Raw genomic sequence first — 70,766 nt, 5'->3', positions numbered from 1 at the left:
CAGCCGAGAGGCACAGGCACGGCGTGTCGTGAACGCGAGAGGAGGACGACGAGGCGTCGGCGGCGCGAGAGGCTCGCCGGAAAGGGTTGCGAGTTGCCAGAAATGATTGGGCCTGTCCCTTCTCTAACATGGTCCATTGAGGCCCATATCGTAAGCCCAATAATGAAGTCCAAATAAAAAAGCCCAATAATGAAGTCCAAATAAAAAAGCCCCAATGGTTCTCGTTGCAGTTAAGCCCCAGCTCCATAACCATCGTGATATGGGCTGTGACTGGCCAGCCCACAGCATGCGTAATTAGTTAATTTTTATTTGTATTTATTGCTCCACATGTGTCCGAATATTTAATGGGATAGGTGAAAAGTTTTTAGATAGAAACTAAATAAGGCCTAAGTGAAAAGCGACATCCATGTATATCACACGTGTTATAATCAATGGAACCTTCAACAAGTCCAAACGCCAATTAAATATTTCTTAAAGAAGCCAATTAGCGACAAATGATATATCAACTAGCTTGGTTTAGCACGGCTCTGGCTCCGGTTCCAACTTCTTCCGGTTCCTTGCAAAGAGCCTTACAAAATGGCATTTAAAATACGGCTCCATATAAGGAGACTGGAGTGCCAGAGCCGGAAATAGTGGCTTTCCTTAGCTCCTTCTCGTGAAGCTAATATAAATATAAATCTAATACTTCTCCTACTATACATATCTCCCTCAATCAACTATAAAAAAACTAAAGAGTGGACTTTTTTTCGTGTGACATCCTCGGGTCGTCCTGCCGCGCTTCCTGCGATCCCTTGGCTTCCCTCCGAATGCCAAACGAGACTTAATCAAATACCATCGGCCAAGGAGAAAAACGACGACACAACCCGAGCGCCATCGCTGCCATCCTCACATCCACGTCACGTGCTCGCCTCTGTCCTCCCCCACCGCCTCGGCCCCCCACAACACCTCCCCTCTCTTCCATGATGCCTGCAACGACGGCGGCGTGATCCGTGGCACCCGCCTCCGTAGATCGTAGAAAAAAAGAGTAGAGGGGGAATAAGATGTACCACAACCCTTTAGCACCATAGAGGTTAAAGGCGACAAGCTCATTTTGGTGAGCTTAATGGAATGCTGTTGAAGCTCTTTTTTTATTACATTTTTATTCCAGTTTTGCAGTAGAGCACACACTTAACATAGCAAACTACGGGTTTTAGTGTGTCAGAAAAAACATAATCAATATGCAGTTATAGTATCATTCTTGGTCCAAAAGGCAAAAGCAGGTAACTTGCTCAGTTATACACTGATTTTGTCATGTAAGTTTTTTTCCTTACATTGGTTGGTTCTCAGTTTTTTCCTACTGTCATTTGTCATATGAGATTGCTTTTGTTATTCTTTTTTATTTGGTATCCTGGTCGAGATTGGTCCATTAGTTGCTACTATTGGTATCCTGGTCGAGATTGGTCCATTAGTTGCTACTATTGCTACCTTTGCAGTGATAATGATTTAGCATGCATATCTTGTTTCAATGCATCATTTTACACAAATGCTACGCACTAGAATAGCTTTCAACTTTTTAGGAATTCAGTGTGTTACCAAATATTTTTTTGTATGACCTGATCACCAACATATTATCCTTTTATGAAATTTAGTGAATTTAGTGTTAGTTTTGTCCGCGTTGTCCGCAAAATTTAGTGTTTCACCCATTCAGTGAATTTTGTGTCCCCCCCAAAAAAATTAGTGTTAGCTCTTAGCTTTTAGTGAATTTAGTGTTATCCAGAATTCTGTGTTTTCCTCTAAATGTGGTGAATTCACCAAAACGGCAAATGCAGTCCAGATTTGGGGCTCCATGGTAGATTTGGGGATTGAGATTGGGATGGATGACGACTACGCAAACTCATTTACGGAAGACAGCAGATGGCAGCAAGAGTGGAATGACAGTCTCATCACATTCAAAAATTGTCTTTTACTAATAACATGGTAACTCATGTTCAAATTTAAATTTTCGTGGCATTATTTGTTCTCTTGTAACATACGGATATTTACTTAATGTTCAAATTAAAATTTTATGGCATTATTTGTTCGCGTTGGTGAGCTATGATGCCCCGTTCTCTGTGTTAATTCCATAAATTATCATATTTGGATTAAATGACACTTTAATATTGGTATCTTTTTATTCAACCTCGGTATTTAGTTTCATAGTATTGTTATTTTATCGTGCGATCCATGTGTTCTTAGTACAAAAGTTTAGTTGTCCCGTAGCACGCTACCTAGTACAACTAAAAAGAAACTAAAAACACTGTTTCGTGGGACATTCCATCAGGTCGCCTTTTCACCAACAGGTGGGACCCTCCACAGGCACCTGACGCTTCACTCTCTCCCCTTGGCCGTGCGGTCGACCCGGCTCCAGGCTCCCTCACGTGCAAGGTCTTTCCCTCCCCCTCTCCCACACGTGCTACTTGCGGACTCCTCTCATGTCAGCGCGATGCTAGGACCCTAAACTATCGTCCTGCCATCTCCATTGCCTGCCTTCTCGGCCCAAGCTCCTTCTCTTATAAGACTGCCAGAGTTAGGGAAGAAATGGGTGGGGTGGGCATGGTGCCGCGGGCGTTGGCCGCCAAAGTTGGGGAAGAAGGGGTGGAGCAGGCGTCAGGCACCGGAGTTGGAGAAGAAGGGGGTGGTGCGGGTGTCGAGGCATGCAAACAAGGGAAAACAGCGGGCCGTTTTTAAGTCATTACCAACAAATTTTGAGTGTGAGGTAAAAGTAAACATGATTTTAAAAGAGATGTTTGACATAAAAAAAATTAAATCTCTGTACTGCTCCACCAACAGGCAACAGTTTTCTATCTATGCCATCGTATTCATTCAAAATTCACTTACACGGGGGTCCAACCCAATCCAATCCAATGGAATCCAGGTGACATTAATCTGCTCATATGTCACTTTTGTAAGGAAAATTTTGCAATAATTCTTCAGGTTAATAATTTTTTAAAGCGGGAGATTAATAAGAACTTACAATAAATAAGATTCTGGAGGTCCTTTCTGGTTTACTTTGAGAATTTGCAAGGCAGAAGAGAATTTTTGTAACCTTGATGATTTCCCTGCTGGATAATGTTTAGTTCCAAAAAATTTTGCAAAATATGAATAGTAACACTTTCGTTTATATTTGATAAATATTGTCCAATTATAGACTAACTAGGCTCAAAAGATTCATCTCGTCAATTCCGACCAAACTGTTCAATTAGTTTTTATTTTCATCTATATTTAATACTTCATGCATATGTTTAAAGATTCGATGTGATGGAGAATCTGAAAAATTTTACAAAATTTTTGGAGAACTAAACAAGGCCTAAGAATGGTAAAAGAATCCGTGAAAAAAATGGCAGCAACATGTTGGACCAAGCTGAGAAAGTGTGCAGACGACTGCAAAAGATTCAGACTCTAGGCCGCACGTGGGCCTAGGTACGAGAACGGCGACAGAGGTGGAGAGGCGAGGGACGGCGTGCTGCATGCGCACCACCGTGGAGAAGGACGGCGAGAGCAGCCGGAGTTGGACAGCAGTCGCGCCGCATTTATTTATATATATGACCTCAAGCACAGATACGCATGGCACAGTATACAGCCGGAGTTAGTATATATAAATCTCTCACAGCCACATGCATGCACAAGCTACGTAATTCGTCAACTTCTAGAGTTGTCTCAAGTCAAACTTTTAAAATTTTAATCGAATTTTTACAAAAAAAACACTAAAATTTATACAAAATTAGTTAATTTTTCTACGGTATTTTAATTCTACCTAAATGCATAAAATGCTTACGAGCATTAAGGGATGTGGTGGAGACATTGGAATATGGGGCAGAGAGAAATGTTGCGAGTCATTCAGTCAGCAGTCGACTAGTGGTGCCAAGAAAATAAATTTGCAATGACTTGAATGCTCTTCCATGTTCGTTGTCCACTGCCGAACGAGGCTCGTCAAAGGAAAATTCAAAGTCAAATAATAAGTCTGTTGAGTGTTGGGAAAAAGTTAAGTCTTCTGCATGGACTTGCTATTTGCTCCATTTTTATTACTACTAAAAATCATTATTTACTATTTTAATAATCAATTTCTGTTCTGTCGGGATATTCGTCCGGTTAACTGATAGGAAAATTGTTTTTCACATTTTCCCATTGGTATTTCATCTTTCTCTATCCATTTTTCACCGATAAGGAAATTCCGGTATCCAGTAATGTTAAAAACAATTCCATTCATTTTTTATTTTGATTCCTAACCATTTTAACTGGGCCAGATAACATGGCATGGAAAAAGCACTTTGTCACAACACGTGCATTAGCATGACAAAAATATGTTGCACCCACCCGACGGTGATGAGCCACCCACCCCCAGATCAGAGACTTTCTCTCCAAATCCCATCACCTCAAGCTCATATCATATCATATCAACTAGGGCCACTCAGTATTTTTGGACCTGTAATGAAGCTAAAATTTTAGACCTCTTTATATGAACATGATAATACTACTACTACCACTACTAGCCATTGGTAGTATATACACATATACAAAATGTTACTGATAATTAGTTATCTGAATACAAAAGCAATATTCATATGAAATAGTTTACATATTTAATTACCTTAAATATTTTCTTCTAAGGTTCCTTGATGTGAAGTCATTGATGATGGTCTCAATATCAATCTCATCTATCAATCACTTATGAAGAGTCCCTCTCTATGATTCTACGAAATCATCTATTTGATTTTTCTTCTTTCTTCTATCGTTGCTAGAAGGATACTTTCTTATGACATGATAGTGTTAAAAAATTAGAGAAACAATTAGTAACTGCAAGGATCACGTGAGAAACAATTAGTCAACCAGTAACTGAATTTTAGATTCCTATACCTGGAACCGGACTGAATTGCCGAAACCGGCTAAGCCGAACAGGGATGATGGAAGTTGGAATAGGAATTGAGGCAAGACAAAGATGTTGAAGTTTTGACTCATTGCCACCTTTCATATTTTACAACAATACAACTCTCGGTTGACTTGTGATAAACGGATGTGGGATTTTCTTAGAAACAGATGTGACTGTTGGGCATGTAGGCGCTGTATTTCTCAAGAGTTTCTTGTAGGAACTTGTGGAAATGTCAAACAAAGCGACTTTCGCTTGTGCGTAGCTGTGGCATGTTTGAAATTTAGATATCGTGAAAGAATTTTGCGAGGAACAGGGGTTCGCATTCACATCGAGTTGGATACAAGATTACTTGTATTAAAATATGTCTTTTGCGGGGGCAGGGATATGATCACGGTGGCCATATTTTATTATCTTTGCTTATTTAAAATGAGTCCAAATCAGTCTAGACGAGATTTTCACTGATAACTCATCAGTTCATAAAGTACATATAATGAGGTGTCGTTTGGCTGATAAGCCATGATAGAAAATATTGTTGGCTGATTTATTGTGAGAAAAAAATACAACTGAATGACTAACAGATTTAGCTGAAAAGCTCAAGTGAATACGGGCGCCGGTGCCACCTGGCACGTGCCTTCTTACTTTTCTGCTGCTGGAATGCCAACGTGGCGACGCTGCCAGGCCCTTCACGCCGTCACACGGCCGTGCAGGAAGGAAATCAGAACACCCGCGCCTCATGGCCTCACGCGTCACAACTCACGCTGATCACGGTAAATGAGGAGTTAGAGATAGGCACATGCCATCTGGCAACTATATAACCTCTCAACTATGAAATAAGATATTATAGCCTCTTTTTTTTTAGATTGGGTGATTAGCCCGTATTTCATTAAGAAGTGGAGTAACCAAGTGTTACAAGAGACTTGCTGCAGCGGCGAGAAACCAAGACAAGCAGGCAAGCAAACCTACGCTACTGGGGAACAAAGAAGCGTTACAAAACAGCATTTTCCAGCGACCAGAGAGCCGATGGCACCGCCAAGCTTTGGTAGCCCGCCGAGACCCAATCCTCCGCCTCAACCGCCACTGCCATGAATAGCTGTGTGGTGCTTCTGGGTAATCCTCTGCCGAAGGTGATCTCGTTTCTTTCCTTCCAAACGATCCAGGACAATAACAGAAAAATGGAGTCGAACATAGGCCTGGCAGAGCTGTCCAACCCAGCGCGCTGTCGCAGCCACCAGGCAGCCACGGACTCACTAAGTTCTGGAATGCAAGACTGCAATCCCAGTGGGAGAAACATTGCTGCCCAAAGCGACCTAGTGGTACCACAGCCAAGCAGTAGATGCTGCGCAGTCTCAGGCGCTTGGTCGCAAAGGGCGCAGGTATCGGACGTTTGCAAACCATGTCTCCTTCTACGATCGGCTGTCCAGAGTCTGTTGTGCAGCGCCAGCCACGCGAAGAACTTGACGCACGGCGGAGCCCGCGCCTTCCAGAGCTCCTGGGCGCCCAACAGGGCAGTGGAACCAACGAAGAACGCCCTGTAAGCCGATGACGCCGAGTATGTGCCATCCGCAGACTATCTCCAAACGAAACGATCAGATTGTAGGGGGTCAAGAGTGACCCCTCGCAACATCTCCCAGACCTGCAAATATTGACATAGAACCTGTGTTGTTAGAGCTCCCGTAATGTCATTTACCCATCGGTTCTGCATCAGTGCCTCCTTAATAGATCTTTTTCGACCGGTCCTGGAGATTGCTCGGAACAAGAGTGGAACTTGGCGGCACAAGGGTCCATCTGGTAACCAGCTGTCAGACCAAAAGGTGCCAGTTCCACCATCCCCAAGGCGCACGACCATGCTCACAGCAGCCATTGCCGAGACCGTGTTCTCCAGGCGCGCTGGTAGGTTGACCCAACAGCGTTGCGGTTCAGCTCGGCGCAACCAGTCCCATCGGAGCTGTAGGGCGTAGCCGAAGTAGCGCAGGTCCAGGATGCCTAGCCCTCCAAGGAATGTTGGTCTATATACCTTCTCCCAGGCCAGCCGACATTTTCCACCGGCGACTGTGTCATTGCCAGACTAGAGAAACGCACGGCGTCGCTTATCTATCTGTGAAATGGCCCAGCTGGAGAGGAGCATGCGATGCTTGCATGCACAGGTATGGCTGACAGGGTCACTTTGGTGAGCAGAACTCTTCCGGCATTCGTGAGGAGCCCGGACTTCCATGTCGGAATTCTTGCCGCGACACTGTCAATCAGTGCCTGTTCGTCAGCGCGCCGCAGCCTCCCTAGTGACAGCGGGACGCCCAGGTACTTGCAGGGGAAGGGTGCCAGGACGCATGGGAAGACTTGCATGAGTTGGGCAATCTCATCCTCAGAGCAACGGATTGGGGTGGCTGCACATTTGTCTACGTTGGTGACTAAGCCTCAAGCTCCAGCGAAGAGAGTGAGGATCTGCTGTAAATTTGTGAGGTCCTCAGCCGACGGCGATACCAACACGACCAGGTCATCGGCATAAAGAGAAGCGCGATGCATAATTGAATTCTCGGGTAGTGGGGCGAGGATCCTTTGTCGATCAGCCTCACGTAAAAGAGAGTTGAGGGCTTCCATTACAAGAACAAACAGCATTGGGGAGATAGGATCCCCTTGCCTGAGCCCTCTAGCATGTGCAATCCTTCTTCCGGGTCTTCCGTTGACGAGTACCTTCGTGCTTGCCGTTGACAAGAGCATTGATATCCAATCTGTCCATCTCCTGGGGAACCCGATGTGTTGCAGAACTTCCAAGAGGAAAGGCCAGGCGACCGAGTCGAAGGCCTTTGCAATGTCGACTTTGATTAGAACCGATGGGAAATGCTTTGCGTTTAGCCACCGACATGCCAGCTGCACACTTCTGAAATTGTCATGTATGGATCTGTTCTTGATGAATGCACTCTGGTTAGCTGCAACCATGAGTTCCAGCTTGGGCGCCAATCTCCGTGCCAAGCATTTGGCAAACAACTTACTGAAGCTATGCATCAGACTGATTGGCCTATAGTCCTTGAGACCGGCCGGAGAGTTTGTTTTACGGATGAGGACCATGAGAGCATCATTAAGAAGATAAAAGCTTCTAGCATCAAGCTACCATAATGCGTTGAATGCATGAATTATATCCACCTTGATCGTTTCACAGGCGACCTTGTAGAATAATCCAGTGAAGCCATCGGGCCCCGGAGCTCGGTCAGAGGGGAGGTCTTTAACAGTTGCCCAGATTTCATCCTCAGTGAAGCACGCATCCAACCCCGATAGGTCCAGATTGGGTAACAGGTCGAGCGTATGTTCACAGAGAAAGGGTGTGCCCAGAATGTTGTTGTAATAGTCAAAAATGAGGTCAGACTTTGCTTCATCATCAGAGAACCATACCCCATTGTGTTGCACAGCCGCAATGTAATTTTCCCTTGCTCTGTGACATGCCTGGAGATGAAAAAATTTCGTGTTGGCGTCCCCTTCTTCCAGAAATCAAATACGCGATCTGTGACGCGCAATTGTGCGTGCCATTGAAGCCAGGCCCAGGCACCTGCGCTTTAGGTCTCGCCGCATTGAGCATTCTTCATCGGACAGGAGACGGCGCTCCTGCGCAATGTCCAGCTGAGCGATGAGCTCTTTTGCCATAAAAAGCTGCTGTCTTACACTCCCAACGTGCTCCCGGCTCCAATTCTTGAGGGCTTTAGCGGTTAGTCTGAATTTGATGTCTAGGGCCCTGCAAGCATCGACCCCTCCAACCGGCATAGCCCAGGCTTGCGCGACTATCTCTTGGAACCCAGGTAGCCGCGCCCAGAAGCCTTCAAAGCGGAACCTGGGCTTGGCCCAAGAGTTATGATGCAGATTGAGTAGCAGAGGCGCGTGATCAGAGCACTGGGAGGAGAGCGAACGTAGGTGATGGCAGGGGAACGCCTCAAGCCACGATGTCATCGCGAAAGCTCGGTCAATACGTTCAAGCGTGGGCTGTCTCCTCTCATTGCTCCAGGTGTATAAGCGACTGTGGAGAACTAGCTCATCCACTTGCATTGCGTCGAGGGCGCGACGGAAGTCACGCATAGCTCGAAGGTTTAGACGATTGTTGCTTTTGTCCCGAGCTTGGTAAATCATGTTAAAGTCACCACATATCAGGAGGGGCTCCAGGGCAGCATCCCGGACGGTCCTCAGTGAATCGTGGACCGGGCCGTAGACAACGGTGAGCGACCAAGGCACCAATGCCGTGTCCACCGGCTCTAGGCGCACGGAGGCCGAGAACTGTCCCGTTGATTGGTTGGCCGAGGACCAGGCCCCGGTGTCCCATGCGACAAGAATACCCCCTGATGCCCCAGCGGACGGCAGCAACACATAGTCAAACATGGCTGGCATTAGTTCACGTGTCATGGCGGGAGACAGATCAGCGATCTTGGTCTCGACCATGCCAATTACAGCTGCTCCCTCCCTTAGAAGAAGCTCACGAACGACCAAACGACGGGCTCTCATATTTAGCCCACGTACGTTCTAGAAGATTACATTAGATGGCAACATGATAAAACAGAGCAAAAGCTACCTAATACCGAGACAGAGGCCTAAGCTTCCACGGCGTTGATCGCCATGCTTCGTCGCTACGGGAAGAGGAGGTCCATGGCCTCCCTCTTCGACGAGCTCAGGGGAAGCATGAAGAGCTCTTGGAATTCATCAAAGGAGGCTTCATCAGGCTTGTTCGTGTGCGTGTCATAGCCAAGGCGCCTCATCATGACCCTCCTTGCTTGCGCTTCCGGCTTTGGTTCCCTGTAGCCGCTCTTGGCGGCAAGCCTGGCGCTCCGTTTTGGGACTACCTCGGAGTCGTCCCTCGTCCTTGATTGCCTGGTCACCCGGAGTAGCGGTGTTGCGAGTATCGGTTTAGGCAGCGGCTTCTTGAAGTGGCTGAGGAAGCTCTGGGCTGCTGCCGGCTGATTCCGCCCCAGTTCGGTCTGAGGTTGGCCATCAGGCGATCCGTGATCGACCCCAGGAGTTGCAGCATCGAACCTTGCTGCTCTGCAAAGTCAGCTTCTTTAACCAACGTTATAGCATCAACGTCGTTTTCCACGGCCTCACCAGTTAAATATTCGTCGAACAGGTGGGTGTTGACGGCTTGAAGGCCAGGAAGGCCGTCAGCTTCAGCAGAAATTGTGAGAAGGCTGTCATCATAGGTTAACTTGATGCGGCCCAGAAGCAACTCCGGTTCGAAATCCAGCGCCGCTCCGACCAGCCCACGGCCTGCGACCCTGCTGTCCCGTACGCAAGGCCAAGCCTCAATGGAGTGTGGCGTGCGTAGACTGTCCTCCTGGCGCGTCAGCGGCGTGCAAAGGAAGGATTCATTGAGCATAGGGTCTGCCCTGGATTTGACAGAAGAGGGTGAGCCAGGGGACCACAGCTCGAGGTCAACACCAGTGTCACGCGGCGCGTCCTTCTGGTAGCCCGTGCATTCAGACCGTGCACGCAGCGCGTCCTTCTGGGGGCCCGTGCACTCCGACCGTGTTGCGCGCGGCGCCTTGACCTGAGCGAGCACGCCCAGGCATGGGCGCGGCTGACCCAGGGCGGGAATCCTGCTGCTGCTACCGAAGAGGCGACAGGGGGGTCACTGTTGACAGCATCTCAGGGCACATCACTTCCCCGACTAGAATTGCTCTTCCACGTGGCCGACAAGCAGGTACGGACCCCGGTCCTAGACGCGGATCGGCAACCCTGCCAAACCTGGTGGTTCGCGGTCGCCGGCCACCGCCATTGCCGTCGTCCGGCTCGTAACCTAGATGGTAACCGTTGAAATTGCTGTCACCGTTGTCGGAGTCTCCATCCCCGCCGAGAGGGGGCTCATCGTCCGAGGACGGCGGTGGAGTGTGCCAATCCTGGAACTCGACCAGCCTAATCCTGACCAAGTAGCGAAGCGCCGGAACTTCGTCGCGAATGATCTCCCATGGCCTCAGGAACAGCGGCGGGCCGCCGTCGTGCTCCGGCACAGGCTCCGGAATGGCTATCAGCTTCTGATCGGGGACGAGGTCGGGGTGTGCACACCATCTGGCGACGAAGATTTCCCGCTCGTCATCTGGGTCTGGCACAGCTTCTGGGTTTGCGATCTCGACCTTGGCACAGGAAGAGCTCAGGATGATCTGTGCGGTCTCCACTGAACGGGCATGCGCCGGAACTCCCTTCATCCCCACGAGGACACGGTAGCGGAAGGCGCCCGCCGAAGCACGGAAGAGGCGGCTCCAACGGCGCCAGCGCAGGGTAAATAGTGCTGCCGCCGGCCATGGTGTGCTGAGAACGAGTTGTAGGTCGTCCGCCCGATCAAACCTAGCGATGAAGTCGTCGGGAGCTGTGCGGCGCACGCTCACCGAGCCGACCGCGATTCCGAAGAACTCGTGCAGGTAGCTCAAGACCATCGCCGGGGTGACAGACGGTCGAGTGCCTACCACCAATGCGACCAGGGCTGATGAAGACAGGAAATCCTCTGCTTCTTGGATAGCAGCGGATCTCGGAACGACCACCAGTTCGACGAGCGGGTCTCTTTCGCGTGTCCTTGGAGACGCCGGCGGTTGCGACGCGAGCGGCCTAGCCTCGTCGATGGGGCGCCGTGTTTGCGTCGGCATCGGGTCATCCCCGACCTCGGCAGAATGGTTGGCGACCGCGCCAGCCGCAGCCTGGACAGGCCGGATTGCCACCGTCCCCGACGGCGCCTCAGATGTCTCGGCGCCTGCCGAGGCCCTAGCCGCAGGCGGGCGCTCTGGTGATGGCTGACAAGCCGGGGGCACAGACGGCTAGCGACCCGTGGAGGCGGACCTGGCTGAGGAAGTGCTGTCACACGACCCGTGACGCAGCGTCCCACGGTGCTGCAGCAGTCCCCGCGGCCTAATTCCGCCACCGTGCCGACCGCCCTGACGCGCCGGCGACCGGCCACGTTTGGTCCCCACCCGGCTGCCTCTCGAAGGTATTGGGCATTCGGAGGCATGGTGACCCAGCTGCTTGCAGTAGAAGCACCGAGGCGGTGCTGGGCAGTCCGCACGCACATGATTAGTTGCAAAACAGTTGAAACACTTACCAACCAGATCCGCCGGGACCGAGCTGGAGACTGGCGTGGTCATGGCAGCGCGCCTCCATCTGCGTCGGCTCTGGACCTCCCTAAACCCCTCCTGGTCTGGGGCCACTGCCAGCCGAGGCAGGTGGGCGACGATGACCGAAGAGAGCCGAGGCTGCTCACGCACCATTGGCTCAGCACGGCATGCGTCAGCCAAGAGGCCGTCTCCATGCCTGGCCCTGCGACGCCTACGCCGGCGCTGGCGTCGTGCCGGAGCGGCGTACTTCTCCCTACCAGACGCCAGGGAGGCGTCCGACTCGCTAAGGGAAAGGTCAGAGTCGGAGAAGTGCAGACATTCCGCCGACCTTGGCGGCGGGGACTGGAAGGGGGCCGCCGCAGGGTCCAGGCGGCTGGACTGCAGGATGAGCGCCGCGTGCGCCGCCGCCGCCAGCGGAGGCAGGAGCGCGGCTTCCTCCTCCTCCTCAACAGCGTCCCAGGGGCGCCTGGATGACGAGCCTCGTTCCATCCTTCTTCGGCCGCGCGACTCTGGAGCTAGAAGCACGGCGGGTGGATCTGTGGCCGGCGGTGGCGTGAGCGCCACCGGCGGGTTGGTTTGTGGCCGGCGGCGGCCTGAGAGACCGCCGGCGGTGGTGGGGAGGGGTGCCTGTGCTTGTTCGCGACGCAAATCGATGACCTATTATAATAATATTAATATAATCTTTCGTATGTAAAAGGTCCTAATATGGCCAGAAGGGGAAGGGGTGAATAGCCTATTTAAAAGTTCAACAATTTCACTAGAGCAAGGAGTTAGTAAATAATAAAGCGAAGTTTTTTGCTCTAGCTCTAATAAGGTTTGCAAGTCACCTATCCTAACAATTTTAGTTAGTAAGTCACTAGGCACACAAGAGCTATGTCACTACAAGCTAGACTAGTGAAATAAGCTGCACAAAGCAAAACTAGCTACTAAAGCTAATTACACTACTTTGCAAGAATATAAATAGATAGGATTTGATCTTTATACCAATGTGTAGGGGACGAACCAATCATCAAGATATGACCCAATCAATCACCGGGAGAAATCCAACGAGACAATCACAATAGAGACACCGATTTTTCTCTCGAGATTCACGTGCTTGCCAGCACGCTAGTCCCGTTGTGTCGATCAAACTTGGTGGTTCGACAGCTAAGAGGTGTAGCACAAACCTCGTCCTCACTAGGACACTGCAAGAACCTACCCACAAGTAAGGAAGCTCAATGACATGTGCAATCCACTAGAGCTGCCTTTGGCGTTCCGCTGGTGAAGGCACAAGAACCCCCTCAAAATCACTAGGAGATCGCCACAAACATTCACCAACTCGTGCTAATGCTCTTCCGCTGCTCCAAGTCGTCTAGGTGGCGGCAACCGCCAAGAGTAACAAGAAATCTGTAGCCACAACGTTCCCCAAGTGCCACTAAAGGCAATCACTCAAGCAAATGCACTTGAAAAGTTGGAATTACTCCCAATCTCACAAAGATCAGGAATCTATGAAGGAGATGAGTGGAAGGTGTTTGCTTAGGCTCACAAGGATGTCAAGTATGTCAAAATGCCAAGAGAGACACCCAAGGGCCGACCAACAACTATTTATAACCGTCACAAACATTCACCAACTCGTGCTAATGCTCTTCCGCTGCTCCACCTCTTCAATCCTTTGCTCAAAAGTGCTAATCACCAAGTGTATCACCTCGTGCACGTGTGTTAGCATATTTTCACAAATATTTTTAAGGTTCAGTTAGTACACTAGGTTCCAAATGCATGCACGTGATTAATGTCACCTAGTGGCACTTGATAACTACTTAGCCAAATAATTCCTCTCTTTATAGTATGGTTACCTATACTAAACGTGATCACACCCTATATGTTGTATTAATTACCAAAACTAAAACCCTAAGCAATACCTTTACCTTGATGTCCATAGAGTTTTGTTTTTCTCTTTCTTCTTTCCAAATTGAGCACTTAATCACCTTATGGTCATCACCATGATCATCTCTTGCTCCATCACTTGGCATGTACCAACCTCATCTAATCTACACACTTAACATAGATGTTAGTACTTGTGTTTCATCAATTATCCAAAACCAAGCTAAGACTTTCAGTTGAACGCCATATCACACCGTGGTGCCCTAAGCACTCACGCTTGCCTGGCTCCGTGTCCCTATTCTTTTTAGGATCATGCAAAGACTACCATTTTTGTTGTGTTTAAAGTCAAATAACTTTGAAATTTAGTAAGTCTATATTATAAATACCAACATCTATGGTGGCTCTTGTTGCATCACATATTTTATTAAGTCATGAACCTATTTTTTTCAAAAAAATTATTTTTGTTGACTGCTATAGATTTTTTTTTTCACAAGTTAAAACTGTTGTGCTTATTGTAACTTTTACTAACTCTCATTTTGCACTGTTTTTAAATAGGGAATTCAGGTCAAAGAGTACATTCTTAAATACTACAATAGCTTACACAATCGTTCGAATCTTGCATCATATCACCTATGTGAAGTGATACACCTTGAAATGTGATCTCGAATGGGGGGTAGCTGTCCTAATTAGAATTTTAAATCTTAAAGCCTTCTAATGATCATTTTGTTTACTCTAAAGCAATCTTAAAGGTTCAACAAATATAGCCACCTTTAGTCTCACACAATTCTGAAGATGATTGAATTTTACTATCAAGAAAGTCTATGTGTAGTTATGATTATCCAATAAATATAAACACGTCAAATATTTGTTAAAATATATAAATATATATAAAGTAACAACTATATAAATTATTTCATGGTTATAATTAGTATGGCTGTTAGTATCATTAGTATATGAGTTGTTAGCATATGAGTTGTTAAGGAAACATTGTTTTGATGAAGCATAACAGTGTATTTATTTATAATTTATGCCGACACAACATGTATGCTTAATTAGTCAAATCCTAATATATTAACATTGATATAAGTGGGTAATGCACAAATATACATGCTCTATTGTTATTTAAAATTTTTGTAATAGAAGATATTGATTATCTTCTATATGTAGATTTGAGAGCAAATCCAATTTTTTAATGATAAGATTAAAATTGGGTTACATAAATTATCAATTATAACAAAAGTACGTGCATAATTAGATTGGATAATTTAAATATAGTCATGAATTATTTTTTGTTGTTTTATGCAGTAGGGAAGGTGGGTAATTATTTAGAAAATAGAATAGATCTAATACCTATTATATGAATGGTGATTAGATTATACATTATTGATGGTTAAATGTTTTAGATTTTTATGAGAATTGCTAGGATTTTTGTTTTCCTATTGTCTCGTGACGATTAAAGTGGAACCTCCATTAAGGATCTCTAGTTAGCATTTCTAGTATTTATCTTTTTTAACATATTTTGTTGAAATCTAATATGAAGATATATAAAATCATGTTGCATTCATTTCTGTGAGTAAATTACAATAGATTTAATGTCTATTAGCAGTGTCTACCAAATTAAAGACTAGATGTTCTGATTATTGTGAGAATTTCTTGGATTTTTTTTTTCTTGTGCATGAGTTAACATGGTGCTTTCGTTGGGGAGCCCTTCTCACTGTCACTGTGACAGTAGTCCGATGGACCAAATTTACACGGCATCAAGCAATTACGGGGAGAACATGAAAAAGTGAGGGATAAGGGAAAATGTTAGTGAGTTGATCAGGTATGGGTCATCAGAGATCAGCTAGTGTGGCATGAAAATGAACTAACAAAGACTCGCATTATACTGCCGTGTGGATGGATTATTTCTATTTGGTTCCAGCTCCGGCTCTTTGTGCGCTACACGTTTTTCCGTATTTGTTTGTTACCAGACCATTCTCCATTTGGTATTATATTCTAGATGACTTCATTGCTACTCTTCCCCTTCTGTCACTTAATCCAGGTTGGCCTAATGTATTCAAACATCTTACCACGCGGACTTGACATATGGAACGGCACTGTCTTCCATATTATTCAAACATATGGAACAAAGTAGCTAGAGGTTGACAAGATTTTCCTTTGCCCTCGCTATTAGCCTATGGTCTTGTTTAGTTGGGGAAAATTTTTGGCTTGGGCTACCGTAGCATTTTAATTTGTATTTCGTAATTATTGTCTAATCATAGATTAACTAGGCTCAAAATATTCGTCTTGCAAATTACAGGCAAACTGTGCAATTTTTTTATCTATATCTAATGGTTCACGTATGCATCTAAATATTTGATATGACGGGAAATCTTGAAAAATTGTAGGAACTGAAGAAGGCCTATATATATGTCACTGCCCCCCCTCTCGAAGCCTTGGACGGCACTGTCTTCTCTTCAAATTCTCATCTTACCACGCGGTGTGATAGCTGTCCACCATTCACGTCCATACAATTCAACCAAAGGTAGGTTCTTCCTCCCATTAAGCTAAATCATTATATTCCCTTTGATCTAAGGTTCGTGTATCTAATATCTCATCACTACTGTTATATATATGTTGAATATCCAGAACAGGGAAGGGCTATTCCCTAATGGCTGAAATTGTCAGTTCTGCGGTTGTTCAAGAGTCAGTTAACCAAATCGTATCTGGTCTGCTTCAAAAATATGAAGAGAAACACAACTCAAATGGGTTCCAAAACCTTGAGAGGCTAGAGATGGCACACATCAGGCTGGAGGCTGTTCTTCAGACATCTGACAAGTGGGATATCACTGGTAAATCCTTGTTGCGTTGGCGTAGGAAGCTTAAGTCTGTTGCTCAAGAATGCGATGACACGCTACATAAATGCAAGCAAAGAATCCTAGAAGACGAACAGGTGGAGAAGGAAGTAAGTAATTTCTCCCTTGCTAAGAGGGTTGTGCATGCTACCAGGTCATTCGTTTCTTCTATCTTTAACCATGACAACGATGAATTGAATATATCCATTGTTCAAAGATTTGAGTGGTTTGCTGATGGTGCTAGCGAGTTTGTGAGGTTACTAGAGCTTGGTGGGACACCACGGTGTCACATGCCCTTTGACCCTCTTACCAGGCACCTTCTTACTGGCAAGATACTACAACATAGAATCATTAGAGCAAACAACAGCCCTTTGTTTCTACTGTTTGCGCCATTTACTACTGCAGATCATGGAATAGAAGGCAGGCTTTGCTTCATGCAGAAAGATTCTAATGTGCCGGATGATGATTTCTGTCTTATGATAGCGCTACAGCTTTCAGAGAGTACAGACATAGTTGGGGTTGCAATTCAGTGCTTACAGCTGTTTGACCATCTTTTCAAGTCTACAGTTGAAAATATTAGGAAAGAACTTATGCAACTACCTACTCAAGACTTCTCGTGGGTACCAAATTATTTTGATTCACACCAGCAAAAAATCTGGGACAGTGCTCAAAGATTTGACACTCAATGGTTTCGCCCAAACCCATTATGTTGCAAGGAGCATGATAAGCACACGCTCTGTAATGGTAGCAAGCAAGACAAGTCATTTGGATTACCATTTGTTTCTCTAGAACCAGTTATTCAAGTAGGTCTGCGGGGCCAAGTGTCGCTCTCAGAGTGCAACAAAAAGAGGGCCTCACTGTCCGAATATAAAACTTCCGTACGCGATTATCCATGTCTAAAAGCTGGAGTCCTCTTTGCACCACATTGCTTTTCAGAAGACATGATGCTTGCTGATAAGTTTCCTGCAATAAAGGCAATCTACAGTGAGGAGCATCATTTTTTGCATACTGTCTTTACCTTGGGACAACTTGAGGAGATCATGCTGCCAAAAGCAATAGATTTCTTCAGCCAGAATGAGGAAGCAACAATCTACCAAATGCTTTGGAGGTCTAAGCATGGTACTGCATACATTCAGGTTGAAAGAGAAAGCATCTTCAGGCCAAGCACACAGCGAACATTTCATGCAGCTAAGAGAAGAAAGCTCTTGCAAGAACAGCAAGATGAGTTGGAGTGTCTGACATATCGGATCTCTCACTTCCTTAACTTATGGGTGGCACATGCACCCATCCAACTGCAAGCCTCGATCATGGACTGGTATCAGGAAGTAAAGGAAAAACAGAAGCAGCACATCACTGCGTCCTGAAATTCTTGATCAGATATCTACCATAGATTGATCAGCAAACGATGGAGAAATAAAAGAATGGCTGAAGAACAAAGTGTGGATTTACTGTTCATGACCAAAAAGTCAAGAACAGATATGTCAAAAGAACAGAGTACACATATTTTCAGATCTCGAATTTGGGACAGATGCTCCGACTACAGTGTCGAGGACTCAACACAGAAGCAGAGCTACAGCACGGAGGAATTTTTGTGTTACTCACCACACTATTGACTTGTGTGTAATATTAATATAATGTTGGTCTTAGTTTAGAACTGTGTTCTGCATTAGGAATGCTAGTGAGCATTCTGTGTCGTAGTGTTCATTAATCACCATTTGGATCTTATAGTGGACGTTCCATGCTTATATTACTATCCATCTAATTGCATCTTACAAACAAATGATAGATGCAACTGCGCTGAAAAATAGATGAAACATTGGAAACAGGTAGACGCTTGCAATATACGTGTACAACCATTGCAACATATGTAGCATTCTGATCTACTTTTGCAACAAAACGCCTCAAACACTTGAAGCATAGCGTCGCCAGCAGCTACGGCCTACCTGGTGTAGTGGCGTAGGCCTCCCCTTCCTGCTGATGGCGCGAGGTGGTTGCAACGGGCAATGTGGATGAGGACGCGACCACCTGCTCCTTGACTGACATCGATAAAGACAATGACGAAGGCCACGGCCAGCCCATGTGCACAGGACAGCTGGAGAACCAACACCGTGTCAATAGTGCTGTCACGAATGGCACTATAGCATCAGAGCAAGTTTAATAATACAGCCTACTTGCTGGCTGTAAAGTTTTTTTAGCCTTCTTACAGCCCACTCATACAATATGAGCTATTCACTATTAATATATGGCCCACTTGTCTCTCTCACAAAATTTCTTGGTTCTTGTGCCTATGCTGGCTGTAACGCTACAGCCCGCTTCTCCTCTCTCTCCTCCCTTCTCTCCTCCACCTCAGCATTTAGCCAGCTTACAGCCCACTATAATACTTGCTCTCACGTCACCCCATACCTCAACATGGGCACAAGGCCATGCCAATAGTCTCAGCCCTCTAGAAAGTGCTCCAGCTCCACGACAAGACAGCCTTCCTCGCAAGCGAAGTTTACTAGTTTTCTCTCTCCCTTAGGCTCATGACTGCATGGTCAGGAGAACTTACTTCTTTGTACGTGGCCTAGCCCGTACTCTATATAAGGGCAGCCAGAGCACCCTTCGTCCAAGAAGACAGATTCTCGAGATTTCATTCGGATAGTCCCTCTCCACTCTCCTACCTCTATCACTCTTCTTTCATACCCAGTTGTAAGAACTCCAGAGTATTTAATCAAGGAACACACACTCAGTCTTCTCTGAGACTAGACGTGGGGCTCCATCCTAAACTAGTATAATCCATTGTGTCTTTTGGATGCTACCATTGTCTTCTTAGAGCAGCACGACAGTCGCACACTCTCTTTGTTGTGAAGGACGATGGCTCCTCACACCATTGACAGACTTGTCCGCGGAACGGCCCCTAGTGGCTACATCCGCCATTGGAATCCTGTGTCCGCCAACATCGACGGGCTAATTCCCATGTTCGCGTTCGATCCCAGTCATGTCCTCCACTCTGGAGTCCTAGGCTCTGTGGCCTACGGCGGACACGCCCTCAGAATGGCCCCCGACGGCCACGTCCTAGAGCTCGTCTACATAGGGCTAGGTCTCCTGCTCGGGAAACCCAAGGGCCATGGCTCATGGTGAATTTGCCCACGGAATGGCCGTTGGGAGCCACATCCTCTTAGGGAACCATGAGTTCGTTTCCATCGACAGGTTAACACCCATTGCTAGGCCCTCCACGCTAGAAGACTAAACCCCACGGTAGAATCATGCCCAGAGCAGTGTCCACAGACAGCAGACCATGATAGATGAGGGTGCATGTTGACGGTGGATAATGTCAATAAGTTATAATTAAATAAATATGAGAAAGAGTACAAATAAATGAATCTATGTAAGTCTAGGGTTTAAACTGACAAGTTCCATGAGTTTTGGTGAATTATTATTTTTTCTGCATGATTATTCTAGAAAAGCAATTAAGGAGGATCTATTTGTCAAATAAAACAACTGACTTATTCTGCGAAATATACATTAGAAAACTCTAGAAGGATCAAGAAGACATCACATAAAAGCGGGCCCAAAGGATTCTACGGAGGACAGACCGGTCTCCCCCTAGGGGTCGGCCGGCGTGCCCCCGAGCCGCCTCGCCTCCAGCTTCTTCAAGACTCCTCCACCGCCTTCTAGGATGCATCTCCACCGTACGTTAAGGTCGGTTTGATCGAAAGGCTCATGGTGATTCTCCTAGGCTATATAATGAGACCCCAGCCCCCCTGAGACATAAGTCATCTAAAGATCAAGTCATCCATGGCTGGAAACCCTAATTTCTCAGAGTTTCTCTAGTTTTAGGGCTTAGCTAGTTAGATTAGGTCTAGAAGGAGGCAAGTAGATTATAAGCGTGGATTCTGAAAGTTGCCAAAAGTGCGGATTTTAGGTATAATTCACTGTACCCATCTCCCTTCGTACTCTCAACCGCCTTTGCGTGCTTGCTACAATGTTTATGGTAATATTAGTATTTATATTGTTCATTTTCTCCACCTGCGAAGGTTTTCTTTTTGGTAGTAAAAAATTTTCGGCACCTGTCAATAAAAATAAGAAATTTTGGATTAAATTTAAATAAATTCAAATTGATTTTTAGAAAAATTTGGCGTCATTTTACTAGAAAAACTTTCTAATCTATCACTCATCACAAATTTATATAATATCAACAAAATAACAAAATATATTATCGCGGTAGTATTGTGGGCTGACGGTGGGTGAGCTGCATATGCTAGTGCCACGGAATATGTGAGTGACAAAGTTAAATAATTTTGAAGAAATTTAGGGCTTTCATAATACTAGGAGATATGGTGGGTCATTTCATTGTAGTTTGGAGTAATTTTGAATCTAAACACGAATTTAACTCAAAAATTTGACCGATATAAATATTTTTTCAGATCTCACCGGAAAATGTGAAATTTTGCAAAAAAAAAAAAAAACTGCCACCTGCTCGGGATCAATTTAGTCTAGCACAGGTGTTATACCCTGTGACTATGGCATCAATACTGTCCTGCTTGGCACTCAGCCGCGCCTCGAAGTCACGGTACTGTGCCTTGGAGTTGGTGTGGATAACTGCAAACATATCAAAGTGGCATGTTTAGGGCACTCACAATGCAGACTCTATCATAGAATCTAAAGTTATTTATTACCTCGAACAATATAGACTTAGAGTCTAAATAAAACCTGGAGTCTTATTTTTTCTACCTCTTTCTTCAATAAATATGCTACAACATCAGCAAAATGCCATAAATAATATGTAATTAATTGTCTTCGACTCTGTGATAGATTCTTGCATTGTGAGTGCCCTTAACAGCAATACAGCATGCTCACCATTACGGAAGATGCATTATCATTACGCCGTCACATTCATGCTCGGTAATTCTTTGTTCTACCACACACGCCTCACATCCCTCTCCTCCAGCTGCGCTGTCGCTTCACGCGCCAGGAATAGCTCGGTCTCCAGCTTTGCATTAACATGTGACAATGATCATGCTAAATAAATACAACAAGACATAGGATCAATACAAAGCATCATGCTAAATAAGGCCCAAGGTCTTACCATTCTTCTGATTCTGATTGATAGTACTGACAAGGTTGGCCTCGGCCGTGCTCAGTTGGTCGGTTGCTAAGGATGAGAATGATCCTCCAAATAGATACCTATGGTTCTTCTCCTAGTGTAATTTAATAAACGAAATTGACAATTTTTCCCTCATTTATATCATTTAGTTTATTTAGTTACAATAGAGAAGAACCGTGGTATCTGTTTTCTTCTGATTCTGATTGATAGTACTACCAAGGTTGGCCTCGGCCGTGCTCAGTTGGTCGGTCAGTGCTAAGGATGAGAATGACTCTCCAAATGGATACCCACGGTTCTTCTTCTAGTGTAATTTAATAAACTAAATAGACAATTTTTTCCTCATTTTTATCATTTAGTTACACTAGAGAAGAACCGTGGGTATCCGTTTGGAGTAACGTCCCCATCCTTAGTCAGTGCCAATTTCTTAGACTCTAGCTGTGACACACACGACTGTAGCTTCTCCTTGTCGCCATGGGCTCTGGTCAAACTTGCATGGATGCAAGGGAGGCTTGGAGTTCCTTTATCTACTTGCTAGCCTCCTCTTCCTTGACCTCTAGCATGTCTCCTCAATACAGAAACATACGCATGGGCCGAGGCGGGGTCTTCGAGGAGCAGGGCCAAGGATTTGGGATTCGGCCCGAAAGGCCCAAAATTCAGTGGTTTTCGTCCAATTCGGACAAGCCCGAGAAAGAATTGAACTGGCCAAATTATTTTGGCCCAATTTGAATTTTCAGCTCAGCCCAAGGTCCATACTAGCCTGCTGATATCCCCTGTAACTATAAAAGCACGAACACAACCCTGGAAACCCTAGGGTTTCATATTTCCTCCTCCTCTTCGTCTCTGGTCAGCAGCGAGGGCGGCTCGCCTAGCGCGGGCGTGCATGCCTAGCCGACCAGCAGGTGAAGACGGCTCCGGATCTCCCGTTCCACTCCACTCCTCCCCCATCGTCTCCCCTTCCATTCCTCTCCTCCCCTACAGGCATATCCCAAATCCCCAATCCTCCATTGCTGCTGTAGTTCTTCATTCAGTGGTGTCATCGAAACCAAATCACTGAGATCTAGTATGTTCATTCGTCCGTGATGAATGTTGTTCAATTTCTATTGTACGTTGCTTCAACCATTTGGTATTTTTGAAGCTCATCAATTTTGGCTGCAGGTGGTGCTCATGGAGAGTAGCCTTCTACGGCGCGGGGCGGGTAGCAGTAGCAGCAGCATCACCCAGATGAGGGCCTGTGCAAGCGTTGGCCTTGGTGGTGCTACAGATGGCCATCCAAGGGCTGCAGCACCACTGCCGCCACCACCTGCAGGACCACTGCCAGCAGCAGCTTCTTAAGGTATATGTAAAACAGAGTACCCTGTTTTATATTGATAGAAATCATAACTGCATATCTCTGATTTGTATGTATAGATCAGTTTATTTGTGGTACAATACACTTCATGAAGCTATAGCTAGCGTGGTGGTTCTATTAATATTGTATCATCAAATTTAAGCATGTCCCAGTTAGATTTATTATTTTATATCATAAAAATTAAGGTATCGCTGACGAGAAAATAGTTATTATAGGACTCTAATCGTTGTGGCTTCACCTAAATAGGACTGCAAATATTTGTTTCTCGCAAATAGGACTGCAAACATTATTTGTAAGCTCTAATGATATTTTAATATAATTAACTATGTTTTAAGTCCTACATACATATATTTGGCCATGACAATGACTCTTTTGCCCATGGCTACCCGTTTAAAGTCCTAACGTGGTGGCTGCCTGTCTAGGCTGCGCTGGTGGCCGCGGCTGCCTGTCTTGCTGTACGTATGTGGCTGGGCAGGTGGCCGCCACCTGGCAATGGCTGACCGTGATCATAAATTTTTGCACAAATTATAAGCGATGTGTATATAAAACAATTATTATATACAGTCAATGTGTTAATATTCCTTGCCTTCTAGTGACTCTTCCTGAACTATCACGTAGGATTTCCTCCCTGGTTGGCCTCTGTGGAGTGTTAGGTCTTGCCATTCTTTCTTTTGTGACATTCTTGTTGGATTTATTATGGGTTAGACCCATTTAGATTTAATAAATCAATAAACTCTATGGTGTGTAATTATGGACAATATATATATTGTACCAAATAGAAGCAAGTCCAAGGGTTGGAGTGGCTGGCTGATGGTACGGGAGTTTCAACTCAATTATGTGGGAGTTTCAACTCATTATCTGCGGGTGTTTCGATAATTAATTGAGGGAGTTTCAACTCCGTGTGAAAACCCTTCAGATGCCCGTCTCCTCAGCCGCCAGCAGGGGAGTCCCTTCCCTTCCTCTCCTCTCCAGCCACAAGGATAAATAACAGACTCATCTCCTTCGTACAACAAGAGAGAACATACAGATCACAGTTCCGTTGCAAAGTAGGAATCCCCATCTCGTAACTTCGCGCGCACGGAGGAGCGAGAGGGCAGGTGCCTTCGGAGCCCTTGCCGTTCGAGACCTTGCACGGGGGATCGACAATTAGGTTTTTTGGGAGCGTCTACGCGACTGCCCAACTCTATTGCTGCTGTTCATCTTCTTTCCGGAGGTCTCTTGGTGTTGCCGGTCGCCATCTTCTCCTTCCCGGTGATTGGTTCGTCGTCTTCACCTTCGTCCCTACTCCATGGCGATCGAGGAAGGACAAAGTTCTGGAAATCTGAATCCACGAGTCTCAGGGTATGATTTGTTCGTTTTCCCTCAGTTTTACGTCGCTCTGTCTCTGTTTGTTTCAGTAGCTCTGTCGTGCAGTTTCAGTAGTTGTGTCATATCTGTTTCAGTAGGTTTGTTTCATCGTTTCGCAAAATATCTGTTGTCTGTTCCTGCTATGTTTAAGTTCTGCGTGTATGCCTCTGTTCTACAGTTCTATTGTTTCGCCAGTATCTGCTTGTCTGTTTCAGTACATCTGTTTATCTGTTTCGATAGCTATATTATGTTTGGTACTGTCAGAAAATTATATACCATGTCATGTTTTGATGTTTGATATGCTTTATGGATCATATTTACATGTCGTAATTATGATTCATTCCATGTTTATATTTATCAATAATATCATATATGTCATCATCATACTGTTAATTTATGGAATTAAAATGACATGGAAATTGCCTAATATTCGAGGCAATTTTGACCGCGTGTCATGTCCTAAATAGAGTTCCTACTAAAAACAAAGAGATCACTCCATTCGAGGAATGGGAAAAGAAGAGAATAAATCTTTCATATTTACGCACTTGGGGTTGTTTGGCAAAGGTGAATGTGCCATTCAACAAGAAGCGTAAATTAGGACCTAAAACTGTTGATTGTATTTTCCTTGGTTATGCTTTCCACAGCGTTGGATATAGGTTCTTAATTATAAAATCTGATGTGCCTGATATGTATGTTGATACTATCATGGAATCGAGAGACGCTACATTTTTTTGAGAATGAGTTTCCCATGAAAAATACACCTAGTAAAATAAGTCATGAGACTATAATACTCCATGAGCAAGAATTGTCTATTCCTATAGATCATGCTGAGGAGACTCACATGCACATCCCTGAGGAGGATGACACTATAGTCACTCAAAAAAGCAAGAGACAGAGGATTGTAAAATCCTTTGGTGATGACTTTATAGTGTACCTTGTGGAAGACACGCCAACTACTATTGTTGAGGCATATTCCTCTCCTGATGCCGACTTATGGAAGGAGGCAGTAAGGAGTGAGATGGAATCTATTATGTCCAATGGAACACGGGAGGTTGTTGACCATCCCTATGGCTGTCAACCTATAGGCTGCAAATGGATCTTCAAGAAAAAGCTTAGGCCTGATGGTACAATTGAGAGGTACAAGGCAAGGCTGGTGGCCAAAGGATATACCCAGAAAGAGGGGGAAGATTTCTTTGACACCTATTCACCGGTCGCTCGATTGACTACAATTCGCACTTTGATTGCTGTGGCAGCTTCATACGGTCTTATCATTCATCAGATGGATGTTAAGACGGCTTTCCTTAATGGAGAGTTAGATGAGGAGATCTATATGGATCAGCCAGAAGGGTTCATTGCGGATGGTCAAGAAAGCAAGGTGTGTAGGCTGTTAAAATCATTATATGGCCTAAAGCAAGCACCTAAGCAATGGCATGAAAAGTTTGATAGTACACTTATAGCTACTGGCTTTGTTGTGAATGAAGTTGACACTTGTGTGTATTATCGATATGGTGGGGGTGAGGTTGTTATGCTATGCCTTTATGTTGATGACATTTTGATATTCGGATCTAATCTCAATGTGATTGAGGAAGTAAAGAAACTTCTATCAAGTAATTTTGATATGAAAGATTTGGGAGAAGCTGATGTCATTCTTAACATCAAGCTTATCAGAGAAGGTGATGGTGGGGTAACTTTGTTACAATCCCATTATCTGAAAAAGGTATTAAGTCGCTTTGGGTTTAGTGACTATGATCCTGCTCCCACGCCCTATGACCCTAGTGTGCTATTGAGGAAAAATCGAAGAATAGCAAGGGATCAATTAACATACTCCCAGATCATTGGCTCGCTTATGTATCTTGCGAGTGCAACGAGACCTGATATTTCATATGCTGTGAGCAAGCTGAGTCGGTTTGTGTCAAAACCGGGAGATGATCACTGGCGTGCTCTTGAGAGAGTGTTGCGCTACCTGAAAGGGACTATGCCCTACGGTATTCACTATACCGAAAACCCTGGAGTGTTGGAAGGCTATTGTGATGCCAACTAGATCTCTGATGCTGATGAGCTTTATTCCACGAGCAGATATGTGTTCCTGCTTTGAGGTGGTGTTGTTTCCTAGAAGTCTTGCAAGCAGACTATCTTAACGAAGTCTACAATGGAAGCAGAACTCACAGCGTTAGACACTGCTGGGGCTGAGGCCGAGTGGCTTCGTGAACTCCTGATGGATTTATCGGTAGTTGAAAAATCGATACCGGCTATATCCATGAACTGTGACAACCAAACAGTGATTACTAAAGTCAACAGTTCTAGGAATAACATGAAGTCTACAAAGCTTGTTAAGAGACGATTAAAATCTGTTAGAAAGTTGAAAACCTCTAGAGTTATAACGGTGGACTATGTCCATACGTCGAATAATCTGGCAGATCAATTCACCAAGGGTCTATCACGCAATGTGATAGAAAGTGCATCAAGAGAGATGAGTATGAGACCCACAAGTTAATCTACTGTAGTGGTAACCTGCTCTGTGTGATCGGAGATCCCGTGAAGTAGAGTGGTGAAACAAGCTATGAGTAGATTGAGAGGAAAGATCATTTTCTTGACTCATCTCTGATGCTCATCTTTCCTATCTGTAAGGCAGGTTGGTTTTTACCTTAATGTATTCCAAAGGTGAGATGTTGTCCTATAGAACATCTATGAAGGAGTACACCTATATGAGTCAGACTGCTAGTCACAGTCTATGGGACTTGGGTAATCCCTAAATACTCATGAAAGGCACTGAAGTGTGACTTATATGCTTCAAACAACGGGGATGCCTTGTGCAGCCAAGTATCAGCAAAGGGCTTGAGTGGACCTCATCTTGCACAAAACTGTCAATTCAAGGCATAGTCCATTGTTCAGTTGTGAGTGGGTGAAACTCTTGTTCTAGATGGATGTTCAACTTAACAGTTTCCATCGAAACACTGATATATTAAAGAATTGTGGTTCTGATGCTTCATCATTACTGAAAGGATCTAATTGGCCTAGAGGGGGGTGAATAGGCGTATCTTAAAAACCTGAAACTCAAAAACTCAAGTTGCGGAAGTCAAATGCCTGTCGGTACCACCGACAGTTTGGGCCGGTACTACTGGTGTCACACAGCCAGTAGTACCGACGCAAACTGCTGGTACTACCGACTCCCTAAGACAGCTACGAAATTAGAGTGTAAAGGGCTTAGATTTCAGATCTGAGTTTTACCCCACTTTCCTAGGTGTAGAAGAAGGTGTTGTTGAAGTCTCCTTAGCTTAGTTCTTCTCCACACGGTAGATCGACCTTTGTTTACCTGTGGAAGAGAGAAAAGAGATAGGAACACCAAGAACACAAACAAGGGTAGTCGAAGCTACCTCCACAGCAAGACAAGGTATTTTTCCCGAGGTTCGACAATCTCCACTAAGGAGTTCCTACGTCCCCGTTGTTGACGTGACCACGAAGGTCTGACCACTTATGTCTCCTCCTCAAGCAACCACAAAGGTTGGCTTGATGTTTCCACTAAGAATCAAGGGGTAATACAAACACTTCGGGGTGCCCTCACAAATGAATCAACACGGGCAACCACGAATAACGCCTAGCCGGCTAGGGTTCCAAGAACCCAAGAGTATCAAATGCAAACCAAACCGGCAAGACGAGGAACGGAGAGCTCAAGTCGCAGATCGATGCTCCCAACTCTCTAATCTCACTTCTCTAGCTCGAATCTCTCAAGAAATGAAGTCTAGGAGCAAGAGGAAGAGAGAGTGGGTGAGCTAAAGCTTGGAGAGTGTTTTCTCAGAGGTGGAGTAGCTGGAATGAGCAAGCCAACGGTTAGAAAAGAGGGAAGAGCTATTTATACTAGAGTACAGAACACTGGCCGGTACTACCGGTGCAAACACCGGTACCACCGGCGCCCCCAGATCTAAATGTGAGAAAGCTGAGAAAGATGCGAGAAAAAGGCCTACCGGTACTACCGGCCAGCGCCGGTACTACCGGTGGAAGGCCGGTACCACCGGTAGTGCAAAATCTCGCAAAACATGAGTCTTGCGGGATTTTTGCCTGCCGGTACTACCGGCGGTAGCCGGTACCACCGATCAAAGCCCGGTACTACCGGTAGTTCAATTTCTCGCAAAACTCAGGAGAAGAGCTGGCACTGCCGGTACCACCGGCCCTGAGGGCCGGTACTACCGGCTCACCCTGGCAGAGAAGAAAACTTTCCAGAAGTTCGTGTGTGCAAGTGTGTCTCTCAAGCGCAAGACCCAAGAAGACTTGAGCACTTTTATCCTCATCTTACCGACTCAATTTGTATCCCTCTTGATAGTGCGGCATTTCCTATAACTCAAACAAAAAAGAAAACTAGGTAGCTCCTTAAGTTGAAACGTCGCTTAAATGAAGAAATTTTGGGGGTGCTGTGATTCACCAAGTGTGTTTGTTTGATTCCATCAATGAACTAACACCTGTAGATTACACTTGATAGACATGTTAGTTCCTAATTTGATTGTCATTAATTATCAAAACCCACACCGGGGGCGAATGCACTTACAAACTCCCCCTTTTTGGTAATTGATGACAACCAACTTAGGCTTATAAAGGATTGAAAAAAAGTAGAGCTTTTGAATTCCAAAAATTATGTTGGGCTCCCCCTTAATGTATGCATTGAATTTGGAATTTCAAATCTTGATTAATATCAAGATGGCATACATTAAGATCAAGCTCCCCCTAAATTTTGCAATCCGTGGGGTGCCTAAAAGAGTGTGAGTGTGACAAGAAATAAACCGTGATGCGTATGACAGGATATATCACAAAGAGTAAAAGAAGAATTTGAATGATTGTGCACGAACCAAGGAACTCACAATAACCATTCAAAAACAACATTGCACCAACAAAATTCTAAAGAAGCTAACACAAGCAGGATATAATGAGAAATAAAAGTGTTTAGCTTACAATCATCCATCACAGAACTTAGTTCTTGTTCACCACACATAGTTCATCACTAAGAAAGTTTAAGACGGCACCAAACTAACTTATTACAGCAAAGATAAGCCTAACACTCCCCCTTTGGCAGCAAGTGCCAAAAAGGGTAGGCTGCGAGTAAGAGCTAGAAAGACTACTCGTCATCACCACCAAGGTCGTCGTCGTCGTCGTCGCTGCTGTAGTCGATGAAGGTGCGCAATGGACCCTTACCATGAGGATCAGCTGAGGTAGACTGCTCATGAGGTGGTGCAACAGAAACAGAGGCCCTGGTAACATCGTCCGCAGCTCCAAAGAGATCCTGATAAGCAAAGCCAGCCTCGGTGTCCTCCATTGAGAAACTAGCAGGAATCCCACCACCATAGGCTGGATCAAAAGTAGAGGGAGGATCCTGCTGCTCCTCATCGTCATCAGCCGAAGTCCGGTGCATGTTGTCATATTCAGCATAGGGATCCTGGAACTCACGAAGAGGAGAGGACGGAGGAAGATCTGCCTTCTCCTCAAGACGACGGAGACGCTGATCGGTCTTCTTTTGGCAATAGCAAAAATAGGAGAAGAACCGCTGCAACGCATGATGGGTAGGACTGCGGCGACCACGACCGCTTCCCTGAGGAGGAATATCTTCACCATGAGCATCAGCAGCACCAGCAGGAGTGGCAAAACCAGGGGTAGCAGCACCAGGAGTAGCAGCACCAGCAGGACTGAGAGGAGGAGCATGAGGAGGACCCAACACGGACCGGAGCATGAATGCAAGGGTGCGAGAACTGCATGCCAGTCACTTGCTCAATAATATGCATCAGATATGGAGCATAGGGCAGGTACTTGTTGGGATCCACGGACGCATCAGCAATCTTGTTCCACATGAAATCCGAGACAGCAAAGCGGCCACCATTAGCACCAAAGCGAGCCAAAATCTTAGGAGCATCTTGACGAAGGTGAATGGAATCTCCAAACTTTGGGTCAATGGTGTAGCGGATCAGGTTGTTCAGCACATAGAAGTAAGGCTTCAGGTGAGTGGTCTTGAGATCCGGATGAGCTCCTGGCTTGTACATTTCAGCAGCATCAATGTCAGCCTCAGAAATCCCCTCAGCAAAAATGGTAGACAGCCGGGGTGCATCGCGATCCAAGTGATCAAAACCAAGCAAACGAGAGAAAGTGATAAAATCAAGGCGATAGTGAACACCTTGAGTCATCCAATGCAGCACCCTAGAGGCTTGATCGACCCACAAAGTTGCCCAAAACTGAAAGAAGATCTCCTCATTCCAATTCTTCTCAAGAGTCATAAGAGGAAGAATACGCCATTCTTCAAGCCTTTGAATCAAAGCAGTGACCTCCGGATGATTGAAATCTTGTAAGGACTTGAGGACCACATACTTGTGCTGAAAAAGAGGTCCATTCTTGGTGGCTTTGCTGCCCTTGTAGAGGACGGACTCATAAAGTCATTGTGAAACTGAGACCAAAACCTCTCCTCAACTCCCTCAAACTTGATGAACTTGTACGGGTTCTCGCTGCGCTGAGTTCTTAAGTCCGTAAGACGCTTCTTGTAATCAATACCAAAACGGGGCAACGTACCAGAGGGAATAGAGGGCCTCCGGACATGAGCATTGAACTGAGGATGCCATTGGAGAGTCCGGCGAGCACCAACCTCACTGAGATGCAGAGGGGAGCGACGAAGGACATTGGGGTCCATGGATCTGCCCTCCTCTTGCACAGGATCAGGCACAGCTTGACTTCGAACTCTAGCTTGATGGGAAGGAGGCAGACACGGGATGGTGTGGGTGTGAAGAGGGGCAGGAATGCCCTCATCACCAGTGGAAGCACCAGCCGCACCCGAACTGCGAGAAGGAGTTCCACGACCACGCACCGACCGGTCCGCAGACCGACCACCGGCATCACTGGAGTGAGGACGAGCACCACGAGGAGGGTTCTTGCGCTTGCTGGAATCCATGCTACAACACCACAAAGAGGGGCAGCAAGAGATCGTTACAAGGCCATACTAGAATGTAACAAGAAATCGATCAAGGCGATGGGAGGAACTGCCTTGCTCACAGGGGCCGGTACCACCGGCCCTAGGGCCGGTACTACCGGCGGCACCGTGGAGCAAGGAAATCACCTCCTATCGACCAAATCGACCACGGGAAAAGCACATAAAACATTCTAGGGGCAAGAACACACTAAGATAAGGAAAGGATTGCGAGGAATCGGCCTAAAGATAGGTACATTGGGAGATCAAGCAACTTCAAGATGTACCTTGCTTCACAAAGAAGAGGAGCCGAATCCAAGCAAACCCACGGGTCTTGGATTCAACCAAGGACCTCTACGTGTCCTTCAAAAAGAATACCCACGTGAAGCGAGAAAAGTCATCGACAATTACAAAACCATATTTGTTACCTCCAATGGGGTCCGAATAAATCCATGTGAAGAAGCTCAAGTGGTCTTGATGTAGTCTCGATGTTCTTCGCGGGATGCTTGGCTCCAACTTGTTTTCCCGCCTGACATGCACTGCAAATTCTATCTTTCTCAAAAGAAACATTTGTTAGTCCTAGGATGTGTTCACCTCTTTGAAGATCGGCCAAGTTCCTCATCCCAACATGGGCTAGACGGCGATGCCACAGCCAGCCCATGCTAGATTTTGCCACTAAACAAGTCTCGGACCCCACTCTACTAGCTGAAAAATCAACTAGATAGAGCTTGCCCTTTAGTTGACCCGTAAAAGCAATAGAGGAATCCGACCTTCTAGAGACTTCCACACCCTTATCCGTAAAGAGACAATTGTAACCCTTCTCACAAAGTTGTGAGACGGACAACAAATTGTATCCCAACGAATCCACAAGCAAAACATTCGAAATGGAATTATCATTTGAAATTGCTATTTTACCTAAACCAAGGATATCTCCTTTACTATTGTCACCAAACACAATCCTTTCACTTGTGGTTTGATTTGGTTGAAAGGAGGTGAACATGCTCTTCTCTCCGGTCATGTGATTGGTGCATCCACTATCGAGCACCCAACTTGGCCCACCGGAGGAATAAACCTACAAGATAAGATTAAGCCTTTGTTTTAGGTCCCGAGTTGGAACCTAGGGGGTTAGACACATAAGATTTGGGCACCCAAACACTCCTCAAGATTTGTCTCTTCTTGAGGGCGCCCACATACTTCACAACAATCTTGCCATCCTCATCCCAACAACACATGTAATCACAGATATGATTGCGTGAGATAGGCTCTTGTTGCTTGGGCATTTCCCTTTGCTTCTTTTTGATGTTCTTGTTGCTTTCAAGTGGGATTGTAGGAGTGACAACATTGTTCACTTTGTCAATAAGGTCAACAAGAGGCACACTCTTGTTGAACTTCACACACGCCACCCCATTTATCATGTTTCTTCCATTGGCTCTACCATTATACCTGCTGTATCCGAGGCCATCCTTGATTATGGGGTGCCTTGATGCCTTGAACACATTTGCCGGTTGCTTGTCCTTGCACTTGCAACCAATCTTGACAATTGTGTTTAATCTTTGGATCTCCTTGTCCTTCTTGGCTAACTCATCAAGGTTAGTGAGACAAGCATTTATATCAACATTTATGCATCTTTCACAGCTTTTACTTGTGGAGGCTTTTGAATCCTTGGAAATGGTAGAGGTGCTAGTCCAAAGCTTTTCATAGTTTTGTTCAAGCTCATGATATTTTGTTGTCAAGCTTGTGAGGCTTTCTTGAGCCAAACTATGATTAGTCTTTAGGCTAGCCAAAGATCCATTGAGTAAAGAATGTTCCTTAGTCAATCGCTCATTGGAGTCCTTGACTAAAGACAATTCCACACCCAATTTCTCAACCCTCTCCTTTTCCTTGGAGAGACATACTTCGAGCCCTTGGTTCTTCTCCCTTTCCTCTAGGAGCAATTCCCCTTGCGACTCGATGCATGACTCAAGCTTGTCATTAGCGTATATTAGTTTTAGAATTTTAGTTGCAGCAGCATTACCATATTTCTTAATGAGATTGTTGGCATAGTTTTCATCATCTTCATTATCACTATTATAGTCACTAGTGGTTTGAGGAGAGAAGTCAGCTTGTACCTTATCTCCTTTTGCCATAAGGCATGTAGGGGTGTCATCATCATCATCGGAGAGGTTGGCGAAGAGCCTAGGCGATGAATGGATGTCAGAGATGAGTGCTGTTGATGAGGCAACGTTGGTGAGGATCTTGTTTGGGGAGGATCCTTCTTGTACTGCGATGGCAGCTACACTCTTCTTCTCATTGTCATCATCATCACTGTCACTGTCCGATTGCCATTCTTGCCCGAGGTGAGCTTCCCCTTTCTTCTTGTCTTTGTACTTCTTGTCATTTTGTTTGGTGTACCTTGACTTCTTTCCTTTATTTGGACAATCTGCTGCAAGATGGCCGGTGTCACCACACTCATAGCAAAACCTCTTCCTATATGGCTTGCTTCCTCCGTATCTCCTCATCTTATCTTTCTTCATTCTCAGATAGTTCTTGTAGTTTCCCACTAGCATAGCTTGTTCTTCATCGAGATCATCATCCTCTTTGTGCTTATGCTCACAACATCCTTTGTTGCAATGACTTGACTCACTTCCATGTGAAGCTGTGAGTGCTATGTTCTTTCTTTGATTTAGGGCTTCTTTGGCTTCATCATCCAAGACTTCATGGTGCATCAACTTTGCTAGCATTTCTTGAGGAGTCATAGTATGATAGTTGTCTTTCTCCATGATAACGGATGCGAGCATGTTGTTCCTTTGTCTATACACCCTACAAATCTTTCTTGCTGCAGAGTTGTCATCCCATGTTGTTGCTCCAAGTGCTCTAATTTGATTGATCAATGACATAAACCTATCAAACATGGCTTTTGTTGTTTCTCCCTCAAGTATGCAAAAGTTCTCAATCTTGCTTTGCAAGAGCTCAATGTTTCCTACTCTTACACTCTTGTCTCCTTCAAATGACACTTTCAAGGTGTCCCAAATCTGCTTAGCATTCACCATACCATTTACTTTGTTGTTGTCTTCCGGAGTGAGACATTGCAGAATCAAGGTGGCAGCTGTTGCATTGAGGTGAAAGTCTCTCTCATCTTCGGAAGTCCACTCACTTGGATTTTGCGGTGGATTCACTCCAATGTCCACTACTTCCCAGCATCTTGCTGCAATGAGATGCAACTTCATTCTATGAGCCCAATCGGTATACCTTATACCATCAAATGGAGGTGGCTTTCCAGGATTGATCATCGGCAATGTTGGATTTTTGCTTGAGCTGCTGTAATCAAACCCAGTGTTGTTGTAGGACTTTGGCCCTTTGCTAGCATCTTCATTTCCACCTTCGCCATCTGACTCAAGACTCCTTTTACCTAGGAGTTCTTTCATCTTGTCTAGCTCTTCTTTCATTTTCTTCATCTGCTCTTTCTGCTGTAGCTGCAAGGATGCTGTGATCTGTGCTGTGATTTGCTCAACGATTTGTTGTTGAGTTGTTGGATCCATCTTGACCAATGTTATTCCTCACGCGGTGAAGCGTTTGTACGAGGAACCTTGCTTTGATACCAATTGAAAGGATCTAATTGGCCTAGAGGGGGGTGAATAAGCGTATCTTAAAAACATGAAACTCAAAAACTCAAGTTGCGGAAGTCAAATGCCTGTCGGTACCACCGACAGTTTGGGCCGGTACTACTGGTGTCACACAGCCAGTAGTACCGACGCAAACTGCTGGTACTACCGACTCCCTAAGATAGCTACGAAATCAGAGTGTAAAGGGCTTAGATTTCAGATCTGAGTTTTACCCCACTTTCCTAGGTGTAGAAGAAGGTGTTGTTGAAGTCTCCTTAGCTTAGTTCTTCTCCACACGGTAGATCGACCTTTGTTTACCTGTGGAAGAGAGAAAAGAGATAGGAACACCAAGAACACAAACAAGGGTAGTCGAAGCTACCTCCACAGCAAGACAAGGTATTTTTCCCGAGGTTCGGCAATCTCCACTAAGGAGTTCCTACGTCCCCGTTGTTGAGGTGACCACGAAGGTCTGACCACTTAGGTCTCCTCCTCAAGCAACCACAAAGGTTGGCTTGATGTTTCCACTAAGAATCAAGGGGTAATACAAACACTTCGGGGTGCCCTCACAAATAAATCAACACGGGCAACCACGAAGAACGCCTAGCCGGCTAGGGTTCCAAGAACCCAAGAGTAACAAATGCAAACCAAACCGGCAAGACGAGGAACGGAGAGCTCAAGTCGCAGATCGATGCTCCCAACTCTCTAATCTCACTTCTCTAGCTCGAATCTCTCAAGAAATGAAGTCTAGGAGCAAGAGGAAGAGAGAGTGGGTGAGCTAAAGCTTGGAGAGTGTTTTCTCAGAGGTGGAGTAGCTGGAATGAGCAAGCCAACGGTTAGAAAAGAGGGAAGAGCTATTTATACTAGAGTACAGAACACTGGCCGGTACTACCGGTGCAAACACCGGTACCACCGGCGCCCCCAGATCTAAACGTGAGAAAGCTGAGAAAGATGCGAGAAAAAGGCCTACCGGTACTACCGGTGGAAGGCCGGTACCACCGGTAGTGCAAAATCTCGCAAAACATGAGTCTTGCGGGATTTTTGCCTGCCGGTACTACCGGCGGTAGCCGGTACCACCGATCAAAGCCCGGTACTACCGGTAGTTCAATTTCTCGCAAAACTCAGGAGAAGAGCTGGCACTGCCGGTACCACCGGCCCTGAGGGCCTGTACTACCGGCTCACCCTGGCAGAGAAGAAAACTTTCTAGAAGTTCGTGTGTGCAAGTGTGTCTCTCAAGCGCAAGACCCAAGAAGACTTGAGCACTTTTATCCTCATCTTACCGACTCAATTTGTATCCCTCTTGATAGTGCGGCGTTTCCTATAACTCAAACAAGAAATAAAACTAGGTAGCTCCTTGAGTTGAAACGTCGCTTAAATGAAGAAATTTTGGGGGTGCTGTGATTCACCAAGTGTGTTTGTTTGATTCCATCAATGAACTAACACCTGTAGATTACACTTGATAGACATGTTAGTTCCTAATTTGATTGTCATTAATTATCAAAACCCACACCGGGGGCGAATGCACTTACAATTACAAACCCTAGAGTTTGGTGGGGATTGTTGGATTTATTATGGGTTAGACCCATTTAGATTTAATAAATCAATAAACTCTATGGTGTGTAATTATGGACAATATATATATTGTACCAAATAGGAGCAAGTCCAAGGGTTGGAGTGGCTGGCTGATGGTACGGGAGTTTCAACTCAATTATGTGGGAGTTTCAACTCATTATCTGCGGGTGTTTCGATAATTAATTGAGGGAGTTTCAACTCCGCGTGAAAACCCTTCAGATGCCCGTCTCCTCAGCCGCCAGCAGGGGAGTCCCTTCCCTTCCTCTCCTCTCCAGCCACAAGGATAAATAGGAGACTCATCTCCTTGGTACAACAAGAGAGAACATACAGATCACAGTTCCGTTGTAAAGTAGGAATCCCCATCTCGTAACTTCGCGCGCACGGAGGAGCGACAGGGCAGGTGCCTCCGGAGCCCTTGCCGTTCGAGACCTTGCACGGGGGATCGACAATTAGGTTTTTGGGGAGCGTCTACGCGACTGCCCAACTCCATTGCTGCTGTTCATCTTCTTCCCGGAGGTCTCTTGGTGTTGCCGGTCGCCGTCTTCTCCTTCCCGGTGATTGGTTCGTCGTCTTCACCTTCGTCCCTACTCCATGGCGATCGAGGAAGGACAAAGTTCTGGAAATCTGAATGCACGAGTCTCAGGGTATGATCTGTTCGTCTTCCCTCAGTTTTACGTCGCTCTGTCTATGTTTGTTTCAGTAGCTCTGTCGTGCAGTTTCAGTAGTTGTGTCATATCTGTTTCAGTAGGTTTGTTTCATCGTTTCGCAAAATATCTGTTGTCTGTTCCTGCTATGTTTAAGTTCTGCGTGTATGCGTCTGTTCTACAGTTCTATTGTTTCGCTAGTATCTGCTTGTCTGTTTCAGTAGATCTGTTTATCTGTTTCGATAGCTATATTATGTTTGGTACTGTTACAGAAAATTATGTACCATGTCATGTTTTGATGTTTGATATGCTTTATGGATCATATTTATATGTCGTAATTATGATTCATTCCATGTTTATATTTATCAATAATATCATATATGTCATCATCATACTGTTAATTTATGGAATTAAAATGACATAGAAATTTCCTAATATACTAACAATTCTTCCTAGGTTGCCTAAGCTTCCTACAATTGCATATGAAAATCCCAACTTCGGATGGCTGCACATGGTCAGTAGGAGATTGGATTTTTTTTAACAAGATTTTATTTGGTAAGCGTGGCTGTGCCAATCAACTTTTCTTGGTTGTCCATGCATATGAAAATATAAAAAAAACACTTACACAAAGCGTGGCTGTCACTACTGCAGAGAGGATCTTTGCCGAGGGCCTCCGGCCTTCGGCAAAGGCTATAAGACCCTCGGCAACGGCTTTGCCGAGGGCTGCCCTCGGCAAAGAGCCCTCGGGAAATTTCCCGTCGGCAATGGGATCTTTGCCGAGGGCCGTTTGTCGGGCAGTCGGCAAATATTTTGCCGAGGGCTGACGCCGGCCTTCAGGGAAAAAAAGATGCCGTTAGGCCACGGGCTGCAACTGACGGCGTCTTTGCCGAGGGCCCAACGTTGGGCCCTCGGCAAAGAATTTTTTAAATTTTTATTTGGGTAATTTCTTTGCCGAGGGTCCCAGGGACCCTCGGCGAAGGATTTTAAAATTTTTCTTTGGGTAATTTCTTTGCCGAGGGCCACCATGCAGGCCCTCGGCAAAGTCTCTTTTTTTATTTTTTCTTGAGAATTCTTTGCCGAGGGCTTTGATCATAGCTCTCGACAAAGACCTGTTTTCTATTTTTTCTGAGAAATTCTTTGCCGAGGGCTATGGTCAAGGCCCTCGGCAAAGACCAGAGAAATTTTAAATTTTTTTTGGTTTATTTGCATCCAGACAATAGACAGATACATATATATATACCATCACACACACAGAGTCCACAACGAGCACATACATCTCACGAACATCACATATATATATCACGAACATCATGTATGTACATCCAGTAGTCCACAAGTTCACCAAATCGAACCAAAGTTCCAAACCGCCGACACGTACGCACCATAGGGCTGCGAGAACTCACCATCCTCCCCAACCGTCCTGCCTCTGCGTCGAGGGTGGTGTGTCGAAGGCTCCAGGATCCGGTGACGTACGAGGCGGGTTATTGGATCCCGCTGTCGACTGAGGCTGCACAAACAGTTAGATGTTTATGTGAGATTGCAGTAATTATTTCTGCACTACAGTTACAAAGAAGTTAACTTTGACACTTACGGTAGAACTAAACGGCTGCGGCAGCTGAGGCGCTGGAGCTGACATCGTGACGTCCACACCAGTATGCTGCCCCAGAGCGGCCAGGGCCCTCATCATCTAAACCATCCTCTGGTCCTGCGCCTCTCGCGCGAGACGCTCAGCCTCCAGCCGAGCAGTGAGGGCCGTGATCTGCTCCGTCTTCTGGGCGTTGTCGGCCTGCAAGATTACACTCCAATGTTTCAGTAATGTAAATGTAATTCAGTTGCGAGAATATTAATTTACTATAAGTGAACCTAGAATTACCTAGAGCGAAGCTAACATGCTCACTGTCGGAGTCGGCCGTGCACGGATGGGCTGGCTGGAGCTCGTGCTCTGTGCTCTGAGCTGGCTGAGAGTGGGGGTGGTGTTGCGATCCAGGCCCGGCCGTGCTACCTACCGCCACCGAGCCTCATGATGGCCTCGGCATCTAGTGGCTCGGTGCGGACGTCGTACTCTGGCCCGTGCCGCTCCCGTACCGCCAACGTGTACTCCTGGACCTTATCGTACACGTTGGGGTCGGAGTACGCCTCGCGAGGGGCAGCTGCGTCCCAGGTCCGTTGGCCTGCAGTCTGGTGAGACGCAGCCCAAGCCGTGAACATGGACACCTCCTCGTCCGGGTGTGCAGCCTCCTACGAGAAAAGCGACCGAGGGTGAGTAATCAAGCATACATTAAACGCGAAACTAAATAGAAGACAAATCACTTACATATGATTTTTTGAAGGCGGGGAGGCTCTTGCTGCCTTGGTGGTGAGTGGCAGCTGGTCTTTGCAGACGCAGTGCCCGCTGAGACTCATGCCTGTCTAGGTAGTCCTGCGTGAACCACCTACCCACGATCGCGGCCCAGGCATCGGCATGTGCCCGACACCACCAGGGAATCACCTACAAGACAATGAGTGTTTGACAGATATGAAGATATAATTGAATATATTAAATTCAAAAAAGAGACAATCTGAATGTTATTCATCTACCTCCAGGTACTGCTCCTGGGTCATCGTCCGCGCCTGAGCCTTCGTGATAGTCATACTACGCGCCGACGCATAGAAGTCTATCACTGCCTGGACGCGCGCCTCGTGGTGCATGTCGGTGACATACTTCCTACAGGAGGCGTGCGCCACAGACTCAGCCAGGGCCACGTCTTCGTCCTCCACCCTGAAGTACCTCTGCACAAATGATAATACATCCAATCATTATTTAAAAAATAGATTTTAATGTAATGGATTAATTAGTGTTGTGCGAAAGGAACTTACCCAAAACTCGGCCAGTATCCTCTCCTGGGGGTTGCGGTACGTGTCGTCCTCCCCTAAAGCGTACCTGTCCCAGGTGGTGGCCGGCTCGCGGGCCCCCGACGCCAACTCCACGAGGCTGGGGAAGTACTTCCGGCACAGGGTACCCAGGATGGTCGGGGGAGCGCGCACGGGAGTACGCGACACCAGATCCCAAGACCTGCACCAGTTAGAAAAAAATAGTCAGTTTCTCTCTAAACCCTCAAACCTATCAGATGAGGTAGTTGTGATATCATTTAGATTTACTTACTTGGGCGGTATGGGGCGAAGCAGTGCCCGACTCTGAGGTAGTGGGTATGGAGGGAGCTTCGCGGGACCTCGCTGGTAGACACCCGACGCCGCGCCTCCCTCGTCCTCGGGCGCCGCGCCGTGCTCCTCGTCATGGCCCTCGTCCTGGCCCTCGACCTGGTCCTCGTCCTGGTCCTCGTCCTCCTGGTACTCCTCCTCCAGCGTCGGAGCCACGGGGTCTGGGGTGGGACTCCGCGGCCTCCTACGCCCCTGGCTGGTACTCGTCGTGGAAGGCCTCCCCCTCCTGCGGCGTCCTGCGGTGGCTGCCCCTGACGACTCTGCCTCGCCAGTGAGGGAAGGGCGTCTGGCGTAGGCCGAGGGTGTGTCACGTCGTGGCCGCCTGCTCGCCATCTTTGATCAAACACCTGCACACACAAAGAATGAAACAAGACTTATTAGTAAGCATATTAGAGACTTGAAAATAAATAAACAAAACAAAAATGTCAATAATTTAAAAAAGACATAGTATTACATGTATTACGAATAGTCCTCGTGATTGGGATTATAGGTCTCGTCATCACTGTCAATATTATCCAAATAAGCGACACTATCCGAAGGTCCTACGTCATCGTCTTCGTCTTCATCACGAGCGACAAGTAATCGCTCAAGCATTTGTATGTCCTTGGCATTTTGCACCACGTCTCCATCATCCTCGTCATCAACCGTTTCGATGTCTTCTTCCATTTCGAGGGCCTGAGGTAGGAGTATCTGAAGTGTCCCCGACAGCCCATCTTCCTGATAGAACTCTCCATCATATGTGTTTGTGTTAAAGTTGTAATCGTCATCGTTTGGGGCTGGGAGTTTCCCGTGTGGAGAAACCTGGTGCACAATAGCCCACCCCTGAAGCTCTTGTTTGGCTTGATTCGCATATCTCGTGTAATACACCTGCACGGCCTGTTGAGCCACAATGTAGATATCCTTTCCCGGATATACAGAATCTTCTCGCACCTCGACTCGCCCAAGACTAGGGGTGAGTCTCGTTTCGCGAGGATTAAACCAGTGGCATTTAAACATGACAGGTTTCAGAGGTTTGTCACCATCAAATTCAAGTTGGTAGATGTCCTCAACTCTTCCATGGTAGTCGAGGCCATCAGTGGCGGGAGTACAAACTCCACTATTTGTGGTTTTCCGATTGGGCCGGATATTCTCGTATCTTGTTGTGTGGAAGCGATAACCGTTCACATCATATCCGGTAAATGACTTCACCCTAACTTGGCAACCGTTTGCAACTTGTTTCAACTAGACACTCATGGACGAGTCGGTCCGGGCCTTTTGTTTGAACCAAGAAATGAAATCAGGCCTATCCGCTCCCGGGCCCCGGGATAGAAGGATGTCTTGTTCTTGCGGGGTTGGATCTCTTGGTTCATTCCAAGATTCACGAACAAATTCCCCGATAAACGGTTGCACCTCAGTAAGGTTGTTGAACAAGTATAGCATGATACTGCGCCATTCGTTATTTGTCAAAATCTTCACGGTGGATGCACTTGCACTACCGAGTTGTCCATGGAAAAAACTTAGAGTCGATTCATTTTCGTCGACATTGTAACGTGGAAGTGGGTTGTGATTGCTTGACAGATTGGGCTTGTAGTACTGTTGTCGCACCTGGTTTTCCAAAGAAGACCAAGCGCTAACTATATGTGTGCCCAGGATGTCCACACGACACATATAGCGACAAATATGGAGAATATCAAGAACAATGCTTTATTATATATCGAAACATAGTTACAACATGGGCTTACATCTATTACAAAGCATAGCGGAAACTGATCCTATTCTTCACTTTGGGTCTCCATTTTCCACAGGGACGGTTGACTGGGGGTACACTCGCCTAGTACTCCTGGAACATCTCAAGGAACTCCGCCTTTGTATCACCATCTGGTACCCATTCGGGATTTTTGATTGTTGAATGTAAAGCAAGTGTGACCGCACCATACTCAACAAGTATAACATGAGGGGATGCAAGGCTCAAAAGGCTTGACTTGGTTTGACTGCAATAAGCATTTTTAGTTGGTCATATTTTATTATTAGACCTATGTTTCTAGGTTATACTTAAGCTCCCAAGATGATAAGTATAATAATTATCATCAAGATTAATGATCACCCAAACCATCCATAGAACCATCTATCTCGAAAAGGATCCAGGCCGCTCGTGACCGAGAGCACGGCTGATATATCAGTTTTTATAACTCTGCAGAGTATGTACATCTTTACCCATGAGTCGTGATTGCCCTTTGCCCGAGGGGGCCAACCTCTTGACTCACTTCCACGGTAAGTCGGCAGGGATCACTACGTAACCTTTCACTAGACACCCTAACTAGTTAGTGGCCGCGAGGTTTCAGCGGCAAGTGTGCATAGAGACCTCCTCCAAGAGGCACATGTGGTCGCGGCACTGTACACACCAAGGTAGGAGCAAAACTATACACCATGAGGCACCCCCCTCTTGCGCCTTTCGGTAACCACTAACAAGCTAGAGACGTACTAGATACTTGATTAAGATCAGAGCCATGTGATTCTCATGGTTGTACTGTAAGTCCTGGGTTGCCGCTTTAAGATTCAGTCCTTACGGAGGGCAGACTAGAGCACCCAAAAAGGCCCAATGCTCTAGCCCCCTGATATCCATATTGCTAGAAAGCATCATTATAATATTGATTCCATAATCATTAATCAATATTAATATTATACAGTTTGGTGATTGCAGACTAAGCAAACTACCCATGTGCATAACCCTAGGGTAAACAAGGATACAAGATACAATAGTTCTAGGTAAAGTCCTTAGGGGTTTATCATATTAGACACATGCACATGAAGAGGTGATTAAGTAGTTATTAGGTAACAAAGGAACTCATGTTACACTTGCCTTCCAAAACATTTGCCGATGGTTCCACTTCTCAAAGATATACTCCTCATGTAGCTCCACTTCTAACATCAGCAAACAATCAATACAAGCATCACAAGAGAACCTAAAAACAATACACCAAGCATTACAAAATAAGACTTTAAGATTTTAAACACACAAGGCAAGCAACTATGAGCATTTGAGCGCATAAACAACTAAACAGAACTGTGGTTTAAAAGACAATGAAAGTTCAAAGGTAGAAGTTGGAAGGTTTGGTAAATGATAGGAATAGAATAGACATTGTGAAGGATGAAGTAAGCATATGAAAATTCAAGAGCTAGGTAACAAGAGATGCCTATGAGAGCCTGATGAGATGGAACATATACATGGCAAGGGCTACACAATAGTGAGATGGTATGGTGAGATACTAACAAGAATATTTATTTCTTGACATAGAACATGAAGACCTAAAAACAATGGTGGTGGTTGGTTAGGATCGAATTTGCCAACAACGAGAAGATGATGGATACAAGGCGAAAGGTGAAGATGAACCTTATAGTGCAGGTTTGGCAAACTACTGTAGGATATGATGATGATCATTTGGATTGGTGAAATGGATACTTTGGAACATATTTAGACAAGTGGCTGCAGCAGTGTGAATGCTACATAAAAGGGTAACATGGCGAGACACCGGTGCACGTAGGTTGTGCACGACAGCGGACAACAACCTTTATGATCACTGATGGTATACTCTTATCAGCACATATTAGCAATCCATGTCGTGGGGTCTCTACAGACCGTATGAGTTATGTTCTAGTAAACGGGAATGGTGGTTTGGCCATCTGTTAGCCAGAAAACGCAAACATAGGATGGGTGACATGGCTGATTTCTGGACAGCAGGAGTAGCAGTTGCCATGGCCTCGATATCTCGGCCATTATGGCACTTATGGACAAGCCAACTCACAGAGGTATATGCGAGTTCATGATACACAAGTGGGTAAAAGGATTTGACAAACGTAGTAGTGGATTTTCGGGAACGTACTCGCCAATCGGCTGCAGCGTGGCTGCAGGGCAGCAAAGACAGCGAGCACAAGAAAAATGATATCTCTTTTATCTTGAATCCTATTGCCATGAAATTTCTTAGGTGTGTGTGCAAGGATATAAAACACACTGTGGTCGAACAACATGGTCAGTGGAGCGAGGGAATAATGGGAACATGCATGCCAACCGGCAGGAATGCTGCTGCAGGGCAGCAGGGACAGTGAGCATAAGAAGAAGTGAATATCCCTTTCATCTTAGATTCTATGGGCATGAAAATTTACAGAGACGTGGGCAAATATGTGATACATTTGTGGATCCAAGGGATTGTCAAATGGATTTGTGGATTGTCCAGAATATGCATGCCAATCGGCAAGGGTGCTGCTGCATAGATGCAGGAGCAGCAAGCACAACGATATCAATAACTCCGGCACCATGGCTCCTATGACCAAACTGATTTGTAGAGGTGTGTAAAACATCAAGATCTATATCATGATCAAAAGGTTTGATGACTAGAGGCATGGATCACTGGGAATGTGAACGGTAACCGGCAGCAGCACTGCTGTCCAAAATGGACAGCAACACAATTGCAGTGATACTTGGCCGGAATTCTATCAAATATGAACTAGGGTGCGTGTATTGCAATTGGGATCAACATAAAAGATACAAAGGATGTTGATTGCTCACATTGGACTTTCGTGGTGGCAAGGAGGAAACTATCAGTGGCAGTGACAATGAAAGGTAGATGCAGGGCTGCTGCTTATGTGTAACAGCAGGGGTACTACAGCTACATCTTGGCGCCGGAGATGATCATGAGTGCATCCTCAAAGTTCTGTGATGAGAGAAGATCAAGACAGGGCTGATATGAATCACACATAGAGAGAGAGGGTCGACCTTGCTGTTTGTTGAGAGCCAGCGGCAGCGTCAACGTGGCCACTGGGATCGATGCTAGCAGCACGTTCATAGAGACGACATAGATAATTCGACCTTCGAGATGATCTGCACCAAACCAGTGATCAAGGAGATGGATGAGCGAGGGAGGTGCAGCAAGATCAGAGATGGAAGAGGGAGGGGCGACCTCACCACATGCTGTACAAGAACGGTGGCGATGACGACATGATATGGCAGGACAATCGACTCGCATTGCTGCTGATCGGAGTGGCTTCTATCGCAGCAGGATGATCATCACTCCTGTTACAGGAAAGGAACAACAGCAATGATCTCTCCCAAATCCTTGCTGTGTTCTTGGGAAGGAAAACAAGAGGATGAATTCAGTTCTAATCACCGATGCACTCTATTTTGATGGAGAAGGAGAGAAAGGTAGGGAAGAGAAGGGGGCGCCCATGGAGGTGGAAAGGAAGAGGATGAGGACTGCTTCTCTGGTGCTTGCGTGAGGGAGAGAGGAGAGGAGGAGGCGCCATCTGGTGGAAGAAGAAAGAAATGAGGGGACTCCTTCCTGGTGCTTGCGTGGTGAAGAGAAAAGAAGAAAAATATAGCTGCCACTTGTTGCATGGGTGCATGCAATTGAAGTGAGATAAATTGGAGTTATCAAGAGGGGAATGAAGAGGGGTGTGCTGCATGGTTAATGCGTGAGAAATAGAGGAGAGAGTGGATATTTCATCAGCTTTCATTTTTGCATTTAGGGAGTGGTAAAGAAGAATAAAAATGGAGCTTATAAAAGGAATTAAGGGTGAGGGCTGCTGTTATTTTAGATGAGGGAGAGAGGGCAGGCGCCATCAGATTGTGTGTGAGTGAAAGGAGAACAAGCATGTTGGGCTAAGATTATGGATTTGAACATGAGATGAGAGAATGTGCAGCAATGATTTGGTTTGGTCGCTTAGTGATACAGATGTGAAATTTGGGCTGCGCGGGAAGGTTATGCGATGGAGATATGTTGACATGAGCTTTACCCAAAATGGAATTAGAATGGATAAGAAACAATGTCTGATATGACTCTAAAAAATGATGATAGAATTATGTGAGGAACAAAAGAAATGATGACTGGTCATCTAACATAGATTTATGGATTTGGACAAGATGTTTGGAAAGATGAGACTGGGATCAAACCCTTAGCGTATTTGAAAACAAATAAATTCATTTTTCAAGCATAAACACTGTGCAATGGCATGAGTGCAACAAACCACTAAGTTAAATTGCAAAAATTTTAGAAACTCACATTTTTTCCACTACCTAAAAATATAGACAACATAACTAAAGTTGGAATATTTTATAACATTATAAAATCTTTGGCTTTATTTTTAGTGTTTTCTAAGTCACATCCCAAAGTAGGAATTTTGGGGTGTGACAACTCTACCCCCCTTAACAGGAATCTCGCCCCGAGATTCCTTGTAGCTACACTCATTAAAAAAACCAAATCATACAAGTTCATCATGGCAAAACAATCAATCTAGCTATAGCACACTAACATGATAGGGTCCTTATGATAGCACACTATCACTCACCTTAGAATCGTTGCTAACGTAAAAGCTCATGGGGGATAAAAACTTCCTAAATGCTTTAAGGTAGATGGACTTCAACTCTCCACCTTCAATGATGCTCCTTGTCGATGTAGAACCATGATCATGACAGACATCATCGAGGATCTTCGAGGAACGAGGGGTTTCGGTGAAAAGTTTTGTTTTTCTTTTAGAAAATACCAAGGTGGAGGAAGACAAGATAAGTTTTCATCAAAATAATTTTGTAAAAGCGACCATTTCTATCTAGGCAAAGCGTCCTACAGTCAACATTGCTCTGATACCAATCTGTCGCACCTGGTTTTCCAAAGAAGACCAAGCGCTAACTATATGTGTGCCCAGGATGTCCACACGACACATATAGCGACAAATATGGAGAATATCAAGAACAATGCTTTATTATATATCGAAACATAGTTACAACATGGGCTTACATCTATTACAAAGCATAGCGGAAACTGATCCTATTCTTCACTTTGGGTCTCCATTTTCCACAGGGACGGTTGACTGGGGGTACACTCGCCTAGTACTCCTGGAACATCTCAAGGAACTCCGCCTTTGTATCACCATCTGGTACCCATCCGGGATTTTTGATTGTTGAATGTAAAGCAAGTGTGAGCGCACCATACTCAACAAGTATAACATGAGGGGATGCAAGGCTCAAAAGGCTTGACTTGGTTTGACTGCAATAAGCATTTTTAGTTGGTCATATTTTATTATTAGACCTATGTTTCTAGGTTATACTTAAGCTCCCAAGATGATAAGTATAATAATTATCATCAAGATTAATGATCACCCAAACCATCCATAGAACCATCTATCTCGAAAAGGATCCAGGCCGCTCGTGACCGAGAGCACGGCTGATATATCAGTTTTTATAACTCTGCAGAGTATGTACATCTTTACCCATGAGTCGTGATTGCCCTTTGCCCGAGGGGGCCAACCTCTTGACTCACTTCCACGGTAAGTCGGCAGGGATCACTACGTAACCTTTCACTAGACACCCTAACTAGTTAGTGGCCGCGAGGTTTCAGCGGCAAGTGTGCATAGAGACCTCCTCCAAGAGGCACATGTGGTCGCGGCACTGTACACACCAAGGTAGGAGCAAAACTATACACCATGAGGCACCCCCCTCTTGCGCCTTTCGGTAACCACTAACAAGCTAGAGACGTACTAGATACTTGATTAAGATCAGAGCCATGTGATTCTCATGGTTGTACTGTAAGTCCTGGGTTGCCGCTTTAAGATTCAGTCCTTACGGAGGGCAGACTAGAGCACCCAAAAAGGCCCAATGCTCTAGCCCCCTGATATCCATATTGCTAGAAAGCATCATTATAATATTGATTCCATAATCATTAATCAATATTAATATTATACAGTTTGGTGATTGCAGACTAAGCAAACTACCCATGTGCATAACCCTAGGGTAAACAAGGATACAAGATACAATAGTTCTAGGTAAAGTCCTTAGGGGTTTATCATATTAGACACATGCACATGAAGAGGTGATTAAGTAGTTATTAGGTAACAAAGGAACTCATGTTACACTTGCCTTCCAAAACATTTGCCGATGGTTCCACTTCTCAAAGATATACTCCTCATGTAGCTCCACTTCTAACATCAGCAAACAATCAATACAAGCATCACAAGAGAACCTAAAAACAATACACCAAGCATTACAAAATAAGACTTTAAGATTTTAAACACACAAGGCAAGCAACTATGAGCATTTGAGCGCATAAACAACTAAACAGAACTGTGGTTTAAAAGACAATGAAAGTTCAAAGGTAGAAGTTGGAAGGTTTGGTAAATGATAGGAATAGAATAGACATTGTGAAGGATGAAGTAAGCATATGAAAATTCAAGAGCTAGGTAACAAGAGATGCCTATGAGAGCCTGATGAGATGGAACATATACATGGCAAGGGCTACACAATAGTGAGATGGTATGGTGAGATACTAACAAGAATATTTATTTCTTGACATAGAACATGAAGACCTAAAAACAATGGTGGTGGTTGGTTAGGATCGAATTTGCCAACAACGAGAAGATGATGGATACAAGGCGAAAGGTGAAGATGAACCTTATAGTGCAGGTTTGGCAAACTACTGTAGGATATGATGATGATCATTTGGATTGGTGAAATGGATACTTTGGAACATATTTAGACAAGTGGCTGCAGCAGTGTGAATGCTACATAAAAGGGTAACATGGCGAGACACCGGTGCACGTAGGTTGTGCACGACAGCGGACAACAACCTTTATGATCACTGATGGTATACTCTTATCAGCACATATTAGCAATCCATGTCGTGGGGTCTCTACAGACCGTATGAGTTATGTTCTAGTAAACGGGAATGGTGGTTTGGCCATCTGTTAGCCAGAAAACGCAAACATAGGATGGGTGACATGGCTGATTTCTGGACAGCAGGAGTAGCAGTTGCCATGGCCTCGATATCTCGGCCATTATGGCACTTATGGACAAGCCAACTCACAGAGGTATATGCGAGTTCATGATACACAAGTGGGTAAAAGGATTTGACAAACGTAGTAGTGGATTTTCGGGAACGTACTCGCCAATCGGCTGCAGCGCGGCTGCAGGGCAGCAAAGACAGCGAGCACAAGAAAAATGATATCTCTTTTATCTTGAATCCTATTGCCATGAAATTTCTTAGGTGTGTGTGCAAGGATATAAAACACACTGTGGTCGAACAACATGGTCAGTGGAGCGAGGGAATAATGGGAACATGCATGCCAACCGGCAGGAATGCTGCTGCAGGGCAGCAGGGACAGTGAGCATAAGAAGAAGTGAATATCCCTTTCATCTTAGATTCTATGGGCATGAAAATTTACAGAGACGTGGGCAAATATGTGATACATTTGTGGATCCAAGGGATTGTCAAATGGATTTGTGGATTGTCCAGAATATGCATGCCAATCGGCAAGGGTGCTGCTGCATAGATGCAGGAGCAGCAAGCACAACGATATCAATAACTCCGGCACCATGGCTCCTATGACCAAACTGATTTGTAGAGGTGTGTAAAACATCAAGATCTATATCATGATCAAAAGGTTTGATGACTAGAGGCATGGATCACTGGGAATGTGAACGGTAACCGGCAGCAGCACTGCTGTCCAAAATGGACAGCAACACAATTGCAGTGATACTTGGCCGGAATTCTATCAAATATGAACTAGGGTGCGTGTATTGCAATTGGGATCAACATAAAAGATACAAAGGATGTTGATTGCTCACATTGGACTTTCGTGGTGGCAAGGAGGAAACTATCAGTGGCAGTGACAATGAAAGGTAGATGCAGGGCTGCTGCTTATGTGTAACAGCAGGGGTACTACAGCTACATCTTGGCGCCGGAGATGATCATGAGTGCATCCTCAAAGTTCTGTGATGAGAGAAGATCAAGACAGGGCTGATATGAATCACACATAGAGAGAGAGGGTCGACCTTGCTGTTTGTTGAGAGCCAGCGGCAGCGTCAACGTGGCCACTGGGATCGATGCTAGCAGCACGTTCATAGAGACGACATAGATAATTCGACCTTCGAGATGATCTGCACCAAACCAGTGATCAAGGAGATGGATGAGCGAGGGAGGTGCAGCAAGATCAGAGATGGAAGAGGGAGGGGCGACCTCACCACATGCTGTACAAGAACGGTGGCGATGACGACATGATATGGCAGGACAATCGACTCGCATTGCTGCTGATCGGAGTGGCTTCTATCGCAGCAGGATGATCATCACTCCTGTTACAGGAAAGGAACAACAGCAATGATCTCTCCCAAATCCTTGCTGTGTTCTTGGGAAGGAAAACAAGAGGATGAATTCAGTTCTAATCACCGATGCACTCTATTTTGATGGAGAAGGAGAGAAAGGTAGGGAAGAGAAGGGGGCGCCCATGGAGGTGGAAAGGAAGAGGATGAGGACTGCTTCTCTGGTGCTTGCGTGAGGGAGAGAGGAGAGGAGGAGGCGCCATCTGGTGGAAGAAGAAAGAAATGAGGGGACTCCTTCCTGGTGCTTGCGTGGTGAAGAGAAAAGAAGAAAAATATAGCTGCCACTTGTTGCATGGGTGCATGCAATTGAAGTGAGATAAATTGGAGTTATCAAGAGGGGAATGAAGAGGGGTGTGCTGCATGGTTAATGCGTGAGAAATAGAGGAGAGAGTGGATATTTCATCAGCTTTCATTTTTGCATTTAGGGAGTGGTAAAGAAGAATAAAAATGGAGCTTATAAAAGGAATTAAGGGTGAGGGCTGCTGTTATTTTAGATGAGGGAGAGAGGGCAGGCGCCATCAGATTGTGTGTGAGTGAAAGGAGAACAAGCATGTTGGGCTAAGATTATGGATTTGAACATGAGATGAGAGAATGTGCAGCAATGATTTGGTTTGGTCGCTTAGTGATACAGATGTGAAATTTGGGCTGCGCGGGAAGGTTATGCGATGGAGATATGTTGACATGAGCTTTACCCAAAATGGAATTAGAATGGATAAGAAACAATGTCTGATATGACTCTAAAAAATGATGATAGAATTATGTGAGGAACAAAAGAAATGATGACTGGTCATCTAACATAGATTTATGGATTTGGACAAGATGTTTGGAAAGATGAGACTGGGATCAAACCCTTAGCGTATTTGAAAACAAATAAATTCATTTTTCAAGCATAAACACTGTGCAATGGCATGAGTGCAACAAACCACTAAGTTAAATTGCAAAAATTTTAGAAACTCACATTTTTTCCACTACCTAAAAATATAGACAACATAACTAAAGTTGGAATATTTTATAACATTATAAAATCTTTGGCTTTATTTTTAGTGTTTTCTAAGTCACATCCCAAAGTAGGAATTTTGGGGTGTGACAACTCTACCCCCCTTAACAGGAATCTCGCCCCGAGATTCCTTGTAGCTACACTCATTAAAAAAACCAAATCATACAAGTTCATCATGGCAAAACAATCAATCTAGCTATAGCACACTAACATGATAGGGTCCTTATGATAGCACACTATCACTCACCTTAGAATCGTTGCTAACGTAAAAGCTCATGGGGGATAAAAACTTCCTAAATGCTTTAAGGTAGATGGACTTCAACTCTCCACCTTCAATGATGCTCCTTGTCGATGTAGAACCATGATCATGACAGACATCATCGAGGATCTTCGAGGAACGAGGGGTTTCGGTGAAAAGTTTTGTTTTTCTTTTAGAAAATACCAAGGTGGAGGAAGACAAGATAAGTTTTCATCAAAATAATTTTGTAAAAGCGACCATTTCTATCTAGGCAAAGCGTCCTACAGTCAACATTGCTCTGATACCAATCTGTCGCACCTGGTTTTCCAAAGAAGACCAAGCGCTAACTATATGTGTGCCCAGGATGTCCACACGACACATATAGCGACAAATATGGAGAATATCAAGAACAATGCTTTATTATATATCGAAACATAGTTACAACATGGGCTTACATCTATTACAAAGCATAGCGGAAACTGATCCTATTCTTCACTTTGGGTCTCCATTTTCCACAGGGACGGTTGACTGGGGGTACACTCGCCTAGTACTCCTGGAACATCTCAAGGAACTCCGCCTTTGTATCACCATCTGGTACCCATCCGGGATTTTTGATTGTTGAATGTAAAGCAAGTGTGAGCGCACCATACTCAACAAGTATAACATGAGGGGATGCAAGGCTCAAAAGGCTTGACTTGGTTTGACTGCAATAAGCATTTTTAGTTGGTCATATTTTATTATTAGACCTATGTTTCTAGGTTATACTTAAGCTCCCAAGATGATAAGTATAATAATTATCATCAAGATTAATGATCACCCAAACCATCCATAGAACCATCTATCTCGAAAAGGATCCAGGCCGCTCGTGACCGAGAGCACGGCTGATATATCAGTTTTTATAACTCTGCAGAGTATGTACATCTTTACCCATGAGTCGTGATTGCCCTTTGCCCGAGGGGGCCAACCTCTTGACTCACTTCCACGGTAAGTCGGCAGGGATCACTACGTAACCTTTCACTAGACACCCTAACTAGTTAGTGGCCGCGAGGTTTCAGCGGCAAGTGTGCATAGAGACCTCCTCCAAGAGGCACATGTGGTCGCGGCACTGTACACACCAAGGTAGGAGCAAAACTATACACCATGAGGCACCCCCCTCTTGCGCCTTTCGGTAACCACTAACAAGCTAGAGACGTACTAGATACTTGATTAAGATCAGAGCCATGTGATTCTCATGGTTGTACTGTAAGTCCTGGGTTGCCGCTTTAAGATTCAGTCCTTACGGAGGGCAGACTAGAGCACCCAAAAAGGCCCAATGCTCTAGCCCCCTGATATCCATATTGCTAGAAAGCATCATTATAATATTGATTCCATAATCATTAATCAATATTAATATTATACAGTTTGGTGATTGCAGACTAAGCAAACTACCCATGTGCATAACCCTAGGGTAAACAAGGATACAAGATACAATAGTTCTAGGTAAAGTCCTTAGGGGTTTATCATATTAGACACATGCACATGAAGAGGTGATTAAGTAGTTATTAGGTAACAAAGGAACTCATGTTACACTTGCCTTCCAAAACATTTGCCGATGGTTCCACTTCTCAAAGATATACTCCTCATGTAGCTCCACTTCTAACATCAGCAAACAATCAATACAAGCATCACAAGAGAACCTAAAAACAATACACCAAGCATTACAAAATAAGACTTTAAGATTTTAAACACACAAGGCAAGCAACTATGAGCATTTGAGCGCATAAACAACTAAACAGAACTGTGGTTTAAAAGACAATGAAAGTTCAAAGGTAGAAGTTGGAAGGTTTGGTAAATGATAGGAATAGAATAGACATTGTGAAGGATGAAGTAAGCATATGAAAATTCAAGAGCTAGGTAACAAGAGATGCCTATGAGAGCCTGATGAGATGGAACATATACATGGCAAGGGCTACACAATAGTGAGATGGTATGGTGAGATACTAACAAGAATATTTATTTCTTGACATAGAACATGAAGACCTAAAAACAATGGTGGTGGTTGGTTAGGATCGAATTTGCCAACAACGAGAAGATGATGGATACAAGGCGAAAGGTGAAGATGAACCTTATAGTGCAGGTTTGGCAAACTACTGTAGGATATGATGATGATCATTTGGATTGGTGAAATGGATACTTTGGAACATATTTAGACAAGTGGCTGCAGCAGTGTGAATGCTACATAAAAGGGTAACATGGCGAGACACCGGTGCACGTAGGTTGTGCACGACAGCGGACAACAACCTTTATGATCACTGATGGTATACTCTTATCAGCACATATTAGCAATCCATGTCGTGGGGTCTCTACAGACCGTATGAGTTATGTTCTAGTAAACGGGAATGGTGGTTTGGCCATCTGTTAGCCAGAAAACGCAAACATAGGATGGGTGACATGGCTGATTTCTGGACAGCAGGAGTAGCAGTTGCCATGGCCTCGATATCTCGGCCATTATGGCACTTATGGACAAGCCAACTCACAGAGGTATATGCGAGTTCATGATACACAAGTGGGTAAAAGGATTTGACAAACGTAGTAGTGGATTTTCGGGAACGTACTCGCCAATCGGCTGCAGCGCGGCTGCAGGGCAGCAAAGACAGCGAGCACAAGAAAAATGATATCTCTTTTATCTTGAATCCTATTGCCATGAAATTTCTTAGGTGTGTGTGCAAGGATATAAAACACACTGTGGTCGAACAACATGGTCAGTGGAGCGAGGGAATAATGGGAACATGCATGCCAACCGGCAGGAATGCTGCTGCAGGGCAGCAGGGACAGTGAGCATAAGAAGAAGTGAATATCCCTTTCATCTTAGATTCTATGGGCATGAAAATTTACAGAGACGTGGGCAAATATGTGATACATTTGTGGATCCAAGGGATTGTCAAATGGATTTGTGGATTGTCCAGAATATGCATGCCAATCGGCAAGGGTGCTGCTGCATAGATGCAGGAGCAGCAAGCACAACGATATCAATAACTCCGGCACCATGGCTCCTATGACCAAACTGATTTGTAGAGGTGTGTAAAACATCAAGATCTATATCATGATCAAAAGGTTTGATGACTAGAGGCATGGATCACTGGGAATGTGAACGGTAACCGGCAGCAGCACTGCTGTCCAAAATGGACAGCAACACAATTGCAGTGATACTTTGCCGGAATTCTATCAAATATGAACTAGGGTGCGTGTATTGCAATTGGGATCAACATAAAAGATACAAAGGATGTTGATTCCTCACATTGGACTTTCGTGGTGGCAAGGAGGAAACTATCAGTGGCAGTGACAATGAAAGGTAGATGCAGGGCTGCTGCTTATGTGTAACAGCAGGGGTACTACAGCTACATCTTGGCGCCGGAGATGATCATGAGTGCATCCTCAAAGTTCTGTGATGAGAGAAGATCAAGACAGGGCTGATATGAATCACACATAGAGAGAGAGGGTCGACCTTGCTGTTTGTTGAGAGCCAGCGGCAGCGTCAACGTGGCCACTGGGATCGATGCTAGCAGCACGTTCATAGAGACGACATAGATAATTCGACCTTCGAGATGATCTGCACCAAACCAGTGATCAAGGAGATGGATGAGCGAGGGAGGTGCAGCAAGATCAGAGATGGAAGAGGGAGGGGCGACCTCACCACATGCTGTACAAGAACGGTGGCGATGACGACATGATATGGCAGGACAATCGACTCGCATTGCTGCTGATCGGAGTGGCTTCTATCGCAGCAGGATGATCATCACTCCTGTTACAGGAAAGGAACAACAGCAATGATCTCTCCCAAATCCTTGCTGTGTTCTTGGGAAGGAAAACAAGAGGATGAATTCAGTTCTAATCACCGATGCACTCTATTTTGATGGAGAAGGAGAGAAAGGTAGGGAAGAGAAGGGGGCGCCCATGGAGGTGGAAAGGAAGAGGATGAGGACTGCTTCTCTGGTGCTTGCGTGAGGGAGAGAGGAGAGGAGGAGGCGCCATCTGGTGGAAGAAGAAAGAAATGAGGGGACTCCTTCCTGGTGCTTGCGTGGTGAAGAGAAAAGAAGAAAAATATAGCTGCCACTTGTTGCATGGGTGCATGCAATTGAAGTGAGATAAATTGGAGTTATCAAGAGGGGAATGAAGAGGGGTGTGCTGCATGGTTAATGCGTGAGAAATAGAGGAGAGAGTGGATATTTCATCAGCTTTCATTTTTGCATTTAGGGAGTGGTAAAGAAGAATAAAAATGGAGCTTATAAAAGGAATTAAGGGTGAGGGCTGCTGTTATTTTAGATGAGGGAGAGAGGGCAGGCGCCATCAGATTGTGTGTGAGTGAAAGGAGAACAAGCATGTTGGGCTAAGATTATGGATTTGAACATGAGATGAGAGAATGTGCAGCAATGATTTGGTTTGGTCGCTTAGTGATACAGATGTGAAATTTGGGCTGCGCGGGAAGGTTATGCGATGGAGATATGTTGACATGAGCTTTACCCAAAATGGAATTAGAATGGATAAGAAACAATGTCTGATATGACTCTAAAAAATGATGATAGAATTATGTGAGGAACAAAAGAAATGATGACTGGTCATCTAACATAGATTTATGGATTTGGACAAGATGTTTGGAAAGATGAGACTGGGATCAAACCCTTAGCGTATTTGAAAACAAATAAATTCATTTTTCAAGCATAAACACTGTGCAATGGCATGAGTGCAACAAACCACTAAGTTAAATTGCAAAAATTTTAGAAACTCACATTTTTTCCACTACCTAAAAATATAGACAACATAACTAAAGTTGGAATATTTTATAACATTATAAAATCTTTGGCTTTATTTTTAGTGTTTTCTAAGTCACATCCCAAAGTAGGAATTTTGGGGTGTGACAACTCTACCCCCCTTAACAGGAATCTCGCCCCGAGATTCCTTGTAGCTACACTCATTAAAAAAACCAAATCATACAAGTTCATCATGGCAAAACAATCAATCTAGCTATAGCACACTAACATGATAGGGTCCTTATGATAGCACACTATCACTCACCTTAGAATCGTTGCTAACGTAAAAGCTCATGGGGGATAAAAACTTCCTAAATGCTTTAAGGTAGATGGACTTCAACTCTCCACCTTCAATGATGCTCCTTGTCGATGTAGAACCATGATCATGACAGACATCATCGAGGATCTTCGAGGAACGAGGGGTTTCGGTGAAAAGTTTTGTTTTTCTTTTAGAAAATACCAAGGTGGAGGAAGACAAGATAAGTTTTCATCAAAATAATTTTGTAAAAGCGACCATTTCTATCTAGGCAAAGCGTCCTACAGTCAACATTGCTCTGATACCAATCTGTCGCACCTGGTTTTCCAAAGAAGACCAAGCGCTAACTATATGTGTGCCCAGGATGTCCACACGACACATATAGCGACAAATATGGAGAATATCAAGAACAATGCTTTATTATATATCGAAACATAGTTACAACATGGGCTTACATCTATTACAAAGCATAGCGGAAACTGATCCTATTCTTCACTTTGGGTCTCCATTTTCCACAGGGACGGTTGACTGGGGGTACACTCGCCTAGTACTCCTGGAACATCTCAAGGAACTCCGCCTTTGTATCACCATCTGGTACCCATCCGGGATTTTTGATTGTTGAATGTAAAGCAAGTGTGAGCGCACCATACTCAACAAGTATAACATGAGGGGATGCAAGGCTCAAAAGGCTTGACTTGGTTTGACTGCAATAAGCATTTTTAGTTGGTCATATTTTATTATTAGACCTATGTTTCTAGGTTATACTTAAGCTCCCAAGATGATAAGTATAATAATTATCATCAAGATTAATGATCACCCAAACCATCCATAGAACCATCTATCTCGAAAAGGATCCAGGCCGCTCGTGACCGAGAGCACGGCTGATATATCAGTTTTTATAACTCTGCAGAGTATGTACATCTTTACCCATGAGTCGTGATTGCCCTTTGCCCGAGGGGGCCAACCTCTTGACTCACTTCCACGGTAAGTCGGCAGGGATCACTACGTAACCTTTCACTAGACACCCTAACTAGTTAGTGGCCGCGAGGTTTCAGCGGCAAGTGTGCATAGAGACCTCCTCCAAGAGGCACATGTGGTCGCGGCACTGTACACACCAAGGTAGGAGCAAAACTATACACCATGAGGCACCCCCCTCTTGCGCCTTTCGGTAACCACTAACAAGCTAGAGACGTACTAGATACTTGATTAAGATCAGAGCCATGTGATTCTCATGGTTGTACTGTAAGTCCTGGGTTGCCGCTTTAAGATTCAGTCCTTACGGAGGGCAGACTAGAGCACCCAAAAAGGCCCAATGCTCTAGCCCCCTGATATCCATATTGCTAGAAAGCATCATTATAATATTGATTCCATAATCATTAATCAATATTAATATTATACAGTTTGGTGATTGCAGACTAAGCAAACTACCCATGTGCATAACCCTAGGGTAAACAAGGATACAAGATACAATAGTTCTAGGTAAAGTCCTTAGGGGTTTATCATATTAGACACATGCACATGAAGAGGTGATTAAGTAGTTATTAGGTAACAAAGGAACTCATGTTACACTTGCCTTCCAAAACACTTGCCGATGGTTCCACTTCTCAAAGATATACTCCTCATGTAGCTCCACTTCTAACATCAGCAAACAATCAATACAAGCATCACAAGAGAACCTAAAAACAATACACCAAGCATTACAAAATAAGACTTTAAGATTTTAAACACACAAGGCAAGCAACTATGAGCATTTGAGCGCATAAACAACTAAACAGAACTATGGTTTAAAAGACAATGAAAGTTCAAAGGTAGAAGTTGGAAGGTTTGGTAAATGATAGGAATAGAATAGACATTGTGAAGGATGAAGTAAGCATATGAAAATTCAAGAGCTAGGTAACAAGAGATGCCTATGAGAGCCTGATGAGATGGAACATATACATGGCAAGGGCTACACAATAGTGAGATGGTATGGTGAGATACTAACAAGAATATTTATTTCTTGACATAGAACATGAAGACCTAAAAACAATGGTGGTGGTTGGTTAGGATCGAATTTGCCAACAACGAGAAGATGATGGATACAAGGCGAAAGGTGAAGATGAACCTTATAGTGCAGGTTTGGCAAACTACTGTAGGATATGATGATGATCATTTGGATTGGTGAAATGGATACTTTGGAACATATTTAGACAAGTGGCTGCAGCAGTGTGAATGCTACATAAAAGGGTAACATGGCGAGACACCGGTGCACGTAGGTTGTGCACGACAGCGGACAACAACCTTTATGATCACTGATGGTATACTCTTATCAGCACATATTAGCAATCCATGTCGTGGGGTCTCTACAGACCGTATGAGTTATGTTCTAGTAAACGGGAATGGTGGTTTGGCCATCTGTTAGCCAGAAAACGCAAACATAGGATGGGTGACATGGCTGATTTCTGGACAGCAGGAGTAGCAGTTGCCATGGCCTCGATATCTCGGCCATTATGGCACTTATGGACAAGCCAACTCACAGAGGTATATGCGAGTTCATGATACACAAGTGGGTAAAAGGATTTGACAAACGTAGTAGTGGATTTTCGGGAACGTACTCGCCAATCGGCTGCAGCGCGGCTGCAGGGCAGCAAAGACAGCGAGCACAAGAAAAATGATATCTCTTTTATCTTGAATCCTATTGCCATGAAATTTCTTAGGTGTGTGTGCAAGGATATAAAACACACTGTGGTCGAACAACATGGTCAGTGGAGCGAGGGAATAATGGGAACATGCATGCCAACCGGCAGGAATGCTGCTGCAGGGCAGCAGGGACAGTGAGCATAAGAAGAAGTGAATATCCCTTTCATCTTAGATTCTATGGGCATGAAAATTTACAGAGACGTGGGCAAATATGTGATACATTTGTGGATCCAAGGGATTGTCAAATGGATTTGTGGATTGTCCAGAATATGCATGCCAATCGGCAAGGGTGCTGCTGCATAGATGCAGGAGCAGCAAGCACAACGATATCAATAACTCCGGCACCATGGCTCCTATGACCAAACTGATTTGTAGAGGTGTGTAAAACATCAAGATCTATATCATGATCAAAAGGTTTGATGACTAGAGGCATGGATCACTGGGAATGTGAACGGTAACCGGCAGCAGCACTGCTGTCCAAAATGGACAGCAACACAATTGCAGTGATACTTTGCCGGAATTCTATCAAATATGAACTAGGGTGCGTGTATTGCAATTGGGATCAACATAAAAGATACAAAGGATGTTGATTCCTCACATTGGACTTTCGTGGTGGCAAGGAGGAAACTATCAGTGGCAGTGACAATGAAAGGTAGATGCAGGGCTGCTGCTTATGTGTAACAGCAGGGGTACTACAGCTACATCTTGGCGCCGGAGATGATCATGAGTGCATCCTCAAAGTTCTGTGATGAGAGAAGATCAAGACAGGGCTGATATGAATCACACATAGAGAGAGAGGGTCGACCTTGCTGTTTGTTGAGAGCCAGCGGCAGCGTCAACGTGGCCACTGGGATCGATGCTAGCAGCACGTTCATAGAGACGACATAGATAATTCGACCTTCGAGATGATCTGCACCAAACCAGTGATCAAGGAGATGGATGAGCGAGGGAGGTGCAGCAAGATCAGAGATGGAAGAGGGAGGGGCGACCTCACCACATGCTGTACAAGAACGGTGGCGATGACGACATGATATGGCAGGACAATCGACTCGCATTGCTGCTGATCGGAGTGGCTTCTATCGCAGCAGGATGATCATCACTCCTGTTACAGGAAAGGAACAACAGCAATGATCTCTCCCAAATCCTTGCTGTGTTCTTGGGAAGGAAAACAAGAGGATGAATTCAGTTCTAATCACCGATGCACTCTATTTTGATGGAGAAGGAGAGAAAGGTAGGGAAGAGAAGGGGGCGCCCATGGAGGTGGAAAGGAAGAGGATGAGGACTGCTTCTCTGGTGCTTGCGTGAGGGAGAGAGGAGAGGAGGAGGCGCCATCTGGTGGAAGAAGAAAGAAATGAGGGGACTCCTTCCTGGTGCTTGCGTGGTGAAGAGAAAAGAAGAAAAATATAGCTGCCACTTGTTGCATGGGTGCATGCAATTGAAGTGAGATAAATTGGAGTTATCAAGAGGGGAATGAAGAGGGGTGTGCTGCATGGTTAATGCGTGAGAAATAGAGGAGAGAGTGGATATTTCATCAGCTTTCATTTTTGCATTTAGGGAGTGGTAAAGAAGAATAAAAATGGAGCTTATAAAAGGAATTAAGGGTGAGGGCTGCTGTTATTTTAGATGAGGGAGAGAGGGCAGGCGCCATCAGATTGTGTGTGAGTGAAAGGAGAACAAGCATGTTGGGCTAAGATTATGGATTTGAACATGAGATGAGAGAATGTGCAGCAATGATTTGGTTTGGTCGCTTAGTGATACAGATGTGAAATTTGGGCTGCGCGGGAAGGTTATGCGATGGAGATATGTTGACATGAGCTTTACCCAAAATGGAATTAGAATGGATAAGAAACAATGTCTGATATGACTCTAAAAAATGATGATAGAATTATGTGAGGAACAAAAGAAATGATGACTGGTCATCTAACATAGATTTATGGATTTGGACAAGATGTTTGGAAAGATGAGACTGGGATCAAACCCTTAGCGTATTTGAAAACAAATAAATTCATTTTTCAAGCATAAACACTGTGCAATGGCATGAGTGCAACAAACCACTAAGTTAAATTGCAAAAATTTTAGAAACTCACATTTTTTCCACTACCTAAAAATATAGACAACATAACTAAAGTTGGAATATTTTATAACATTATAAAATCTTTGGCTTTATTTTTAGTGTTTTCTAAGTCACATCCCAAAGTAGGAATTTTGGGGTGTGACAACTCTACCCCCCTTAACAGGAATCTCGCCCCGAGATTCCTTGTAGCTACACTCATTAAAAAAACCAAATCATACAAGTTCATCATGGCAAAACAATCAATCTAGCTATAGCACACTAACATGATAGGGTCCTTATGATAGCACACTATCACTCACCTTAGAATCGTTGCTAACGTAAAAGCTCATGGGGGATAAAAACTTCCTAAATGCTTTAAGGTAGATGGACTTCAACTCTCCACCTTCAATGATGCTCCTTGTCGATGTAGAACCATGATCATGACAGACATCATCGAGGATCTTCGAGGAACGAGGGGTTTCGGTGAAAAGTTTTGTTTTTCTTTTAGAAAATACCAAGGTGGAGGAAGACAAGATAAGTTTTCATCAAAATAATTTTGTAAAAGCGACCATTTCTATCTAGGCAAAGCGTCCTACAGTCAACATTGCTCTGATACCAATCTGTCGCACCTGGTTTTCCAAAGAAGACCAAGCGCTAACTATATGTGTGCCCAGGATGTCCACACGACACATATAGCGACAAATATGGAGAATATCAAGAACAATGCTTTATTATATATCGAAACATAGTTACAACATGGGCTTACATCTATTACAAAGCATAGCGGAAACTGATCCTATTCTTCACTTTGGGTCTCCATTTTCCACAGGGACGGTTGACTGGGGGTACACTCGCCTAGTACTCCTGGAACATCTCAAGGAACTCCGCCTTTGTATCACCATCTGGTACCCATCCGGGATTTTTGATTGTTGAATGTAAAGCAAGTGTGAGCGCACCATACTCAACAAGTATAACATGAGGGGATGCAAGGCTCAAAAGGCTTGACTTGGTTTGACTGCAATAAGCATTTTTAGTTGGTCATATTTTATTATTAGACCTATGTTTCTAGGTTATACTTAAGCTCCCAAGATGATAAGTATAATAATTATCATCAAGATTAATGATCACCCAAACCATCCATAGAACCATCTATCTCGAAAAGGATCCAGGCCGCTCGTGACCGAGAGCACGGCTGATATATCAGTTTTTATAACTCTGCAGAGTATGTACATCTTTACCCATGAGTCGTGATTGCCCTTTGCCCGAGGGGGCCAACCTCTTGACTCACTTCCACGGTAAGTCGGCAGGGATCACTACGTAACCTTTCACTAGACACCCTAACTAGTTAGTGGCCGCGAGGTTTCAGCGGCAAGTGTGCATAGAGACCTCCTCCAAGAGGCACATGTGGTCGCGGCACTGTACACACCAAGGTAGGAGCAAAACTATACACCATGAGGCACCCCCCTCTTGCGCCTTTCGGTAACCACTAACAAGCTAGAGACGTACTAGATACTTGATTAAGATCAGAGCCATGTGATTCTCATGGTTGTACTGTAAGTCCTGGGTTGCCGCTTTAAGATTCAGTCCTTACGGAGGGCAGACTAGAGCACCCAAAAAGGCCCAATGCTCTAGCCCCCTGATATCCATATTGCTAGAAAGCATCATTATAATATTGATTCCATAATCATTAATCAATATTAATATTATACAGTTTGGTGATTGCAGACTAAGCAAACTACCCATGTGCATAACCCTAGGGTAAACAAGGATACAAGATACAATAGTTCTAGGTAAAGTCCTTAGGGGTTTATCATATTAGACACATGCACATGAAGAGGTGATTAAGTAGTTATTAGGTAACAAAGGAACTCATGTTACACTTGCCTTCCAAAACACTTGCCGATGGTTCCACTTCTCAAAGATATACTCCTCATGTAGCTCCACTTCTAACATCAGCAAACAATCAATACAAGCATCACAAGAGAACCTAAAAACAATACACCAAGCATTACAAAATAAGACTTTAAGATTTTAAACACACAAGGCAAGCAACTATGAGCATTTGAGCGCATAAACAACTAAACAGAACTATGGTTTAAAAGACAATGAAAGTTCAAAGGTAGAAGTTGGAAGGTTTGGTAAATGATAGGAATAGAATAGACATTGTGAAGGATGAAGTAAGCATATGAAAATTCAAGAGCTAGGTAACAAGAGATGCCTATGAGAGCCTGATGAGATGGAACATATACATGGCAAGGGCTACACAATAGTGAGATGGTATGGTGAGATACTAACAAGAATATTTATTTCTTGACATAGAACATGAAGACCTAAAAACAATGGTGGTGGTTGGTTAGGATCGAATTTGCCAACAACGAGAAGATGATGGATACAAGGCGAAAGGTGAAGATGAACCTTATAGTGCAGGTTTGGCAAACTACTGTAGGATATGATGATGATCATTTGGATTGGTGAAATGGATACTTTGGAACATATTTAGACAAGTGGCTGCAGCAGTGTGAATGCTACATAAAAGGGTAACATGGCGAGACACCGGTGCACGTAGGTTGTGCACGACAGCGGACAACAACCTTTATGATCACTGATGGTATACTCTTATCAGCACATATTAGCAATCCATGTCGTGGGGTCTCTACAGACCGTATGAGTTATGTTCTAGTAAACGGGAATGGTGGTTTGGCCATCTGTTAGCCAGAAAACGCAAACATAGGATGGGTGACATGGCTGATTTCTGGACAGCAGGAGTAGCAGTTGCCATGGCCTCGATATCTCGGCCATTATGGCACTTATGGACAAGCCAACTCACAGAGGTATATGCGAGTTCATGATACACAAGTGGGTAAAAGGATTTGACAAACGTAGTAGTGGATTTTCGGGAACGTACTCGCCAATCGGCTGCAGCGCGGCTGCAGGGCAGCAAAGACAGCGAGCACAAGAAAAATGATATCTCTTTTATCTTGAATCCTATTGCCATGAAATTTCTTAGGTGTGTGTGCAAGGATATAAAACACACTGTGGTCGAACAACATGGTCAGTGGAGCGAGGGAATAATGGGAACATGCATGCCAACCGGCAGGAATGCTGCTGCAGGGCAGCAGGGACAGTGAGCATAAGAAGAAGTGAATATCCCTTTCATCTTAGATTCTATGGGCATGAAAATTTACAGAGACGTGGGCAAATATGTGATACATTTGTGGATCCAAGGGATTGTCAAATGGATTTGTGGATTGTCCAGAATATGCATGCCAATCGGCAAGGGTGCTGCTGCATAGATGCAGGAGCAGCAAGCACAACGATATCAATAACTCCGGCACCATGGCTCCTATGACCAAACTGATTTGTAGAGGTGTGTAAAACATCAAGATCTATATCATGATCAAAAGGTTTGATGACTAGAGGCATGGATCACTGGGAATGTGAACGGTAACCGGCAGCAGCACTGCTGTCCAAAATGGACAGCAACACAATTGCAGTGATACTTTGCCGGAATTCTATCAAATATGAACTAGGGTGCGTGTATTGCAATTGGGATCAACATAAAAGATACAAAGGATGTTGATTCCTCACATTGGACTTTCGTGGTGGCAAGGAGGAAACTATCAGTGGCAGTGACAATGAAAGGTAGATGCAGGGCTGCTGCTTATGTGTAACAGCAGGGGTACTACAGCTACATCTTGGCGCCGGAGATGATCATGAGTGCATCCTCAAAGTTCTGTGATGAGAGAAGATCAAGACAGGGCTGATATGAATCACACATAGAGAGAGAGGGTCGACCTTGCTGTTTGTTGAGAGCCAGCGGCAGCGTCAACGTGGCCACTGGGATCGATGCTAGCAGCACGTTCATAGAGACGACATAGATAATTCGACCTTCGAGATGATCTGCACCAAACCAGTGATCAAGGAGATGGATGAGCGAGGGAGGTGCAGCAAGATCAGAGATGGAAGAGGGAGGGGCGACCTCACCACATGCTGTACAAGAACGGTGGCGATGACGACATGATATGGCAGGACAATCGACTCGCATTGCTGCTGATCGGAGTGGCTTCTATCGCAGCAGGATGATCATCACTCCTGTTACAGGAAAGGAACAACAGCAATGATCTCTCCCAAATCCTTGCTGTGTTCTTGGGAAGGAAAACAAGAGGATGAATTCAGTTCTAATCACCGATGCACTCTATTTTGATGGAGAAGGAGAGAAAGGTAGGGAAGAGAAGGGGGCGCCCATGGAGGTGGAAAGGAAGAGGATGAGGACTGCTTCTCTGGTGCTTGCGTGAGGGAGAGAGGAGAGGAGGAGGTGCCATCTGGTGGAAGAAGAAAGAAATGAGGGGACTCCTTCCTGGTGCTTGCGTGGTGAAGAGAAAAGAAGAAAAATATAGCTGCCACTTGTTGCATGGGTGCATGCAATTGAAGTGAGATAAATTGGAGTTATCAAGAGGGGAATGAAGAGGGGTGTGCTGCATGGTTAATGCGTGAGAAATAGAGGAGAGAGTGGATATTTCATCAGCTTTCATTTTTGCATTTAGGGAGTGGTAAAGAAGAATAAAAATGGAGCTTATAAAAGGAATTAAGGGTGAGGGCTGCTGTTATTTTAGATGAGGGAGAGAGGGCAGGCGCCATCAGATTGTGTGTGAGTGAAAGGAGAACAAGCATGTTGGGCTAAGATTATGGATTTGAACATGAGATGAGAGAATGTGCAGCAATGATTTGGTTTGGTCGCTTAGTGATACAGATGTGAAATTTGGGCTGCGCGGGAAGGTTATGCGATGGAGATATGTTGACATGAGCTTTACCCAAAATGGAATTAGAATGGATAAGAAACAATGTCTGATATGACTCTAAAAAATGATGATAGAATTATGTGAGGAACAAAAGAAATGATGACTGGTCATCTAACATAGATTTATGGATTTGGACAAGATGTTTGGAAAGATGAGACTGGGATCAAACCCTTAGCGTATTTGAAAACAAATAAATTCATTTTTCAAGCATAAACACTGTGCAATGGCATGAGTGCAACAAACCACTAAGTTAAATTGCAAAAATTTTAGAAACTCACATTTTTTCCACTACCTAAAAATATAGACAACATAACTAAAGTTGGAATATTTTATAACATTATAAAATCTTTGGCTTTATTTTTAGTGTTTTCTAAGTCACATCCCAAAGTAGGAATTTTGGGGTGTGACAACTGTGTAGTGAAGTTTGCCACCTCCTCCCTCAGGTATGCCTCTGCAACGGAAGCCTCAATTCTGGCTTTATTTGTACATTTCTTGCGAAGAGTCTTCAGTACCCTCTCCACTGTAAAACACCAGCGAAACTGCACAGGCCCCCCCAAACGTACTTCAGTGGGAAGGTGCACGATCAAATGCTGCATCGACAAGAAAAAGCCCGGTGGGAAGATCTTCTCCAGCTTACAGACCAACACAGGTGCCTGTTTTTCTAACTCTATAGCGACGTTTCGAGATACCTCCTTAGCACACAACAGGCGGAAGAAATAGCTCAACTCAGCCAACACTTTCCAGACATGTTCAGGGACATACCCACTGACCATTGCAGGGAGAAGCCGCTCAATCCATACATGGTAGTCATGACTCTTCATCCCGTTGACTCGCAAAGTGGTTAAGTTCACACCTCTGCTCAGATTAGCGGCATAGCCATCTGGAAACATCAAGTTCTTGATCCATTCAAGCACTTCCCTTCTCGCATCTATTTTCAAGACGAAATCCACCTTAGGCTTTTTCCACTTCTTGTTTTGACCACTAGGAGGTTGCATCTCTTGTTTATTTCTATCGCATAACGTCGACAAGTCCACTCTAGCCTTAACATTGTCCTTCGATTTCTCTATGTTCATAAGAGTGCCCCAAAGGGCCTCGGCGATATTCTTTTCAGTGTGCATTACATCAATGTTATGCGGCAAAAGAAGGTCATCAAAATAGGGCAGCCTGGTCAACCCGGACTTATGAGTCCACATATGTTGCACACCATAACCCACAAAACCACCTCCTTCGGCGGGCACAAGAGCATCAATCTGAGCACGAATCTCGGCACCACTCTTGATGTGGGGTTTAGGGTCTGTCACTACCACACCTTTTCTAAAGTTCTTCACGTCCCTTCTGAATGGATGGCCAGCAGGAAGAAACTGACGATGCTGGTCAAACGACGAATACTTGCCACCCTTTTTCAACCAAATAAACCTCACAGCTTCCATGCATACGGGACATGGAAACTTCCCGTGAACACACCAGGCGCAGAATAACCCGTACGCCAAGAAATCATGTAGAGAGTAGTGATACCAAACATACAGTTTGAAGCTTGACCTTGTAGCTCGGTCGTATGTCCATACCCCTTCCCAAGCTTCAATCAATTCGTGAATCAGAGGCTCCATGAAGACCCCCATGTTGCTCCCTGGGTGTCCAGGAATTATCAAGGACAGAAAAACGTTTTGTCGTTGGAAAGCAATGCCAGGGGGAAGGTTGAGAGGGATAGTGAACACAGGCCAACATGTGTATGGGGAAGACATCATTCCATAAGGATTGAATCCATCTGTTGCAAAGGCCACACGTACATTCCGAGCCTCAGCTGCTTTCTCAGGATGTCGATCATTAAAGTATTGCCATGCTTCAGCATCGGATGGATGGACCATCTTGTCCGGATGGTACCGCTTGCCATTCTTATGCCAAGTCATCTGTTTCGCAGTTTCCTCGATCATGAAAAGTCGTTGGATCCTCGCCATGAAAGGAAGGTGACGTAACACTCTAGCGGGGATGGTAAGCTGCACCTTCTGGCCATCACCGGATACTGCCTTGAGGTATCTTGAGGCACCACACTTCGGACAGTACTTTGCATTCTCGTGTTCTTTCCGAAATAGGACGCAACCTTTCGGACAACAATGTATCTTATCATATGGCATCTTGAGCGCACGAAGGAGTTTTTCTTACTCGTACAAGTTGGGGGCAGAATATGATCCTTCGGTAGCATGGTGGCAAACACAGTCAACATCTTATCGAAGCCTTCTCGACTCAGGTTCAGCTCAGCCTTCAGCCCAATCACACGCCCAATGCCATCCAGCTGAGAAATAGTTGTATGCTCGTGAAGGGGTTTAGACACCGACTCCAACATTTTGTAGAAGGCTTCTACGTTTGCCTCCATGTCCTCCTTGTCACGTCCTTCAGCGAACTGAGCTTGGTGAGTGTCGTCTAGCATGTCGGCTACCCCAGCATCATCATTAAAAGGCTCAAGACGTGGTCTCACCACCTCCTCTCTAATACGGTCTTCACCATGGTAGATCCACCGGTAGTAGCCCGGCGTATAACCATGGTACACCAAATGTTTACCCATGGTCTCCTTGTTCACCCTCCTCTTGTTGTCACAGTGGCTGCACGGACACCAAACTAGCAAATGCCCTCTAGCTACAACCGCGCCAAATGCGTGGTTCAAAAAAGCATCTGTCCTCTTCACCCAATCCATGTCGTAACCATTTTGGCTTCTTCGCCCCGTGTACATCCACTGACGGTCCTCCATCCTTTGACAAATACGACACCAAGTAACGTAACCACCTAGCCGGTATTCCTACTGTCTAATAGGTGAGGATAGGTCCTAATCCCACCCGCGTATGCGTAGATGAGGTCAGTTTCCATGCTCCGCTACGATCCGAGACAGAATTTCGGCAGCACCTCCCCGCTGTTCTCCCAATACACGTCCTGCAAAGGAGTTTGTGTATTCGGATAACAATGGAAAGGTGATGCCGAAATTCTGGCCAAGATCGGAGCGGAACATGGAAACTAACCTCATCTACGCATACGCGGGCTGTCCAAGAAACATGGACAATCCAAAACAGATACGATCGGATACACACACTGATCTATATGCATCCAATCGTATCTCTTTCGGACGGGAGACGCCTAACTCGTTTACGCATTCTACGACAAAGACAAAGGAGTAGAGCTGGTTTATACCTAAGGTGGCGGTGGAGAAAGGGTAGCGAGGCAGTGACGAGTCGGGGCAATGGCGAGTCGCAGCGGTGCAGGCAGACCAGCAGGACCGACGTAGACGATCAGCTCCTCCGAAGCTCCTCTCACGTCCTCTGCTGTGTAAAATAAAAAAACATTAGTTAAAAATTTCGGCAGAACCTCCCCTGTACGGGGAGGTTCCCAAAACCTGCAAAACAAAATCGACTGGATGGCCGACACATAGAAACACGGCACGACGGCCGATATATTATCAATAGGAGGCACGAAGGCCATCCGCATAAAAAAACGGCGCGATGGCCGAGAACCTACTACTACTACTGAAAATAAATTTTTGAACCTAACTAAAATTTCTAACTATATTAACAAACTAAAAATTCCAACTATACTAACTAACTAAAATTTCTAACCTAAGGCCTTGTTTAGTTCACCCTGAAAACCAAAAAGTTTTTAAGATTCCCCGTCACATCGAATCTTATGGCACATACATGAAACATTAAATATAGACGAAAACAAAAACGAATTACACAGTTTAGCTGTAAATCACGAGACGAATCTTTTGATCCTAGTTAGTCCATGATTGGATAATATTTGTCACAAACAAACGAAAGTGCTACAATACCGAAATGTTTTCAGTTTTTGGAACTAAACAAGGCCTAACTAACTAACTAACTAAACACCCTAAACCCTATATACTAAATCAAATGAACAGAGGGGCTTACCTGCTGCTCAGGGAGGGAGATCGGGCCGGGCACCACCAGCGGCGGGGTGGAGCTTGGGCGGCCGGCTGCGAGCGGTGCTCGGGCGGGTGGCTGGCGGCGGCGTCGAGGCTCCGGCGAGCGGCGGGTGGTTGGCGCGCGCGGGCGGCGGGCTGGGGGCGCGCGGGCCGACGCGGCGCGCGCTGGGCGGCCTGGCGAGCGCGAGCAGCCGTGAGCAGAGCGGGCGCGAGCGCGGGCCGGCGAGCGGCGTGCGGCGAGCGGCGGCGGCGGCGGGCGAGCGGGCGCTGGGAAGTCAAATGACCCCCAGCGTCCGCTCGGGCGTTTTATTACGGTCGACCTCTTTGCCGAGGGCCTAGATCCAGGGCCCTCGGCAAAGAGTTTCTTATTTGTTTTATTAATTTCTTTGCCGAGGGCTTGACCTAGGGCCCTCGGCAAAGATTATTTTAAAATTTTTTTCCCCTGAGTTAGTCTTTGCCGAGGGCCTTGAATACGTGCCCTCGGCAAAGATACTATCTGGTGCCACGTGGAAACTCTTTGCCGAGGGCCTTACTGTAGCCCTCGGCAAACAATTTAATATTTAAA

At 45.0% G+C, this 70,766-nt stretch overlaps 1 protein-coding gene and 5 long non-coding RNA genes across 6 annotated transcripts in view; all 6 read right to left on the bottom strand.

Moving 5' to 3' along the window:
- On the bottom strand, positions 44,273–45,536 carry LOC110432191. Its single transcript, XR_002449603.1, has 2 exons — positions 45,290–45,536; positions 44,273–45,205 (listed from the first exon to the last, which is right to left on the bottom strand). It is a non-coding gene; the product is annotated as an uncharacterized LOC110432191 (long non-coding RNA).
- LOC110432177 lies at positions 49,218–50,579 on the bottom strand. The gene is made up of 2 exons (XR_002449583.1): positions 50,333–50,579; positions 49,218–50,248 (listed from the first exon to the last, which is right to left on the bottom strand). It is a non-coding gene; the product is annotated as an uncharacterized LOC110432177 (long non-coding RNA).
- LOC110432179 lies at positions 54,261–55,622 on the bottom strand. The gene is made up of 2 exons (XR_002449592.1): positions 55,376–55,622; positions 54,261–55,291 (listed from the first exon to the last, which is right to left on the bottom strand). It is a non-coding gene; the product is annotated as an uncharacterized LOC110432179 (long non-coding RNA).
- On the bottom strand, positions 59,304–60,665 carry LOC110432176. The gene is made up of 2 exons (XR_002449582.1): positions 60,419–60,665; positions 59,304–60,334 (listed from the first exon to the last, which is right to left on the bottom strand). It is a non-coding gene; the product is annotated as an uncharacterized LOC110432176 (long non-coding RNA).
- On the bottom strand, positions 64,347–65,708 carry LOC110432173. Its single transcript, XR_002449581.1, has 2 exons — positions 65,462–65,708; positions 64,347–65,377 (listed from the first exon to the last, which is right to left on the bottom strand). It is a non-coding gene; the product is annotated as an uncharacterized LOC110432173 (long non-coding RNA).
- Positions 70,195–70,766, bottom strand: part of LOC110432610 (basic proline-rich protein-like) — a 7,730-nt gene continuing 7,158 nt past the window's right edge. Inside the window, exon 4 of the mRNA XM_021453373.1 lies at positions 70,195–70,468. Coding sequence (XP_021309048.1) covers positions 70,195–70,468 — 274 coding nt within the window. The remainder of the gene's footprint in view (positions 70,469–70,766) is intronic.

Source organism: Sorghum bicolor, chromosome 2 (genome assembly GCF_000003195.3).
Source record: "Sorghum bicolor cultivar BTx623 chromosome 2, Sorghum_bicolor_NCBIv3, whole genome shotgun sequence".
NCBI lineage: Eukaryota > Viridiplantae > Streptophyta > Magnoliopsida > Poales > Poaceae > Sorghum > Sorghum bicolor.
Note: the sequence above shows the minus strand (reverse complement) of the source record. Positions and strands in the feature narration are given on the sequence as shown.